Here is a 71,881-nt window from a genome sequence, read left to right as displayed (position 1 = left end):
CACACCGCCAAAGAAGATTACATCGGATAGATCTCCATGAAGATCATGGAGAACTTTGTATTGAAGATCCAAGAGAGAGAAGAAGCCATCTAGCTACTAACTACGGACCCGTAGGTCTGAAGTGATCTACTCACGAGTCATTAGAGGGGCGATGATGATGATGAAGAAGCCCTCCAATTCCAATGTCCCCTCCGGCAGGGCGCCGGGAAGGGTCTCCAGATGAGATCTCGCGGAAACGGAAGCTTGCGGTGGCGGAAAAGTATTTTCGAGGCTCCCCTGGTCTTCTTCCGTTCGGGAAAAAAATCATTTCGGGGTTTTTCTTCCGTTTGGACTCCGTTCCAAAATCAGATCTGAAAAGAGTCAAAAACATAGAAAAAACAGGAACTCGCACTTCGCACTGAATTAATAAGTTAGTCCCAAAAAGATATAAAAAGATACATAAAACAACCAAAGAAGACAAGATAACAGCGTGAAACCATCAAAAATTATAGATACGTTTGAGACGTATCAGCCGACAGGGGAGCCGCGCCGGCGGCGGGCTGGGCTCGAGGGGCAGCCGGACTCCGGTGACTGCCGGATCTGGGGCGGGGGCGAGGGCGGCTGCCGGACTCCGGTGACTGCCGGATCTGGGGCGGGGGCGAGGGCGGCTGCCGGATCTGGCGCCGGAGACCGACGACGAGGCGGCTCCGGCCAGCGGAGGATGCGAGGCGGCTCTGGCCGAGGCCGGCGGCTTGCGCGACCGCGGCGGCCGGCGGGACTCCGGCGGGCGGCGTGGAGCAGGGCGGCACGACGGGCACGGCGGGATGTGGGCGGCAAGATGCGGGCAGCGAGGCTCCAGTGGAGCACCGGAGGAGGCCGACGGCGCTGCCATGGAGGGCAGATGCGGGAGCCTCGGGCTCCAAACGGCGGCGGCGGATCCGGGCCCAAGCGGGCCTCGGATGGGCGGCGCGGGCCGGCGGCTGGAGGGGAAGAGAGAGAGGCTGCTGGGGGGTAGGTGGCGCGGATTAGGGTTAGCACGGGTTTCGAGGAGGAGTTGGGTGGGTGTCTAAAACAATAGCTTGGGGTCTATTTATAGACAAAGGGGGGCTAGGTTTAGTAGAATTTCGCCCCAGTTTCAACCGCGCGGTCGGAATCGAACAATTCCGGACGCGGACGGGCTAAGTGGTCGTGTAGAGTAGGTTAGCTGGATAAGAGAGGGAAAACGGCACCCGACAACGTATTTTGAAACACCGACAAACGTCCGATGATAGACCGAATACGGTGCCGCTACGGTCGACCGTTCGGGTACCAGACGGACTCCGATTGGACGAAATTTGACAGGCGGCCTACCTATATATAAATAAGACCGAACGTCAAGTTGCAACCCGATCGGAGAAAGTTTTACGCACACTTTTAAAAACAAGATTTTGGCGGTGCCGCGGGCGCGTGCGTGTGTGGTCGGGCTAAACACAGGCAACGACGAGAACGGAGAGAACCGACAACTACTAACGGATGCAAGTTTGAAAACTAGCGGCAACGGGATGCCGATGCAATGTGGATGATGCACATGATGCAATAATGATGCGACAAATAAAATAAACACATGACGAAGACAGAATAGAAGGGGAATCTTCTGGAACGTTGGTATCGGGTTGTCACAACTCTCCTACACTACAAGAGGATCTCGACCCGAGATCCAAGAATGAAAGGGGGAGAGGATGAGAAAGCAAGAGGTAAAACTTAATCGCTTCTTTGACAAACGAGTGAAACCAACGAACCTTGAAGGTTGCAAAGCGATGAGGAATGATATGAGAAACCAGCAAGAATTCACGAAAGATTCATAACAAACAACTAAATAGAACAAGGGAACACCATGATCTTGAAAAGATAAAATGATATATTGAAGAGAGCAACATCACAAGGCCACCGTTACAAACTAAATCTTGGAAAGAAGGAACGAAGAAGAAAAAGATAGCTACCACCGCAAGAATCTTGAAGAACACGTGAGAATGGATTGAAACCTTGATGAACCACCATGAAGGACCTCCATATACAAATGAATGATGCAAAGATATGAAGGTAGAAAAGAATAAGATTATGACCTTACCAAGATTTAGATGAAGCTTCACAAAGAGATACTTAAGAGAAATTGGGACTCCGGAAAAGAAAGATAAGCACATGGGATAAAGAATTGATATGATGAGCCACTACGAAAGAAGAATTGGGATCACTTTGATGCAACAAGAATAAGAATTATGTTATGATTACCCCTCATCAAGTTAAATTGATGACAAGCAATGGATTTAGCATATCACTTATCCTTCTTGAAAAGAAACTTGAAGAGAGAGATAGATATGCACAAACTTGAACAAGTCCTTAAGGAGACACCGGTAAGAATTGGATTGAATGGGGATATAAAAAAATGAATGGAGATACATGGAAGCGAAGAGAACATGAGCCACCTGAGAGAAAACTTGAACAAGGCACCGGAATAATTGAGAGACGAACGAAGAGACAACAATTGAGAATAATTTGAGATTGAAAGCTGAAAGCTGAGAACGAAGAATCTTCTGAAATGATGGCCTTCGGAGGATCGAGAAATGAACACAACATTGAAATGCACCGAATAGCAAGAAAGGGATTACTCATGATTGGAACAATTAATATGATGGCACCAAGATATGAGATAAACACCCCTTCAATCTTCAATGGACAGAATGACGAGAAGAACATCACCAAGAATAACTGAGACCTTCGGAATAATGAAGAATGAAAGGTTGAGCAGGATGAGAATTTAATTCGAATAGATCTTGGAGAAGGGATATGACTGATGAAATTCATACTTATGTCATAGTTGAAAAGAATTAAAGATCTCCGGAAAGGTTACAAGAGCGAGATAAGATCCTCGGAAAACCTGTGGGTTATGGGCCCACTCAAAAGAAACCACCGTTGAAAAGATTTCTTAGAAAGAGAGATATTGCACCGGTATAAAGAAAACTAGATGAGGTTGAAAACCTCGAAATAATGAAAGATCTGAAAACAAGAAACTCTGAGATACCTTCAACACGCCAGATAGAAAAGAGATGAATGAATATCAGGATAGGCTGATAAGAATTTTTACATGGGAAAGAATTTACAAGGATGAAAAGGATACGGTGAACATGGACAACTGAATTAAATTCACCGGAAAAAGAACAAAATGAAGAAATGATGAACTCGACTCCTGAGAATCTTCACAATGAATCACCGGATACGAGAGAATAGAAAAGATAACGGAAGCACAATGAAAAGAAAACTCTTGGATGAAAATTGAATCACTGAAGAAAAAGGGTGGGAGGGCGGGGAAAAACAAAGACAACTTGGGACAGATGAGACAAACTTCGGAAAGAATTGACATATTGATCTTGCAAAATTGGAGAGGATAGAATTCACTCAAGAGAAACACACCGGTTGAAAAATAATTGATATGAAAAATCCGGTTGACAAGAATTGATAAGACGATTGATTAAGCAAAAGGATTAGCACTATCATATGAATATGAGAACACTGCTTAGAAAAGATCTAAAATCACCACTTGACATCGAAGCAACACGAATTACCATATTCCAAGAAAACAAATGATGCAGCTTACGAAACAAGCCAGAACAAATTCATGAGAGAGATTTCGTCCGATATTTTCGTGGACAGGATCGCACGGGCTCGATCCTTACAGTAGCCATCATGTACAAGGCAATGCACACGGCATATGAAGCGTCCCCGAGTCGTAGCAAGCTACAAGGACTCTTTAAGACACAACGAGAACCGATGTAAGACGACCGTGAACAAATGAATCCACTAGATGTCGAACCACAACCTAACATCATGCATTTGTTGGAAGATTGTCCTATAAGTTACTACTTGAATTCCCACCTAAAAATTCCCGAAATTTCTGGTCATGCAATCTTGTACACGGATACAAGGAGTAATATGTCACACGACTCCTATACTAACTCGTCCAATGTATCACATCCGTCAACACACAACCAGAATCTCGGACCTTCATCTACTACAGACCCTCGTAATCACAATGATACAAAGTGTGGTGATACATCCGGAACTCTCTGCACCAGTACTGGGGAAGCCGGACTCCTCTCGCCACTACTAGTATTGAAGCAATTTCGAACATCCTTCGTTTTTAGATACTAAGAAAACTGAATGATAACAATGTGCTCGAGAATCCCCTGGAGCTCAACTCCCGAAAGAAATCAAGTCAGACAGGAAGCACCAAGACAGAACTCCGTCACATCGACATCATATATTTTCCAAAAATATCCACGTGATCGTAATTTTTTTTTGAGTGAGAAGAGGAGTAGACTCAAAATATTACGTCGAGATTCCTCACCAGAGCATAGAAGAGGAGAAAAATGTTGGAAATATGCCCTAGAGGCAATAATAAATTAGTTATTATTATATTTCTTTGTTCATGATAATCGTTTATTATCCATGCTATAATTGTATTGATTGGAAACACACTGCATGTGTGGATACATAGACAAAACACTGTCCCTAGTAAGCCTCTAGCTGACTAACTCGTTGATCAACGATGGTCAAGGTTTCCTGACCATAGGCAAGTGTTGTCAGTTGTTAAGAGGTATGAGACCTCCGACATGATTCTTTGTCCACGAAGTAGAGGAGAAAAGCTCAATCATTGAGCGTGTGCTCATATTATCTGAGTACGACAATCGCTTGAATCAAGTGGGAGTTGATCTTCCAGATAAGATAGTGATGGTTCTCCAAAGTCACTGCCACCAAGCTGTGAGAGCTTCGTGATGAACTATAACATATCAAGGATAGATACAATGATCCTTGAGCGATTCGCGATGTTTGACACTGCGAAAGTAGAAATCAAGAAGGAGCATCAATAGTTGATGGTTAGTAAAACCACTAAGTTTCGAGAAAGGCAAGGGCTAGAAGGGATACTTCGTGAAACGGCAAAGCAGTTGCTGCACTAATGAAGAGACCCCAGATTAAACCCAAGCCCGGGACTTAGTGCTTCTGTTATGAGGGGAACGGTCACTGAGGCGGAGCAACTCTAGATACTTGGTAGATAAGAAGGCTGGCAAAACTCGAAAGAAGTATATTTGATATACATGATGTTGATGTGTACTTTACTAGTACTCCTAGTAGCACGAGGGTATTGGATACCGGTTCGGTTGCTAAGTGATTAGTAACACGAAATGAAAGCTACGGCATAAACGGAGACTAGCTAAAGGCGAGGTGACGATACGTGTTGGAAGTGTTTCCGAGGTGACGATCGGGATTGGTGTTAAACCTAAATAATTGTTATTTGGTGCTTGCGTTAAGCATGAACATGATTGGATCGTGTTTATTACAATACGATTATTAATTTAAAGAGAATAATGGTTACTCTATTTGCTTGAATAATCACCTTCAATGGTTTATTGAATCTCGATCATAGTGTTACACATGTTCATGATATTGGTGCCAAAAGATACAAGGTAATGATGATAGTACCACTTACTTGTGGCAGTGCCGCTTGAGTCATGTTGGTATAAATTGCATGAAGAGGTTCCATGCTGATAGATCTTTATACTCACTTGATTTTGAATCACTAGTGACATGCAAATCATACCACATGAGCAAGCCCTTGTTTTCATTGAGATGAAACAAGATAGTAACTTGTTGGAAGTGATACATTTTGATGTATGCAGTCCAATGGGTGCTGAGGCACGCAGTGGATATCATTATGTTATTACTTCAATGACGATTTGAGTAGATACAAGTGAATTTACTTAATGAATCACAAGTCTGAAATATTGAAAAGTTCAATTCTGCTTCAAGAGTGAAGTTCGTCGTAACAAGAGGATAAACTGTCTACGATATGATCATAGAAATGAATATCTGAGTTACGAGTTTTGGTACGCAGTTAAGACAATGTGGAAATTGTTTCGCAGTTCTGCCACCTGGAACATCATAGTGTGATGATGTGTCTGAACGTCATAGCCACGCACTATTTGGTATGGTGCATGCTATGATGTCTCTTATCGAATTACCACCATCGTTTATGGGTTATGCATTAGAGACAACCGCATTCACTTTAAATAGGGCACCGCGTATTTCCGTTGAGATGACACAGTATAGACTGAGGTTTAGAGAAAACTAAACTGTTGTTTCTTGAAATTTTGGGGCTTCGACACTTATGTGAAAAAGTTTCAGTCTCATAAGCTCGAACCCAAAGCGGATAAATGCATCTTCATAGGATATCCAAAACAGTTGGGTACATCTCCTATCTCAGATCCGAAAGCAAAGTGTTTGTTTCTAGAAACGGATCCTTTCTCAAGGAAAGATTTCTCTCGAAAGAATTGAGTGGGAGGGTGGTAGAACTTGATAAGGTTATTGAACCATCACTTCAACCAGTGTGTAGTAGGGCGCAGGAAGTTGTTCCTGTGGCGCCTACACCAATTGAAGTGAAAGCTGATGATGGTGATCATCAAGCATCAAATCAAGTTACTACAAATCTCGTAGGTTGGCAAGGTCGCGTACTACTGCAGAGTGGTATGGTAACCCTGTCTTGGAGGTCATGTTCTTGAGCAACAATGAACCTACGAGTTATGGAGAAAGCAATGGTGGGCCCGGATTCCGACAAATGGCTGGAGGCCATGAAATCCGAGAGAGGATCCATGTATGAAAACAAAGTGTAGACTTTGGAAGAACTACTTAATGATCATAGGACTATTGAGTAAAGATGGATCTTTAAAAGGAAGACAGACGATGATGGTGATAAGTCACTATTAAGAAAAGCTCGACTTGTCGCAAAGATGTTTCCGACAAGATCAAACAGTTGACTATGATGAGACTTTCTCACTCGTAGCGATGCTAAAAGTCTGTTAGAATTATGTTAGTAGTTGCTGCATTATTTATGAAATATTGCACATAGGATGTCAAAACATTGTTTCCTCGACGGTTTCCTTCAGCAAACATTGTATGTGATACAACCAGGAGGTTTTGTCGATCCTAAAGATACTAGCAAGTATGCAAGCTCCAGCGATCCTTCAATGGATTGGTGCAAGCATCTCAGAGTTGGAATATACACTTTGATGAGATGATCAAAGATTTTGGGTTTGTACAAGGTTTATGAGAAACTTGTATTTCCAAAGAAGTGAGTGGGAGCACTATAGAATTTCTGATAAGTATATGTGGTTGACATATTGTGGATCAGAAGTAATGTAGAATTTCTGTAAAGCATACAAGGTTGTTTGAAAGGAGTTTTCAAAGGAGTACCTGGATTGCGCTACTTGAACGTTGAGCATCAAAGATCTATGGAGATAGATCGAAAGCGCTTAATGGAAGTTTCAACAAGATGCATGCCTTGACAAGTTTTTGAAGGAGTTCAAAATAGATCAGCAAAGAAGGAGTTCTTGGTTGCGTTGTGAGGTGTGAATTTGAGTAAGACTCAAAACCCGACCCCGGCAGAATAAAGAGAATAGACGAAGGTCGTCTTCTATGCCTTGGCTGTACAATCTGAAGTATGCCATGCTGGGTACCGCACCTGATGTGTGCCTTGACTCAAAGTCTGTTGAGAGGTACAGAGAGTGATCCATGATTGAATCACTAGCAGCGGTCAAAATTTATCCTTAGTAACTGATGGACTAAGGAATTTTTCTCGATTATGGAGGTGGTTAAAGAGTTCGTCGTAAGGGGTTACGTCGATGCAAGCTTTGACACTAATCCGAATAACTATGAGTAGTGAAACGGATTCGTATAGTAGAGTAGATATTTGGAGTATTTCCGAATAGCACATAGAAGCAGCATCTATAAGATGACATAAAGATTTGTAAAGAACACACGGATCTGAAAGTTTCAGAACCGTTGACTAAAACCTCTCTCACGAGCAAGACGTGATTAGACCCCATAACTATATGGGTGTTGGATTCGTTGGAATCACATGGTGATGTGAACTAGATTATTGACTCTAGTGCAAGTGGGAGACTGTTGGAAATATGCCCTAGAGGCAATAATAAATTAGTTATTATTATATTTATTTGTTCATGATAATCGTTTATTATCCATGCTATAATTGTATTGATTGGAAACACAGTGCATGTGTGGATACATAGACAAAACACTGTCCCTAGTAAGCCTCTAGTTGACTAGCTCGTTGATCGAAGATGGTCAAGGTTTCCTGACCATAGACAAGTGTTGTCACTTGATAACGGGATCACATCATTAGGAGAATCATGTGATGGACTAGACCCAAACTAATAGACGTAGCATGTTGATCGTGTCATTTTGTTGCTACTGTTTTCTGCGTGTCAAGTATTTGTTCCTATGACCATGAGATCATATAACTCACTGACACCGGAGGAATGCTTTGTGTGTATCAAATGTCGCAACGTAACTGGGTGACTATAAAGATGCTCTAAAGGTATCTCCGAAGGTGTTAGTTGAGTTAGTATGGATCGAGACTGGGATTTGTCACTCCGTGTGACGGAGAGGTATCTCGGGGCCCACTCGGTAATACAACATCACACACAGGCCTTGCAAGCAATGTGACTTAGTGTAAGTTGCGGGATCTTGTATTACGGAACGAGTAAAGAGACTTGCCGGTAAACGAGATTGAAATAGGTATGCGGATACCGACGATCGAATCTCGGGCAAGTAACATACCGAAGGACAAAGGGAATGACATACGGGATTATATGAATCCTTGGCACTGAGGTTCAAACGATAAGATCTTCGTAGAATATGTAGGATCCAATATGGGCATCCAGGTCCCGCTATTGGATATTGACCGAGGAGTCTCTCGGGTCATGTCTACATAGTTCTCGAACCCGCAGGGTCTGCACACTTAAGGTTCGACGTTGTTTTATGCGTATTTGAGTTATATGGTTGGTTACCGAATGTTGTTCGGAGTCCCGGATGAGATCCAGGACGTCACGAGGAGCTCTGGAATGGTCCGGAGGTAAAGATTGATATATAGGAAGTCCTGTTTTGGTCACCGGAAAAGTTTCGGGCTCATCGGTAGTGTACCGGGAGTGCCGGGAGGGGTGCCGGGGACCATCGGGAGGGGTGTCACACCCCATGGGCAATGGGAAGAGATAAACCAGCCCCTAGTGGGCTGGAATAAGTTCCCACTGAGGCCCATAAGTTTTGAGAAGGAAGAAACACAAGGTGGAAAGAGTTTCCAAGTGGGAAGGTGGAATCCTACTCCAAGTAGGATTGGAGTAGGACTCCTCCACCTCCAATTTCGGCCAAACCATGAGGGTTTGAGGCTGCCTCTTCCCTCCCCCTCCCTCCTATATATACTGAGGTATTAGGGCTGATTTGGGACAACTTTTGCCACGGCAGCCCGACCACATACCTCCACGGTTTTTCCTCTAGATCGCGTTTCTGCGGAGCTCGGGCGGAGCCCTGCTGAGACAAGGTCATCACCAACCTCCGGAGCGCCGTCACGCTGCCGGAGAACTCATCTACCTCTCCGTCTCTCTTGCTGGATCAAGAAGGCCGAGATCATCGTCGAGCTATACGTGTGCTGAACGCGGAGGTGCCGTCCGTTCGGTACTAGATCATGGGACTGATCGCGGGATTGTTCGTGGGGCGGATCAAGGGACGTGAGGACGTTCCACTACATCAACCGCGTTCACTAACGCTTCTGCTGTACGGTCTACAAGGGTACGTAGATCACTCATGCCCTCTCGTAGATGGACATCACCATGATAGGTCTTCGTGCGCGTAGGAAAATTTTTGTTTCCCATGCGACGTTCCCCAACAGTTGCATCATGAGCTAGGTTCATGCGTAGATGTCTTCTCGAGTAGAACACAAAAGTTTTTGTGGGCGGTGATGTGCGTTTTGCTGCCCTCCTTAGTCTTTTCTTGATTCCGCGGTATTGTTGGATCGAAGCGGCTCGGACGGACATTACTCGTACGCTTACGACAGACTTGCTTCATCGCTATGAGTAACCCCGTTGCTCAAAGATGACTGGCAAGTGTCGGTTTCTCCAACTTTAGTTGAATCGGATTTGACCGAGGAGGTCCTTGGATGAGGTTAAATAGCAACTCATATATCTCCGTTGTGGTGTTTGCGTCAGTAAGATGCGATCCTACTAGATACCCGTGGTCACCACGTGAAACATGCAACAACAAAATTAGAGGACGTCTAACTTGTTTTTGCAGGGTATGCTTGTGATGTGATATGGCCAACGATGCGATGTGATATATTGGATGTATGAGATGATCATGTTGTAATAGATAATATCGACTTGCACGTCGATGGTACGGCAACCGGCAGGAGCCATAGGGTTGTCTTTATACTAATGTTTGTGCTTGCAGATGCGTTTACTATTTTGCTAGGATGTAGCTTTAGTAGTAATAGCATGAGTAGCACGACAACCTCAATGGCAACACGTTGATGGAGATCATGGCATGGCGCCGGTGACAAGAAGATCGTGCCGGTGCTTTGGTGATGGAGATCAAGAAGCACGTGATGATGGCCATATCATGTCACTTATGAATTGCATGTGATGTTAATCCTTTTATGCACCTTATTTTGCTTAGAACGACGGTAGCATTATGAGGTGATCTCTCACTAAATTTCAAGACGAAATTGTGTTCTCCCCAACTGTGCACCGTTGCTACAGTTCGATGTTTCGAGACACCACGTGATGATCGGGTGTGATAGACTCAACGTTCACATACAACGGGTGCAAAACAGTTGCACACGCGGAACACTCGGGTTAAACTTGACGAGCCTAGCATGTGCAGACATGGCCTCGGAACACATGAGACCGAAAGGTCGAGCATGAATCGTATAGTTGATATGATTAGCATAGAGATGCTTACCACGGAAACTATTCTCGATTCACGTGATGATCGGACTTGAGATAGTGGATTTGGATCATGTACCACTCAAATGACTAGAGAGATGTACTTTTTGAGTGGGAGTTCTTAAGTAATATGATTAATTGAACTAATTGTCATGAACATAGTCTAATGGTCTTTGCGAATTACGATGTAGCTTGCGCTATAGCTCTACTGTTTTTAATATGTTTCTAGAGAAAATTTAGTTGAAAGTTGATAGTAGCAAACTTTGCGGACTGAGTCTGTAAAACTAAGGATTGTCCTTGTTGCTGCGCAGAAGGCTTATGTACTTAATGCACCACTCAGTGTGCTGCACCTCGAGCGTCGTCTGTGGATGTTGTGAACATCCGACATACACGTTTTTGATGACTACGTGATAGTTCGGTGCAAAATACTTAATGGCTTAGAAGTGTGGCGCCGAAGACGTTTTGAAACGTCACGGAATATGAGTGATGTTCTAAAGAGATGAAATTGTGATTTCATGATTGTGCCCTTGTTAAGAGGTATGAGACCTCCGACATGATTCTTTGTCCACGAAGTAGAGGAGAAAAGCTCAATCATTGAGCGTGTGCTCAGATTATCTGAGTACGACAATCGCTTGAATCAAGTGGGAGTTGATCTTCCAGATAAGATAGTGATGGTTCTCCAAAGTCACTGCCACCAAGCTGTGAGAGCTTCGTGATGAACTATAACATATCAAGGATAGATGCAATGATCCTTGAGCGATTCGCGATGTTTGACACTGCGAAAGTAGAAATCAAGACGGAGCATCAATAGTTGATGGTTAGTAAAACCACTAAGTTTCGAGAAAGGCAAGGGCTAGAAGGGATACTTCATGAAACGGCAAAGCAGTTGCTGCACTAATGAAGAGACCCCAGATTAAACCCAAGCCCGGGACTTAGTGCTTCTGTTATGAGGGGAACGGTCACTGAGGCGGAGCAACTCTAGATACTTGGTAGATAAGAAGGCTGGCAAAACTCGAAAGAAGTATATTTGATATACATGATGTTGATGTGTACTTTACTAGTACTCCTAGTAGCACGAGGGTATTGGATACCGGTTCGGTTGCTAAGTGATTAATAACACGAAATGAAACCTACGGCATAAACGGAGACTAGCTAAAGGCGAGGTGACGATACGTGTTGGAAGTGTTTCCAAGGTTGATATGATCAAACTCGCACACTCCCTCTACCATCGGGATTGGTGTTAAACCTAAATAATTGTTATTTGGTGCTTGCGTTAAGCATGAACATGATTGGATCGTGTTTATTGCAATACGATTATTCATTTAAAGAGAATAATGGTCTGGAATGGTCCGGAGGTAAAGATTGATATATAGGAAGTCCTGTTTTGGTCACCGGAAAAGTTTCGGGCTCATCGGTAGTGTACTGGGAGTGCCGGGAGGGGTGCCGGGGACCATCGGGAGGGGTGTCACGCCCCAAGGGGTCTCATGGGCAATGGGAAGAGATAAACCAGCCCCTAGTGGGCTGGAATAAGTTCCCACTAAGGCCCATAAGGTTTGAGAAGGAAAAAACACAAGGTGGAAAGAGTTTCCAAGTGGGAAGGTGGAATCCTACTCCAAGTAGGATTGGAGTAGGACTCCTCCACCTCCAATTTTGGCCAAACCTTGAGGGTTTGAAGCTGCCTCTTCCCTCCCCCTCCCTCCTATATATACTGAGGTATGAGGGCTGATTTGAGACAACTTTTGCCACGGCAGCCCGACTACATACCTCCACGGTTTTTCCTCTAGATCGCGTTTCTGCGGAGCTCGGGCGGAGCCCTGTTGAGATTAGATCACCACCAACCTCCGGAGCGCCGTCACGCTGCCGAAGAACTCATCTACCTCTCTGTCTTTCTTGCTGGATCAAGAAGGCCGAGATCATCGTCGAGCTGTACGTGTGTTGAACGCGGAGGTGCCGTCCGTTCGGCACTAGATCGGAGCGGATCGTGGGACGGATCGCGGGACGGTTCGTGGGACGGTTCGCGGGGCGGATCGAGGGACGTGAGGACGTTCCACTACATCAACCGCGTTTCTTAACGCTTCTGCTGTGCGATCTACAAGGGTACGTTGATCAGAAATCCCCTCTCGTAGATGGACATCACCATGATAGGTCTTCGTGCGCGTAGGAAATTTTTTGTTTCCCATGTGACGTTCCCCAACAAAAAAAGAATCCTACACTCCAATATATAACTAGACTCAAAGCAGTTTTTCACTAGACTCGACTCGGCCAAGTTTGATCAATCAAGGAGGCTCCTAGGTTGGTACTGCTCTGATACCAACTTGTAACGCCTAAGATGCGCTTCTATCCCTGACGAGGCCCTCGTGCCAAATTGAGGATAGGTTCGCATCTTGGGCGTTACAGAGAAGGCGGGCGTGATGATGTGGCGGTGGCGGTCCTAGTCGTCGCCCTCGACCATGAGGAAGTCGTGACCGAACATGGGCATGTGGTCGGTGGAACACGCCAGGCTCATTGAATTTATAGAAATGACGATATGAATTAGCTGAAAAACATGCCTAATAATCCATATTCTTCATGTTTCAGAATATATGGAGTACTTTTTTTTAAACCCCTCTCATATAATAATTAATTAAAAAGGCTCTTACAATCGTTCATTAAAGAGTTTGCCACGTAAAGCGAAACACTGTTACAAATCGTACTATTAGACCTACTATCAAAACTAACCTTAGCAATCTCATGGACAACTATATTAGCATGCCATTCAATCTTCATAATCTTGAGATTTTCAATGAACTTTGAGACGCTCAACGCCTCCTTTTTCAGATCCACAAGAGGAGACCTCTCTATGATTGTTTTGCTAGAAAAGATGCAACAAAAGAGCAATCAGTTCCAAAAATAATTTGTTTGTAAAGAATGATACCAATGTATAATCCAACGAGGCATGCACAAAGTTCTGCTTTATATACATACGTACATGACTGAATAAAGTCCCACGAAGAAACAATGACTTTGCCAAGATGATTCCTGGCGTTAACTCCTATGCTAGCAGATCTCATGCCCTCCACAGAACTAGCGTCAACATTTATCGTAATATAATCAGGGGGTAAGAGGCTTCCAAAGAACACCGTCTTTTCAAAGATTAATGTACCTTTAAGTTTTTGTCACCCCCTTACCTTTGTTGCTTAAATCCGCTTGCACACACGCGCTGGCTGATGAGAATATCTTCCAATAATATTTCACAAAGATAACTAAGGTGGACAAAGATTATTTTCCCCTTCAAAAAATCAAATTGTTTCTCAAATGCCAAGCTCTCCAGAACATGAATAAGACTTGCTCGCCCACCGGCAACCCAAGTTTGTCCAACAAAATAAGAAGCCAGTCCGGACCCACAAATCTGAATAACACCTTTTTCGGAATATTCCACACTTCCTCAGGGAAAAACGCAAAGCATGAGCCTTAGGACAAGTCACAAGAGGATGGAAAATACTTTCAACTTCAACACTACATATAGAGCACAAAGCTCAAATAATTTGGATGAGAAACTCTACTCACCTGCACCGCCAAACTGTTAGACGTTGTCCGCCACACAAAAATTCTGATTTTTTGCGGAACTTTGGTCTTTCAAATAACATCTCGAAACCTATTTTTTCATTAGCCACATTACTGGCCACTCATGTATCTCCCCTGCAATCCTCGAGATTTAAGACCAGTCTATACACACTTTTGCCAGAAAACATATAATTTTTCTCATAGTGTCACACAATTAAATCACCCTCTCCCTTAGACTGAATACGCAAATTTAAGATCTCCTCGGCATCATGCTGATAGAACAAGTGCCTAAGCAAATTTTCATACCTCCTTGTCCCGCTCATGAATAATCCACACACCCATTTCAGTTTAGATCAATTCTTTTTGGTTGAAATTTTTAAGCCCGAATTTCTTGGTAGCCAGTTATTTATACTGTTACCATCGAACACTCACCAAATGACACATTTTTTAAAGGCCATGCATGATACCTTGCCAATTCACCGATGTGGACTATGGAAAGACGATGTCCAGGATGTGACCACTCGGTTAATACTTTGCCTTCATTATCTTAGCACATAACGAGTCCGGGTACACCAATAAACACCAAGGTTGTTTTGCCAAGAGCGTTTGATTAAATAATCTTAGATCATGGAAGATGGAACCCCATGCCGCCATCCCATTTTGATCTTATAAGTTTATCCCAAGCTAACTAATGGGTTTTTGAACTATCTTATTCGTTTCCCAACTAGAAATTCCTTATGATCTCTCACAAAATGAGACTAGTTTTGTTTTAGAAGCATGGCATACAAGGGGAGCGCTTGCAGCACTGCCTTGATTTGAGTTTCCTTTATACCACTAGTAAGATATTTTTCAATCCAATCGACGATCTTATTAAAGCCTTATCTTTGATCAAGTGAAATTTACCAACCTTCATTCTAACCTATGGCACGGGCAACCCAAGGTACTTATCCTCAAAACCCTCAGCACTAACTATTAGAACAATCATAGTGGTCACTTGATTTTTCACACTGCACTTTTTGCCAAACTTCATCAAACAATTATCACGACTCAGAAGCTGACTAGTTCCTTCCTCATAAACCGTTAGTTTTAATTGTTAAGGCTTGAACGATGGACTCCTTGAAAAAGAGGAGAAAATCATCTGCAAACAATAGGTGGTAATTAGGTGAGAAATAGCTGGAGCTTGTTTGTTCAAATGAAAATCTTGAAGAGCTCCTTTCTCACATGCATCCTTTAACAACAATGAAAAAGCCCCGTCCATACAAACAAACAAATACACATATAAAGGATCCCCTTGTCTGAGTCCACGAGACGGATAGAAAGATTCCATAACTAGCCATTAATCTGAATACAAATTTCACTGATGTAACACAAGTCATAATCCAATTAACCCAAGTTCGCGCAAAACCAAATGCACCCAGCATACTTTTTAAAAATTGTCAATCCACTCGATCGTATGCTTGCCAAGTCTAACTTGTATGCAAAAAAATCTTCACGCTGGTCTTTTAACGTACTCAACGAATGAATACACTCAGACACAATGAGTGCCTTATAAAAAATTAACCTTCCTGAAATACATTCAAACAAAATGTATGCTTTTGCCAAGTTGTAGAGTTTTTTTTCTTACCTAAACTTCATGTAGGGAGCACCTAACTGAGTTGTGGTTGCAGGATGGCTCATGTAATGTTACAGTCTTATTAGCTACATAATTCAGAATCATCAACACCTATCCTTTGGCTACATTGGTGAGTTCCTTCTCCGCTGAAAGATCCCATGCATCACTAAACACATGCGCTTTGCTACACATGCATACATACATTCCGTCTATTTTGTAGACGCATGCATCTAATGCCCTATATATGCAGAAAGTATCGACATATGAAAATTCATACAATGTATACGTAGAAACATACAATGAATACTTTGTATGTCTTTTTAAAGATATCAATATAGACTACAAACAGAATAAAAAGAATGAATTTTCTTTTAAAATTATGTTTATATACACCTGTATGTAGTTTATATTGAAATCTCTAAAGAAAGTTACATTTGAAAACGGAGAGAGTACATGCATGCATTAACACCTAAATCATCCCACCATAGAATCCGGAAAAAAAATCTAGCCGCGGAAATGCAGAGGTCAAACCGCATGCCGTCCCTTGTGAGCAGTTTAGTTCCTCGTTCGACAGCTCATTGTGACGAAAATGCAGAAAGAAAAACGTTGGAAGATTTCATCGTGATATGAAGAGAGAGAAAGAAACACGTGGCAAATCCATTCTGGATTTGATTTGATATATTACTTCTTACCTTTTCGGCTTGCCTCGCGGGCCTCGATCGAGATCCAGCCAGACCCGGCCCACGGTATAAATAATCCCCACCGTGCCCGCGCGCCGCAAAACCCAGGAGCACGGACACTCCGCATTCCCCCGCGATCCACTCGCTCTCCAGATCGGTCCTTCCACTGATCGCCCAGTCAAAGATCGCTCGGCCGGCGGCGCGGTGATCATCGTCATCGGGCGGCGCCATGATCTCGTGGCATGACCTGTACACGGTGCTGGCGGCGGTCGTGCCGCTGTACGTGGCGATGATCCTGGCGTACGGCTCGGTGCGGTGGTGGGGCGTGATCACCGCGGACCAGTGCGCGGGGATCAACCGCTTCGTCGCCGTCTTCGCCGTCCCGCTGCTCTCCTTCAAGGTCATCTCCGGCAGCAACCTCTACGCCATGGACCTCCGCTTCGCCGCCGCCGACACGCTGCAGAAGCTCATCGTCCTCGCCGCGCTCGCCGTATGGTCGCGCCTCCCGCTCCCCTTCGCCGGGCTCGACTGGTCCGTCACGCTCTTCTCCTTCGCGACGCTCCCCAACACGCTCATCATGGGCATCCCGCTCCTCGTCGGCATGTACGGCCACCACGCCGGCGACCTCATGGTGCAGCTCGTCGTGCTCCAGTGCATCATCTGGTACACGCTGCTGCTGTTCCTCTTCGAGTTCCGCGCCGCGCGCCTGCTCATCTCGGGGAGGTTCCCGGCCGCCGCCGTCGCCGATGTGCGCGTCGACCCGGACGTCCTGTCGCTCGACGGCAGCCACGCCGAGGCGCAGGCCGAGGTCGCGCCCGACGGGAGCATGCACGTCGTCGTGCGCCGGTCCACGGCGTCGGTCTCCCGCCGCTCCCTCCTCAACGGCGCCGCGGCGGGGATGTCGTCGCCGCCTAGCGGGTCGAACCTGACCGGCATGGAGATCTACTCGGTGAGCTCGTCGCGGAACCACACGCCCAGGGGCTCCTCCAGCTTCACCCACGGCGACTTCTCCGCAACCACGGGAGGCGGCGGGGCTCCGCCTACTCAGCCGCCGCAGCCGCACGGCGTGCTGCGCGCGTCCAGCTTCGGCGCGGCTGACCTCTTCTCGCTGCACTCGTCGCGGCAGCACACGCCGAGGCCGTCCGCCAGCTACGACGAGCACGCGCCGCGGGGCAGATCGACGGCGGCCGTGGCGCCGGTCGACGACCCCAAGGACAGCATGCACATGTTCGACTGGAGCTCCGGCGCGTCCGGCGCGTCCGAGGTGAGCGGCCTGCCGGTCTTCCGCAGCGGCGCCAAGGACAGCAGCCGCCGGCGTGCCCCCTCCGAGGTGCCGTCCATCAACTCCGACTCCTCCAGATGTACGCCAGCCCATCAGTCTCTCTCCACATCCCCAAACTGACTCCGCCTTATCAGTGATGTGATGATCTACGTGAACGTGAACTTTGTTGCAGTGAACCGGCCGGGAGCGGCCAGCGGCGAGCGCGTCAAGTCCGAGGCGGCAGTGCAGGAATCGCTGGAGAGGCTGGAGGCCGGCACGGAGGCGACAGAGAAGGAGCAGGATCAGATGAAGAAGGACGGCGGCGAGGTGGGAGGGCCGCCGGCCAGCGTGATGCTGCGGCTGATCCTGACCATGGTGTGGCGCCGGCTGATCCGAAACCCCAACACGTACGCCAGCGTCGTCGGCCTCGTCTGGTCACTCATCGAGTTCCGGTACGCGATCCATCACCCACCTTCTTCTTCTTCTTCTTCGATCGATCAGTGATCAGTGATCAGCCATGACGACGGCCGTGCCGATGTCGCCGCAGGTACCACGTCACCATGCCGGCCATCGTGGCCAACTCCATCTCCATCCTCTCCGACGCGGGGCTGGGGATGGCAATGTTCAGCCTGGGGCTGTTCATGGCCATGCAGCCCAAGCTCATCGCCTGCGGCAACTCCGTCGCGGCGGCCACCATGGCGGTCCGTTTCCTGCTCGGCCCTGCGGTCATGGCCGTCTCCGCCGCCGCGGTCGGCCTCCGGGGAACGCTTCTGCGCATCGCCATTGTCCAGGTACGTGCCATTAGTTTCTTGGCACATACAAATATATGATTGCAGTACAACACAACACATGATGATCACAATTCCATGTTGCCATGACCCTAGGCCGCTCTGCCGCAAGGGATCGTGCCGTTCGTCTTCGCCAAGGAGTACAACCTTCACGCCGCCATTCTTTGCACCGGGTAAGCCAAGAACAACCAACATCAAATATTTCCCCCAACTAGAATTGCTCTGTTTCTCCATAACTTTGTAAACTTCGTAATGAAAATAAGCGGATCAAAATCAAAAGAGGAAAAGGGGATCGGGTACGGCGCGCTGTCGAGAAACATGCCATTGGGGAAAATCATAATTGGAGGCCAATTATGGGATGAAAACCTGATAGCACTTCAAGTATATCTGAAATGGAGAATGAAATATGATTGGTCAAGAGTTTAGTTTCGATCAAAATGATTACTTACTTAATTCTTTTTTGCCTTGATGCAGGGTCATATTTGGCATGCTAATAGCTCTTCCGATCGTCCTCGTCTACTACATCATCCTTGGGCTGCTATGACTGATGACTCGCCATGAACGAAATGTTCTCGCATGCCGAAGATCAAATTGGTGTAGGGATTCTGACGCAAGATTGGTTCGCGGCAGCTTGATTGCTCTTCTGTTATAGCCAGCAATGCACCGCCGAGTTTGAATTCCCGCCTTTCACAAATTATAAGGATCTGCGGCGCATGGAACTGTTTGGCCTAGATTTATGGGAGTCAAAGAAAATATTTCGGGCATGCTAGCTTGAAGCACAGAAGTTTAGCAATTTTCGGTTATTTCCTACCGTAACATGAAATAAACTCAATGGCCAGTATAGTTGGTTAATTAGGGAAAGTGTTGTGTTTTCAGTATATACATTTGGCAATTAAGAAAGACATGGGGAAAAGTCATGTTTGTTTTTCAGTATCATCGTGAAACCAGAGGAGCTGGAGAGGAGGACATTTGCCCTCTCCCTCTCCTGACGTGGAGTATTCATGGCCCGGCGGCTAGCGAAAAATAGACATGACTACTGGAATTTGGTCTAATTTTGGGCCAACCCACTGTTTATTTCATTCAAACCCTTTAATAAATGGGAGCGCCTAGAACTCAGCTGTTAGTTTGGTCTCATTCAGCTGACATCATCAAGTATCAATATGGGATTTTACGTCTCTGATCGACCATCTATGCCTAGGCCGGTTTTCTTTCTAAGTGCGTTGTCCTGGTCGTTAATATGGGCCATTAGTGGGATGAGCTGCGTGTCCAGCCCTTCTCCGTGTCTCTTTTATATTTTTCGTTTGTGTGTCCATCCATTAGGAACAAAGAAAACAATTAGGCCTAGAACCATCTAGGAATTGGATGAGCATATTACTAGTCCCTTGCCACACGATTTTCCTTTTTTCTCTTGTAACTATGTATTAGACAGTAATGAGCCAGTTGCACCTAGTTTTTCTGAAACAAAGTTACCAAGTCAAAAAATCATTTTATTTACGAGGGAGCTAGAAAATCATTTTCTTTGTAGCATACGCTTGTTGTAATTCCAGTGTGAGCGTTGTCTCTACATGCAGTGGATGCTAACGACAATAGAAAAAAAACGCACGCAAGATGTGTGGGATATTGTAGATGTGGCGTCGCCCACAATTTTTAAAAAGAAAAAAAGGTAAAATAAAAAAACTATGCGCAACTAAAGTTGCGACTCATTTAAAAAAATATAATTACAATATCATTTATAAAATTGGAGTTGCGAGCTCATTTCAAAAACATGTAATTGCAATCCCAATTTAAAAACTTACGGTTGTGACCCGACTTAAATATTTATAGTTGCTATCCCATTTTAAAAACTTGCGATTACAATTCTTTTTGGTAAACTGCAGTTGCAACCTCATTCAAAAAACTTGCAGTTGCGATTACACTTTGAAAACTTGCAGTTGCTACCCCATTTAAAAAACTTGCAACTACAATCCCATTTGTAGAATTAAAATTGCGACCTCGTTTCAAAAATTTGCAGTTGCGATTCTAATTTGAAAACTTGCATTTGTGATCCAATTTGGAAAAGTTGCAATTACGATCCCTTTATATAAAATTGCGATTGCGACCTCATTAAAAAAAGTTGCAGTTTGCGATCCCAACTTGAAAAATTGAAGTTGCGATCCCATTTGAAAAACTTGCAAATAGAATCTCAGTTATAAAATTGCAGTTGCGACCTAATTTGAATAACTTGCAATTGCGATCCTAAATTGAAAACTTGCAGTTGCGACCGAACTTCAAAACTTGCAATTGCAGCCCCATTTGAAAACCTTGCAATTGCGATCCCAATTTGAAAACTTGCACTTGCCGTCCGACTTAAAAACTTGATGTTGTGATCTCATTTGAAAACTTGCAATTACGACTCCATTTATCAAATTACAATTGTGATCCTCATTTGAAATGAAACTAGTATGGTATGTTGTTAGCCAAGATAAACTATATTCCTTCTAACTAAGAACTACATATTCATTTCAACCCAAAATTAGAAAATGGAAATCGACAAAAATTATTAAAGAAACAGAAAGACTAGGAAGAAAAAGGAGTAAAATATTACAAATAAAATAGATAAAAGAGAAGAAAAAAAAGAGAAATGAACATAATTGTGTCCCCACAGCGCTCTATCTTCTACTCTCACTTTCTACAACCAAAAAAATGAGAAGAAGACGATACAATTGAAAAAAAATGAGGAGAGGACGATACAACTGCTGCTCGTTGATCCAGTTTATACAAAAAATAGAGTAGGCCGTGAGCAATGTTAAGGGATAACCAAAAAAATAGGAAAACATAAAAAGGGTCAGGATGGGTCACGTGGAATGTCCGCTAAACAATTTGATACGACGGCTGATGGCATGAATGAGGCATAGTTAAATCTCATACTGCCACATGGAAAAAATAAAAAATCACAAACAGGAGGAAAAGGAAAATAATCAAAAATAAAGAATGAAGAACCAAAAATATATAATGAAAATAAAAAGGCATTAAATGCTTCGCCCCGGCCCGTGGACCCTCTGTGTGGGTCGCTCTTTCAGAATGAATTGGTGTGTTGGGATCTAAAAGCTAGAGAGTTAATGGTAGCAATAACAAATTCTGGATCAAAAACAAAATAAAAATGGAATCGCACACTTGTGTGGTGTATCCCTCGTACAAATAGAAAAATGAAACTAAAATAATAAAAAGCGGTTACAGTAGGAATAAAAAGCGCTTATCATTTACGAAGGAAAAAAGAAAAGAAAGAAGAGGACCCATGTGCTAGTATTGGCCCTTTTAGAGCAACTCTAGCAGATCCCGCATCCCGTCCCGGCCCGTAAAATAACCGTTAAAGTGTGGGTCGGGGCGGAAAAACCTGTCCGATCAGACCCCGCATCGCGCCCCGGCCCGCAAATATTTTTGCGGGGAGCGGCAAAATCTCGGCCCCAACCCGCATATTCGCGGGTTCCCCCTTCGCCGCTGAGGTGCCCTGCATATAAGTGGGAAGTGGTTGGTGGGGGGAACATTTCAGCCCGCGCTTTCCCCCACCAACCACCTCCCCTCTCCCCCCTTCGCCCAAGATCCCGGCTGCCGGATTTGGCTTTTGCCGGCCACAGATGCCTGCGCCAAGCGATGGAGTGGTCGGGGAGCATCTCCCGCAGCCCCCGCAAGGCCGCATCAGCGCATGCAGGGACGGATTCGTCCTCCCGACGCCGCCGATGATTTGCGGGCATGGATTCGTCCGGCCGTCCACCGAGCTCGGCGCTCGCGCAACGGCTCTGTGGCTCGCCGTTGCCGCTCATACAGTACGACGACTGTACGCGGACAGTGTTGCGGCTTACTTCGGGCACGCCGAACCACCCCGGATGGGTGTTCTTCAAATGCGAAAACGATGGGGTACGTGCACTTGCGATATCTCATTGTTTGGTTCAATTGCGGATCCTCATTCCGAACATGGTTATTCTTTTTGTGTAGGAATATGGATGCTCATTTTGGTTTTAGGAAGGCGAATACATTGATTTATTGATAGAAAGAAAGTTAATAGATGTCCATGCACTCCTTAGTAGAATAAAAAACAATGATGCGGCCGCATGTGCAACGTCTACTTCTTCCGAACCAAAGTTGAAGAACGAAGAATGCAAGATGAAAAATCCGCACATCAACAATGGGTGCATGGAGAAGATATTGCTTCAACTAGTTGGAGCAGTTATGAAAGTTGGAAATCTTCTAAAATGCATACTTGTTGTTCTTATTTTCTTTGGTCTTGCTATTCTAGCAAAGATGTGGTGATGTTTATGTATCCAAATGTTGTTGGAAAAGCAAAAAAAAATGCATTATTCTAGCAAAGATGTGGTGCAAATTTAGGTTTTCCAGGCCAAGAGGAGCTGCGTCAGAGTAGACCCCGCAAAGACGACCCGTAAAAAAGCATATTTCGCGAATATGCTTTTTTTACGGGTCCATTATGCGGAATCTGCATCCATACCAACCTGCGCCGGCCCGTAAAAGGGGTTTTGCGCGAACTGTAAACGCGTTTTGCGGGCCAGACGGATGCGGGGTCTGCTAGATTTGCTCTTACAATACAAATGAATAAAACGAAAACGGCCCACCGATGGCTAGCCGAAGCCTTTCAGCAACACGACAAACAAGGAAGCATGCGAACTACTCCCTCCGGTTTCAAAATATAAGACCTTTTAGAGATTACACTAGAAGACTACATACGGAGCAAAATGAGTGAATCTATATTTTAAAATATGTCTATATACATCCGTATGTAGTTCATAGTGCAACATCTAAAAAGTCTTATATTTAGGAACGGAGGGAGTATGAAATGCAACGAACACAGCATGGCAACATGCACGTATCCTGATGTGTTTAATCCAACGACTGATGACGTGAATGATGCCAAACTAAAACTTATTTAGCAAGACAGTTAATAAATTGCTCATTTTCAACAATGACATCATCAATAACTTTGCATGGGATTAGTGCAGCTGGAATCGTTGTTGGGAGTTTGAATACTTAATACTCCCTTCGTCGGGAATTATTTGCCTCACAAATACATAAAAATAGATGTATGTAAAATTAAAATATATGTAGAACAAAATACATCTAGATGCATTCATTTCTATAACAAGTATTTTTGAATCAAGGGAGTAGTAAATATTACACACACCTAAATTATTTAATTATTGGAGAGGATAGCTCAACTCGCGACAAGCATAAAAGTAAGTATACATATACCACCTCAGAGCAGACAAATATACGAACACGGACGCTGCTGGTGGTTGTTCTTCTCGCCCGCGTGGTAGAAGAAGAGTGCCTCCTTCATGCCGCCGGCGCCGGACCCCCTGCTCCTTCTCAGCTGCGCGGTATTTGCGGTACACGCCAATGGCCACAGACAAGACAACCGCGAGTAGCTCCAAACTGCCCCAAATCTCTTCGCCGAACTTGACGCCCTTACAGCATGGTTAATAGTATAGCCAAGTGCTAGCTATAAGCAGTCTTATAACCCATCTTATAGCTAACTTGTACAATAGTTAGCTATAAAAGACTACTATTTTTATCATATATGGCCCATATTTCATTCTCACAAAGCACCTAGGAGCACGTGCTAGAGCTGACTCTTTACAAAGAGTCCGCTTCCCTTCTCTCTCCTCTTCTCTCTCATCCATCTCAGCAAAATATAGTATTTTAATCCTTACAGCTTGCTGACTGTACCTTATTGTATTTGCTCTTACGGCAGGTGTCCTTGGACAGAGCGCACTTCAATGATACCTGCCGTCAGTGAGGCTGGTTGTAATGGGAGTATCATAAGTAGTATCATGCATGCCACCTAGGCATATTTGATGAGGTGGCATAAAATTAAATGAAGAAATAGATGATTGAGTATCATATTATGATACCGTATCATATTAAATGTTGTGCTAATATGTGTCATGCATGGCAATAAATGAACCGTTCTATGATACTAGTACATGATACTATGCATTACGATGTGGTATCATATACTAGTATCATATGCATGATACTATTATATGATACTACCCATTACAACCAGCCTGAAGCCACCACATATAGGGCATGGTGTTTTGGCTCTGGGTGTAAATGATCTCTTTATCTTGTCCGTCCAACCATGCAAGTGGATCTGTGCCATAATCAATTTTGCAGCAAATACTCTACTACCTTCGTCACAGTTTAGAAGACATGGTTAAATTTACGTGCATTTTCATAATAGACAAGGTTTAGGACGCATTGCATTACTCCTATCAGCTAATTAGTACTCTTTTGTATTATTCTACTTACTCCGTCACGGTTTAGAAGGCACGTTTGTAAAATATCTGGAACCAAGGTAGTCATCGATTGGTTGTGAGATGTAGCAGGTGCAAATACTAAGAGGGTGCTTGGATCCAAGGGACTAAAACTAGTTTCTTTAAGAGGCTAAAGTTTCAAGCATCCCTGACTAAAAAAAGGCTAAAACTAGTCTTGAGGCTAAAATCTTTTAGTCAAGGATACCCCTACTAAAATATGCATTAGTCCTCTCTCTCTTCATTTAACTCCTTATGCAAGTTCTGGATTGGATGGTTTGGAGGATAATAAATGTTCATTAACTTGATTTTAGTCTCTTTAGTATTTGGATCCAAACATGGGTGAGGCTAGCAAGTTTTAGTCTCATTACTTTTAATCATGGAACTAAAATGTATCATGCACCCTCTAATGCGCCTAATCAACTGAGAAAATACTAGTACTAATGTGTGAGCAGCAAATTGGGAGAGCGCATGCATGAGTAGTACTAATACTAATTAATATGAGTAATTGCTTTCGCGCCTTAAACCTTGTCTATTTTGGAATTACACGCAAGTTTAACTACGCCTTCTAAACCGTGACGGAGGAAGTACATGCATACGTAGTGCGAATGTTATTTTTAAACCCATCTCACAGACAATCAATACCATTTAGATTTAAGAGATTTAGAAGTTGTACAGACGAGAGAGTTGGGAAGTGCATTGATGAGGACGCTTGGGCTGACGTTTGGAGGTATGGACCGATGGTACAGATACCCTGTTCCGTTTATATCATGGTGAGTACAAGATGTTCCTGGCCTCTCTGGCAGGAGCCATTTCCATTCGTTGTCAACTTTCTTTTTGCGGGGGATTCGTTCGTTGTCAACTTGTCCGTTAATCGGCATGTGAGAAACTCCATGTTCTACCGCACTGTTCAGGTGTAGCAATAGCCTGGCGTTCTCTCTGGGAAATATTGTTAGAATTGAATGGGCTTGGCCATGTACAAAATTCTGAAATCTCAATTTGAGCTCATGAATAAAATGGCAAGTGGTGATGTGATGGTGCTAAAGTTTAGTCTCGTACCGTTAGTGGAGGAAGTGTTGGACCTCTTTATATAGTAAGTTCTCCCCACTACTCTAAGTGTGTGTTGAGAAGAGAAAGGAGAGAACCACACGCGCGTGCTCGCTCGCCTGGTCCGTCAAAATCCGGTCCGATGCCTTGTGGGGGCGCAGCTACCTTTTGCCGTTTTATTTTTCATGTCTTGGCAGACAAGTTAATTACTTGTCCGGTAAGTATATGACTTGGAAACCAAGTCGGTTTGAGACGTGATCGCGACACGGAATCGACCTTGGTCCTCCTATATATACAGCTTATCGGGGTCGGCCAAAAGCACACCGAAAACCATCTAGGGTTTTGCCTCATATCTCACAGCTTGCACTGCCATCGTAGTTTACCTCATCCCGAGCGTCGGCATCCAACGGCGAACGGGAGAGCAGGTCTCCGAAACCAGTCACCTTTGCGATCCTGTACGGGAGAAGACGAATTAGGTTTTTGGGAAGCGCTTTGCGCGACTGCTCGCTGCTTCCACAACGGGTCGTCTACCAAGCAAGTCGGGCGGTGCTGCGTACCGCCTCCTCAAGCGTCGTCTACTTCATCCCGTCATCGCCAACGTCATCGTCAACAACACGTCATGCTTTATATTCTGGAATTAATCATGGAAATTGTGCTTAATTCCTCAACAAATATGCTTATGGGATTGGTGAGCAGAAAATGTAAAAATTCGCTGATTATGATATCATCAAGAGCATTCAACCAAAAACAAATCAGTCGCTGGGACGTTCTCCGTTGAGATTCGCTTCGGTGAGATGCGACTCTCGCTCGGCACCTTCGAGACAACGCACGAAGCGACGTGCGCCTACGACGCCGTGGCGTGGCGCCTCGGCAGTCCCCGTCGTTCGATGAACTTCCAGGACGCATGGACGCGCGAGCAGGCGTAGGAGCTCGCGCCACCGCCACGCCTAGTCACCGCCGAGGAGCGCCAACGCGCCCGCGAACAGGAGGAGCGCCTCCTTGTTACCGAGCAGGACGAGCGCGCCATGACGCGCTGGAAGCAGCAGTTCCCTGAGGACGTCGCGACAGAACACGCGTTCTGGGACAGGCAGAGGGCGTGAGGGTGGCGGCGCGAGCGGAGAGACGCGCCCAGAAGGTCGTCGCCCACGCGCAGCTCGACGAGAACAACCTCGCGTTTATCTAGCGCTTGTTGGAGCACGTTGTATCCAGCGTTTTAATTTGACGCCTCCGCCGAACTGCATCACCGTCGCGCACGCGAAAACGACGAATGCAGCGTTCGATAAAAAAAATACCGCACACGAATTAAAAACGCCTGTTGGAGATGTTGCTGTAACAATATTTAAAATAGACATGGGGTTGAAAGATACAAGCTGGAATACAGCATGAAGCACAAATCCCCAAGACAACTATCGGTACAGATATCAAGATCATATGGACCTGGGAGCCAATTCGAATATCCGCCACATACATCGCATATCTTCGATCGAGGGCAACGGGAATGTCGGTGGGGCCACCACATCAACCGGCGACGAGTTTGGATAACGACATTGCCACCTTGAGCTGGAGAGGAGGACATTTGCCCCCCTCCCTCCTCTTCACCACTTTTTTTCATCCATAAATTTCCAACCTCGCTACTAATGTTGGTCATTCATAAATAGAATCGTCCAACATTATCAACAAACAGAGAAAAACGAAATTGTAGTGTTAAGAACCTAAATATTTCTCCCAAGAAACCACTGCTCTCACTTCAAATTTACAGAGAATTTGGGGAGTGAGGGGCAAAGAAGAGAGAGTAGTTGGAAGAAAGCGGAGATGAGGTTTTTATTTTCTGAAGTTTCCGATCCAGAGATGCTAGAGGCTGTGGAACCGGTGCATGACTCAGCTGCTGGTCTTTGCTTCAACCTGATTTGAAATGTGCGCTGAATCTGATCTAACCAAAGGCCAGTTCTCACAATGAACATTAAATTATCATCTATCAACATTGTCCAAGTTCAATGAGGAGACCATTTCTTCCCTAATCTTGCACCGATGTCTAACGACTACCCCAAAAGAATACGTTAACTCCAGTGATGAAAAGGAAGATTGCCATATCGCCTCAAGTGAAGCACGTAATAATGGAAAAAAAATATGGCAAGCATTTGCATTTATATCGGATACAAAGAGAATCTCTGGACAAACTTTTGCATAAATTAACAAAGGCAAAGAGCATCTCTGAAAGCAGAAGCTTTACAAGATCAGAATAACACCATGTGAAGAGAAATATAGGGGCGTGGTACTTCATATTGACAAAATTGTACAGGGTCATGGCAGCTCCTCCGATGAAAGTACGGGGAACTAGCTTGTCGGTTAGACATGGTTCTTTGACAAAGTAGAAAAAACAAGTAGAAAATTTTACATTACAGCACAACAAGGTTACCATAACAGATGATTTTGTGGTCTTATTTGGTGTATAGAATTCTTGGCTTCGGTTAAAGATCATTCTGATCTTGAGCGCCTATAGACATGCTGTTGTACATAGTATATACTACCGATCGCTTCGTAACCTTCGAAAATCAGGTTTTCAGTTGAGCAATCTTCTGAGAGACACCGTCAGCTGCATCCACGCTCTCCAATTCATCCTGGAAAATGTTGAATGGACATTGCAGCATTAACTAAGAAATTGCTCAAATTAGATAGAGATATCTTAGATATAGACAATTAAACACTCGAAAGGGGGGAAAAAAGTGGGTAAACAGCCTGCAAGTATGGAATTCAAATATACCAGCAATTTTCATAAGAAAAGAGGGGCAAATATATTGACTGTTGTAACAAAGGATGAGCTGAACTCACATCTTTATTTTTTATTTCACCTATACACTTGGAAGCACTCATGGTTTCACTCTTCAGTAAGCTCCGAGCGCTCATGAGGGGTTTGCTTATTCCATCTGTCACTGATGCATGTACTGGCTTCTCACCTGTATTCAGCTTTACTTGGTACTCACTATCTCCGTGCTTATTGCCAATTGCTCTTTCCCTGAGACAAGATGCGAGAATTGTTAGATACAAAAACTTAAAAGGTTGTCTATTTATAGGATGACTCATTTTTTATATATATAAACATCTAATCATGTGAAACATTATTCTCTATCAAATTTAACATTAAAAATATTTGATTTTAAATCTCTGGCAACTTGCAAAAAAGCAAAACAAATATGATACTTATGATGAAGTCTTTATTTTGTTGAATATTCTTGCCAAGTCCAAACAGATCATCTTTAGGAAAATTGTACAAGGTTGTCAAAGGAAAGAAATTTTGGTTAGAAAACAAATAATTTCATCCATAAGTCTCCACATGCCCCTTCTACATAAAGATATGTATTGCCTTGGAAGTATACATTTAAGTCTCGGTCACAACATATTACCTTGGTAAGGAAGCATTTTGTCGCAACTGTGGACTCGATTTATCACCCTTTGCACCACCCTTTTCCAAATGAGCAAATTGCTGCTTAAAGCGATCCACCCCACTGTCAACATACATGCACAAACATCAGAGTTTGCAATATAGCATCAACCAATCATACATATAACTAGCATAATTCAGTGTATGCAGAACAGAGTAAAGCATAGTCATCATAACATCTCAACACAAGTAAATCTTGTTTCTAAGGGGAAATAATGGTCTCACCTAGGGTACATGAAGCTCATTTGGTCTCCTCCACGTAGGTATTCTTGCAACATATGAGGATGGTACTCTAAAATCTGAAAGAAGTAGAAGTTGTTAGTTAACTACAGAGTCAAGCAGCAGCTCTACTGTATCTCCACAAAATAGCTGAGCAATTGTACCTCTCTGTAAATTAATTCTCGGACATCATCTTTGCCCAACTTTCTCTTCTCGAACTCAAACTCAAGTTTTGAGATGGGCTGTGCTATGGGTTCGCGTTCTGAATTTGCTAATCCAGTAAAGTATGGGTCTGTCAGGGCCTTGAAGAACATTTACATATCAGTATTGAGGACAGTGATTAATCCAACATTTTCAAAGATGTAATATATCTTTATAGTAAAGAGAAGTTGGTCTCAGTCATTCCTACCTCGTCAGCAGTTGGCCTATCCTTAGGATCAAAAGCAAGAAGACGCTCAAGCAAATGGAGAGCCATAGGATCGATGCCTGGAAATTTTTTGGTAAGGGGAACTTTAGGTTTCTTCCTCATATTGCTCAAGTATCGCCGAGCTTTCTCATTCCGTATCTGCAACCATTCAGTAAAAGGGTGTAAAAGACATATGGTTTAAACATCATCCCACAGTTTACATTTCATTCTATATGAAAAATATATAACATGGCAAGAGATTGTGCTGATATTGATGCCAATTCGTGCCCACATCCGTAGTCCATGTTGCACCATAACTAAGCACGCAACCATATTAAGGAAAATCAGAACTTGAAAATATTGGGCGTGGATGCAAAAAATATACCGAGAGAAATGGAATAAGCCAATAATAAATTAATAACCATGTACACAAGTTATCAATGCAAGGTTCAATTTGGCAGGAAATTCGCATATTATGAAATTATGAAAAATAGGAAGTGGCAAAATATATAAGTCCAACTGCTGTTCTAACTTGCTGGTGGAGTAAGCATACCTTTGCGAGAGATTCTGCTGAAGGAGTGCCAAGTACATCAGTCATGAGATCCAATTGATGGACAACATTCTTCCCTGGAAAGAGTGGCTTCCCTGTGAGCATTTCTGCAAAGATACATCCTACGCTCCAAATATCAATTGCAGGAGTATACTGCAAAATTCAAAGTTCAGCTGCTTTTAGCATTTGCTAAACATGCACATAGATTAATTAAGAACCAAGTACATCATCAAGTTCGAATTAGCGCCCAAGCCATGTCGCTACATTCAGCTATGATTATATGAAAGAAGAGGGCAAAACACCATAAGTAACAATTTTTTAGCATTTTTACTGGGAGAGAACTTAGTGCAGAATATGAAATACAGATCATGACAGGTTGAACCGACATTTGAGAACTGTAGTAGCAACTCTAAAAGGGAAGGGAATTTTAGTTGCAAACATGGAAAATAATCAACATGTGTTACTAGTGAAATCAACAAATAGTATTGCTATGTTGCATCGAAACACATCATATTAAAACAGCAATTTTGGAAGAAAATCTGTAGTATGGTCATTGTGCTTTTTTAATAGCCTGGGTATTGTTGTTGGTAATATGAAGTTAGGATGAAAATTACATCACCTTTGAGAAAAAAGAGCCACACAATTCTGGAGCACGATACCATCTAGTTGCAACATAGTCCTAGACAAGGCATGCAAAATCATCAGAAACCAAGATTTGGCTGCTCAGGATAAACACTATCTGCTCAATATTACTAAAATGGCTACCGTCCAGAATATGGCTGATGGAGCCCCGTCATTAAATGATACACGGGCAAGCCCAAAATCACAAATCTTCAGCTTGCAGTCAGCATTCGCTAGAATATTCTTGGGCTTAAGATCCCGATGGAAAACACTCGCTGCAAAACCATCATGTAAACAAACAATCAGTACAGCAACATGAGATGAAAAAGGTCGAATGAACCATTATCTATTTCCTTTGTGGAGTCCAGTCACCTGCATGGATGTACTTCATTCCCCGGAGCAGCTGATACAAGAAGAACTGGTGATGCTCTGGTGTGAGATCATCGTTCGCTTTTATTACCTGGTGGAGATCGGACTCCATCAGCTCAAAGACCACATATATGTCCCTGAATTCCCTCCTTGAAGGGGGGAGCATAATGTGCTTTATCTGAACTATGTCCGGGTGACGCAGCAACCGGAGCAACTTGATCTCCCTAAGGATGCGGGTGGCATCGGAGACGTGATCAAAGACGTCGTTGATCTTTTTGATGGCCACACGCTCGCCGGTCTGGGTGTCGATAGCAGCAGCCACAACACCATAACTCCCTTTGCCAATGACCTCGCTGACCTGATACCGGTTTAATTCACCATACTCCGTGAAGAACTCGGATTCCGAGGTCTGAAAAGGAAGGAGCAAACGCATATTGGCACCATTAGTTCAGAGCGTGCTAACATACTGATCTTTTTTAGGCGATTAACATACTGATTTACCACCAGCACCGGTGGTGGTTAAAACGCGTCGAGAAAAAGAAAGATAGGACATCTCAATTGATGATACGGATGCCCTCTTGATTGACAAACGCAAAAAGGGATCAGAAGACATGCACACAACTGGAAAGTCACTCAAGAAAGCTTCTTGCTTTTGCTGGGATTGGACTGAATGAATCACGAAGTGGTTGAACATTTGGTACTTCAAACAGTATCTTTCTCACATATCTATCTGCTACCAAAGGTGGCAAGCGTGGAATCGTCCACAAAGGAACAATAATTGAAAAGCAAAAGCGTAACCTCTTCCACCATGCATCATGTTTGTCTCAGATGAGGCATGAACAGCGAAAGCAGTGCTCCCGTGACACTGTTTCACCCTAAATGCCGCGCTTTATTAGGTTGTCACGGACGGCGTTCATGTGTGGCGCAGTTTGCACAAGCTAATACTATTACGAGTTTATTATACTTATGACATTAATGAGTATAACAAATATCCAAGAAATGGCTTCTGGATGCCGCATTGACCGTCACCTTGTCAAAATCGGCGATTCCAGACGAACAGATCCGCAAGAACCAAAAGAAAGCAAGAACAGAGCAATCCCACGGATGGATTTTCCTCAATCCATGAAGCGAACGGAGCAATCCCGGCAGTACGGCAACATATTTCAACCGAGAGAGATCGATGGCAGCCGGCATTGAACCGGAACGGCGGAAAGTTATCGGCGCGGAAGGGGCCTACGGAGAAGAGGGGGGCACGGCGACCCAAGCAAGAACGCACCTTCTTGCCGGGATCCATGCGTGGCGGCGGCTTGGTGCGCGCAGGCGCGCGGGGTACGACGACGCGCAGGCTCCCGGCGTCCCCCTCCCGCTCGAGCACAATGTATCCCTCGGGGTCGGACTCGGGGCCCTCGGCGAACTCGTCCTGCTCCTCCTCCCAGCCGGCCTCGACGTCGTCGTCCTCGTCCTGCTGCAGCGGGAGCGAGCGGGCGCGCAGGTCGCTGGTGGCGGTGGTCGCGGAGGATGTATTGGTATGGGTCAGGTGGGAGGAGGACGAGGATGAGGCGGAGGAGACGCGGCGGGAGCGGTGGTGGCGCAGCCAGCGGATGAGGGAGCGGGCGCGGCCGCCCATACACCGCTGCCTATTCCGCGGGTGGGCCGGCGCATTGGGCGGCGGGCGTGGGTGGGCTGCCCGGTCGCCGCGGGCGCGGGGAGCAGGGGGCAGCGGGCGCGGCGGGCGGGGGATGGGCGGTGGTGACCGTGCGTGCGGAGAGGTGGCGGTTGGGCAGGGGATTGATGGTTGGGTGGAACGTGGGGGCTACGGGGAGGAGACGGCGTTTGAACCATGGTGTACTACTCGCTGTGGGTGGCCAACACGTCCCAAACTGATTTCTTTCTTTTAACCTGTTCTGCTTATTTTATTTTATTTTACAAACATTTTCTTCTAGGGGTTAACTTGTTTTTAAAACTTGTAAAAATATTTTTTTAAAATTTCAATCATTGGACTAAATTGTTATATCTTTAAAATGAGATTTAATATTTATTTATTTTTGAATAGAAAGGGGTTTCCCCTGCCCCACTTTTATTAAAAATGAGGCAAAACAACCCCAGGCCAGAAGTGAATCCAGTACAACATAAAAGTTTTACCCTAGTCAACTAGGAAAAGAAACCAACAACGAGAGAAAAGGACTAGGCTCGAACATAACCTTTTGTCGCTAGGAATTACATAGCCAATTTGTTGCAAGACAGATTATGATTAAAATTCCCTATTCATCTCCACGCGATCCTCAGCATCCTCCCCCCTTTTCTCTTGTCCAGCAAACGGATGCACCTTAGTAGTAGAGCAGCTTGAGAGTCAACGCACATGACCTTGCGTTGTTGCAAATGTGTACTGAGTTTGGCAAGGATGCACTTCACATTCTTCCACTTGCGCCCCTCGAAGCAAAAATCGTTTCTCAGTTTCCATATACTCCACGAGGAGGCAGCAATAACCATATTAAGAACAGAGTTTTTCTTCTCATAGTGCAAGAATGCAATAAATATTATTAAAATTGGTAATAGGATCAATTCGAAGCATTCAGACACAAAGAACCAAACATGATTAGCCACCGCACAGTCAAACAATAAGTGTTGGATAGATTCATTTTCACCACAAAAAAAGACAGGTTACATCAGCCAATTCCCTTCTTTTAGTCAGATTATCTCTAGTAAAAATTTGTTATAGATGCAAAGCCAAAGAAAAACATGAATCTTTTGTGGACACAAAATTTTCCACAACTTAATCCCCACAGCAGGGACCACACCCCTAAAGTTAAGCTTGTTATAGAAAGACTTAACAGAGTACACCCAATTTGTTTCCAACGTCCAAATAGGAGTATGAGGTTCACGTTTAATGGGGTAAGCTTTAACCAAAGCAACCAGTTGTTCCCATCTGGCCATCCCCTCACAATCAACACATCTCCTAAATGTCAATTTAAGGTCTCTGCCATCCCAAACCTGGGCAACACTGTTGTCCCTTTGATTGCAAATCTCAAACTGATCCCAGAACTGGACCTTGAGGGAACAATCCCCTAGCCAAGTATCATGCCGGAAGCTAATGTTAGCACCATTACCCAACTTCCATTTGTAAAAGGTTCTGGAAGTATTAACAGCCGAAGATATACTTTTCCAAATGGTAGATCCCCTCTCACTCTTAGCCCACAAGATACTTGGGGATCCCATATCATATTTATTAGAGATTTTTTTTCTAATCACCATTGCTATCATCAAAAAATCTTTTACCCCAAGAAGCCAGCAAGGTCATGTTGAACTCCCTAATATTAGGGAATCTCATACCCCCAAATTCTTTTTTCCTGCAGACCAAACCCCAATTGGCTAAGTGATATTTATGCTGCCCTCCCAAATCACCCCAGAAGAAGTGAGCCATCTGAGAATTAATGGCATTGATGGCTCATCTGGGAAACTTGATCACTGTCATCAAATAAGCAGGAATACTCACAATACAAGCACACAAAAGAATGATCTTTCCTAGATAGGCATTTTTAATAATCCTATCAACGATAGGTTGAAGATCCTCCCTCCTTAGGTTATCATAAAGTAGAGGCACTCCTAAGTACTTGATGGGGAAATCCCCAACCTTACAACAGAAAATTTGAGCAAACAAATTTGTCATGTCATCCTCCATATTAATGGACGTAAGATCACTTTTATGAAAATTAATTTTCATCCTAGATAGGCATTCGAAGCAGGATAGAATCCATTTAAAATTTCTACTTTTTCAACAGAATCTTCCAAGAACATTTAATATTGCAGGCTAACGACACCTCTGGAATGATATGGGGCAAAAGCCCATAAATAAGATTTTGGGAAGCTAATTTTTTAAGCATATTGAAAAAGACATCCGCAACTAGGGTGAACAACAGGGGGGGAGGATCTCCTTGTTTCAGGCCCCTACCCCCAACAAAGTGGGGCCATTAGTATCATTAATCCTCACACTAAAAGTACTATTAACCAAGGTGGATTTAATCCAAGAGATCCACCTCTGCCCAAAATCTCTGGATTGAAGCATCTCAAAAAGGAAATCCCAACTGACCCTATCATACGCTTTCTCATAGTCTAGTTTAAGCACTAGCCCATGGGTCCTAGATTTTTTAAACTCGTGAATAACTTCATGAGACATAACCACACTTTCCAAAATGTATCTGCCCCTAATGAAAGCAGATTGGTTAGATGAAATAATCTTTTGACCAATAGGGGACATACTATTGGTCATGGCTTTAGAGAAGATTTTCACCCCACAGTTACAAAGACTGACAGGCCTAAAATTCTTCATATCTTTAGCATTATGTCCTTTGGGGATCAACACAATTAAAGCAAAGTTTAATATGTGAAGATCCAGAGAACCATCTTCAAAATCCCTCACTAAAGCCATGAAGTCAGATTTAATATCTTCCCAAAAAGTCTGATAGAACAAGAAAGACAGACCATCTGGGCCAGGGGCCCCATGAGCATAAGACCCAAACAATGTTGCTTTAATTTCCTCCTCAGAAAAGGTTTTTTGCAGAATGTCATTTTCCTCCTGGGTGATCATCTCATCTCCCTCCCAGAAGTTAGGGCCCAGGCTAATATTATGTTTAGGTTCATACCCGAACAGCTTATTGTAAAAAGGCACTGGCCACGTCCAGCATATCATTAGTAGTATGAACTGGGTCATTTTTTGCCATTAAGCTCAACAAGGTGGTTCTTACGATGTCTATGATTGGTCAGGGCATGAAAATACGCATTATTCTTATCTCCATCTTTGATCTTCCTATCCCTGGACCATTGCCACAAAGAAACCTCCTCTTTATGCCAAATCTCATCAAGTTCCAGTTTAATCTCCTTCATCCTAGTTCTCTCTCCATCATCGAGCTTATTCGTTTCCGAAAAGACATCAAGGATGTCGAACTCTAACAGCAAGGCTTTTTTCTTATTTTTAATGGCTGCCTCAAGGTTAATGCTCCATCCCTCAATATTTTTCCTAAGGATTCTAGTTTTATTCAACCAAATATCCATGGCACATCCCCCCTGAATAGGGGAATTCCAATTTTTCTTGACCAGATCTTTAAAATCAGGCTGATCCAGCCACCACTTTTCAAAACGGAATAATTTTGGAGAGGTAACCCTCCAAGCACCAGTATCTAGAATGAGGGGGTGTGGTCACTCCCTATCCTAGGTAAAGCTGGCAGCATAGATAAAGGATATTTTATATTCCAAGAACCAGATACAAACACTCTATCTCATGCCAAAGATAGGATCCTCTGTCCTAAAATAGATTATCATCTATTACCACAATACCCCTTCGTTTTGAAATATTTGAAGTTCTAAGATTCTCCTGAGTTACACTTCATCAAGTTTACGAATCGACTACGAAAACAAATTTAACGCATTAGTTTAGTAGATTTTCGGAAAGGACAAGCGCAAGATTGAGATTCATGATATACATACAAAAAATCGTAGATGTTAGCATTATCATTGTCAAAAAGGCCCAAATGTACTTGCCGACATCAAAAGCTGGCTCAAAGCCTGCCCTCCGGCTTTGGAACTGAACCTTATGTTCATATTATAGTACTTCTCGAAAGAACTCTGAATTTCTAGTACCCAGAGTCTCCTAGCTAGCTATAATGTGAGGCCAAGCACGTAGAAAGTTGAGGGAAAATGGCTCCCTTTCCACTACAACCAACCAATGTTCAATTTGATTGAGAAAGAATCAATAGGAACCACAAAATTGTGATTCCACCAAGCTAATCTTGAATCTCCCTTAAGTTCTTCATCATACATGTTACTCTTTGATTTGTTGGGGGGTAGACGGTTGGAATCACTCGGGATCTTTCGAAGATGTGGATTATAGCTCAGAGAAGTTTATGTTGGTTGGATGTCACCTCAGGATTTATCACTTAGTGAGTGAGCTCGGGCTTCAAATATATTGGAACTTAAGGAGAAGAAGACTAGACATTCTTTGACTTATGTGGAACTCTGTGACTCAAACCTCTCTAGTGGAGGTTAGATTTACCAGGTCCTAAGTTTATTTTACTACATCTTAATTGTCTTGTATTTATCTTGCTTGATAGTTCATTAGTAGAGAAAGTATAATAAGGTGACATAAGAAGGTTATAAGAACTAAAATATTATATCTTTGCTTAGTTGAAGGAGAGAGAAAGGAAGAGAGAAGAGAAGTGAGCTCTTGATTAGTAGCCAGCTGCAATATGAGCCACAAGACACGTTGTGGGATTGTAAGGTGGGCCAACATTAGTAAAATAGTACACATTTAAAATTTCATATTGTACATGCCGGCTACTAGTAGGTTGGTTCTAGATGATATGGCAACTCCTTATAGACAATTGTTGGGTATATTATTAACCATGCTCGTACAAAGCCGATCATCACTACAAAAAGAAACATCGTTGGGCAAATGGTTGGTCAGTAGTTCCCGACGAGTGATATGTTTAAGAGGGCAAAAAAACTTGTTGTAGAAAGCTTCATGAACTATAGTAATTTCTAACAGGATATTACTTATGCGTCATAAAACATATTCACACATAACTTCAGATATATTGTTGGGTTTTTGCTCTTAGGCCTTTGTCCAAAGCCCATCTAAAATCTGAAATTCTCTTGGCCCATGTGAGTTGGTTTTGTGTGTGGTGTGAGTTGGACTAAAATTTAATTTCATACCGCTAGTTGGAAGAGAGCTACACCTTTTTATAAGGTGAGCTCTTCTAGAACTTGTAAGAGAATGAGAAGAGAAGAGACTCTCGCGCACTCCTCCTCCTCGCTCGCCCCGTCCCACCTCGTCACGATGCGTCGCGGTGTCGGCCAGGAACGGGGAGTCCTTAACTGACATGCCACAATCTGAGATGTCGGATCGTGGGTTGTAACCGACTCACGTGGGTCAAGTCCACGTCTCTCTACCCTGCGTGTATATATATACGTGAGGTCCGTGCCAACTCTAGCTGTCGTCACAACGTATGGTTTTGCATTGTTCCAGATCATTGCGCCCCCATCCAAGTATTCTCCATCCCTTATTCCGGCGTGCACCGTGAGTAGGGGAAGCAGGCCTTTGGAACCCCACCTCTCGTGATCCTGTACGGGAGAGGAGTGATCGGGTTTTTGGGGAGCGCACTCACGCGACTGCTGACAGCGATGATTTCCTCAATGACGACTTCTTTCCTGATCTCGGCAACCTCTTCCTCAATGACATGGGCGACAAGATCAACACCGACGGTTCGGCTCCTGTTGCATCGTATGCAATTCTATCCTATTTGTTCGAGATCATCCTAGAATTCTTGTTTCTAGTCTCTGCTATAGCTTTGATCTATTCATCTACTATGGTAGTCCACATGATTGGTTTAATCTCCATTTCTGTCATTATGATTTATTTAATGCTTATTCAGATTAAATCTCATAGTAATTTGCTCATATTTTCAACAATCCAAAAACTTGATTATATGCAATTTACTCTAAGTGGTTTTGCTGCACATCTGAAGCCGCCAAACTTCAAGGGGGTGTAATATAAGAGGTGGCGCACGAGAGCAGTCTACGAGTTCCAAACCATGTAGTGCTATGACGCCATCAAGGGCAAGCCTCGGGACGATCTTAATCCTGCACAACAGGAAGATTTTGAGAAGATCGATACCCTCTTCAAGGGCGCCCTTCTATGTGTTCTTGATGATTCCATTATGGATTCATACATGTCGTTTGAGAACGGCAAGGACATGTGGGATGTGCTCGAGGCTAAGTTTTGGGCCTCGGACGCTGGCAGTGAGTTGTACGTCATGGAATAATTCTATGACTACAAGATGACTCATGAGCGCTATGTTGTCCAACAAGCTCATGAGATACAGTCTCTCGCGAAGGAGCTTGAGTACTTCAAGTGTATGTTGTCGGACAAGTTTGTGGTCGGAGGCATAATTGCCAAGCTTCCACCTTCGTGGAACAATTTTGCTACTTCTCTGAAACACAAGAGACAAGAATTTGCCGTCTCGGATGTTGAAGAGAAGGCGAGAGAAAAAGGCACACGTGATCGAACTATTGAGGGAGCTTCTAGTGCCCACATGGTACAAAAGAACTTCCATCTCAACAAGCCCCAAAACAAAAATAACAAAACTCAAGGCAAAGGCAAGTTTGTTGCAAAGAATAAGTCGTCACACTCTACCAACTTCAAGAAGAATTCCCATAATAAGGGGAAGGGACTATGCCATGTGTGCGGTGATCCTAATCACTGGGCCCCGAGATGTACTTACCTCTATGAGGAGCACGAACATGAGAAGAGCAGCAAGTCTGCTAATGTTGTCATCGGTGATACAAATATGAAGGATTCTGGGTACGGTATTTTTCCTACCATCCTTTCAGTTTTTCATTCTCCAGATTGGTTAATTGACACTGGTGCTAATGTACATGTTTGTGTTGATGCCTCCATGTTTTGTTCTTATCAGGTCATGGGGACTTCTCCTATGTTGATGGATAACGGGTCACATGCCACTATTCAAGGTGTCGATACGATTGATCTGAAGTTTACTTAGGCGAAGATCGTGCGCCTAAAGAACGTTCATCATGTGCCCTCCATCAATAAAAATATCATCAGCGGTTCCCGTTTATGTCGAGATGGTTTTATGTTGGTTTTCGAGTCCAGTATAGTTGTAATTTCTAACTATGGACAATTTGTTAGAAAAGTCTATGATTGTGAAGGCTTGTTATGTCTGTCTTTGTTATATATTTGCACCAAAGTTATTAATAATGTTTGCCACGATAATGAGTCTAATATTTGGCATTCACGACTTTGTCATATTAACTTTGGTTGCATGACGTGTCTAGCTAATATGGGTTTAATTCTAAAATTCACTACTATCAAGGACTCCAAGTGCCAAGTGTGTGTGCAAGCTAAGCAACCTCGTAAGTCTCATAAGACTGCAGAGGCGAGAGACTTGGCGCCACTACAGCTTCTACATTATGATCTTTGTGAGATGAATAGCGTGTTGACAAAAGGTGGAAAGAAATACTTCATGATGTTGATTGATGACTCCACTAGATATTGTTATGTGTATCTTCTGAAATAAAAAGATGAGACATTAAACTTCTTCAAAAACTATAAAGTTGAGGCAGAGAACCAACTTGATCAAAAAATTAAACGGTTTAGGTCTGATCGTGGTAGAGAGTATTTTTTCAATGAATTTGATTCGTTTTGATCGAAAGAGGACGCCTCCCTATCACCTCAGTCAACTGGGGTGGCCAAAAGAAAGAACCGAACTCTAATTGATTTGGCTAACACAATGTTAGGCACATCGGGTCTCTCCAAGGCATGGTGGAGGGAGCCTCTAATGACTGCATGTCATGTCCTAAACCGAGTTCCCACAAAGCATAAAACCATTACTCCATTTAAGGAATGGGAAAGAAAAAGGTTGAAACTCTCTTATCTATGTTCTTGGGGTTGTTTGGCGAAAGTCAATATACCAATTCCCAAGAAGCGCAATCTTGGACCAAAAACCGTGGATTGTGTTCTCCTGGGCTATGCTTTTCGTAGCATTGGTTATAGATTTTTGATAACAACATCTGAGGTACCTCACATGCATGTTGGTACTATTATGGAGTCGAATGACGCGACTTTCTTTGAGGACATATTTCCTATGAAGGATATACCTAACTCATCAAATCAAGAGATACCTACTCTATCTACTCAGCAATTTTTTGTAATTCCTGAACCCACCATTGCAATGAAACACGTTGATAATCCTGAGGAGGATGACTATGAAACTCCTGTAAGGAGTAAGAGACGAAGAACTACAAAGTCCTTTGGTGATGACTACATTGTGTACCTCGTGGATGACACACCCATGACTCTTTCAGAAGCCTATGCATCTTATGATGCTGACTACTAGAAGGAAGTGGTCCATAGCGAGATGGATTCTATCTTAGCTAATGGAACCTGGGAAGTCACTCATAGTCCATATGGGTGCAAACTCGTGGGATGTGTTGGAATTATGCCCTAGAGGCAATAATAAATGTATAGTTATTATTATAATTCCTGTATCAAGATAATAGTTTATTATCCATGCTATAATTGTATTGAATGAAGACTCATTTACATGTGTGGATACATAGACAAAACACCATCCCTAGCAAGCCTCTAGTTGGCTAGCCAGTTGATCGATGATAATCAGTGTCTTCTGATTATGAACAAGGTGTTGTTGCTTGATAACTGGATCACGTCATTAGGAGAATCACGTGATGGACTAGACCCAAACTAATAGACGTAGCATGTTGATCGTGTCATTTTGTTGCTACTGTTTTCTGCGTGTCAAGTATTTATTCCTATGACCATGAGATCATATAACTCACTGACACCGGAGGAATGCCTTGTGTGTATCAAACGTCGCAACGTAACTGGGTGACTATAAAGATGCTCTACAGGTATCTCCGAAGGTGCTAGTTGAGTTAGTATGGATCAAGACTGGGATTTGTCACTCCGTGTGACGGAGAGGTATCTCGGGGCCCACTCGGTAATACAACATCACACACAAGCCTTGCAAGCAATGTAACTTAGTGTAAGTTACGGGATCTTGTATTACGGAACGAGTAAAGAGACTTGTCGGTAAACGAGATTGAAATAGGTATGCGGATACTGACGATCGAAATCTCGGGCAAGTAACATACCGAAGGACAAAGGGAATGACATACGGGATTATACGAATCCTTGGCACTGAGGTTCAAACGATAAGATCTTCGTAGAATATGTAGGATCCAATATGGGCATCCAGGTCCCGCTATTGGATATTGACCGAGGAGTCTCTCGGGTCATGTCTGCATAGTTCTCGAACCCGCAGGGTCTGCACACTTAAGGTTCGACGTTGTTTTATGCGTATTTGAGTTATATGGTTGGTTACCGAATGTTGTTCGGAGTCCCGGATGAGATCACGGACGTCACGAGGGTTTCCGGAATGGTCCGGAAACGAAGATTGATATATAGGATGACCTCATTTGATTACCGGAAGGTTTTTGGAGTTACCGGGAATGTACCGGGAATGACGAATGGGTTCCGGGAGTTCACCGGAAGGGGGCAACCCACTCCGGGGAAGCCCATAGGCATTTGGGGGGGTCACACCAGCCCTTAGTGGGCTGGTGGGACAGCACACCAATCCCCTATGCGCCAAGAGAGAAAAAATCAAAGGAAAGGAAAAAAAAAGGAGAAGTGGGAAGGGGGAAGGACTCCCTCCCACCAAACCAAGTAGGACTCAGTTTGGGGGGGGAGAGTCCTCCCCCTGGCTCGGCCGACCCCTTGGGGATCCCTTGGACCCCAAGGCAAGGTCCCCCTCCCTCCTCCTATATATATGGGGCTTTTAGGGCAGATTTGAGACGACTTTCTCACGGCTGCCCGACCACATACCTCCACAGTTTTTCCTCTAGATCGCGTTTCTGCGGAGCTCGGGCGGAGCCCTGCTAAGACGAGATCATCACCGACCTCCGGAGCGCCGTCACGCTGCCGGAGAACTCTTCTACCTCTCCGTCTCTCTTGCTGGATCAAGAAGGCCGAGATCATCGTCGAGCTGTACGTGTGCTGAACGCGGAGGTGCCGTCCGTTCGGTACTAGATCGTGGGACTGATCGCGGGATTGTTCGCGGGGCGGATCGAGGGACGTGAGGACGTTCCACTACATCAACCGCGTTCTCTAACGCTTCTGCTGTACGATCTACAAGGGTACGTAGATCACTCATCCCCTCTCGTAGATGGACATCACCATGATAGGTCTTCGTGCGCGTAGGAAATTTTTTGTTTCCCATGCGACGTTCCCCAACAGTGGCATCATGAGCTAGGTTCATGCGTAGATGTCTTCTCGAGTAGAACACAAAAGGTTTTGTGGGCGGTGATGTACGTTTTGCTGCCCTCCTTAGTCTTTTCTTGATTCCGCGGTATTGTTGGATTGAAGCGGCTTGGACCGACATTACTCGTACGCTTACGAGAGACTGGTTTCATCGTTACGAGTAACCCCCTTTGCTCAAAGATGACTGGCAAGTGACGGTTTCTCCAACTTTAGTTGAATCGGATTTGACCGAGGAGGTCCTTGGATGAGGTTAAATAGCAACTCATATATCTCCGTTGTGGTGTTTGCGTAAGTAAGATGCGATCCTACTAGATACCCTTGGTCACCACGTAAAACTTGCAACAACAAAATTAGAGGACGTCTAACTTGTTTTTGCAGGGTATGATTGTGATGTGATATGGCCAATGATGTGATGTGATATATTGGATGTATGAGATGATCATGTTGTAATAGAAATATCGACTTGCACGTCGATGGTACGGCAACCGGCAGGAGCCATAGGGTTGTCTTTATACTAACATATTTGTGCTTGCAGATGCGTTTACTATTTTGCTAGGATGTAGCTTTAGTAGTAATAGCATAAGTAGCACGACAACCCCGATGGCAACACGTTGATGGATGATCATGGTGTGGCGCCGGTGACAACAAGATCGTGCCGGTGCTTTGGTGATGGAGATCAAGAAGCACGTGATAATGGCCATATCATGTCACTTGTGAATTGCATGTGATGTTAATCCTTTTATGCACCTTATTTTGCTTAGAACGACGGTAGCATTATGAGGTGATCTCTCACTAAAATTTCAAGACGAAATTGTGTTCTCCCCGACTATGCACCGTTGCTACAGTTCGTCGTTTCGAGACACCACGTGATGATCGGGTGTGATAGACTCAACGTTCACATACAACGGGTGCAAAACAGTTGCGCACGCGGAACACTCGGGTTAAGCTTGACGAGCCTAGCATGTGCAGACATGGCCTCGGAACACATGAGACCGAAAGGTCGATCATGAATCATATAGCTGATATGATTAGCATAGGGATGCTTACCACTGAAACTACTCTCGACTCACGTGATGATCGGACTTGGGATAGTGTAAGTGGATCATGAACCACTCAAATGACTAGAGAGATGTACTTTTTGAGTGGGAGTTTAGCACATAATTTGATTAAGTTGAACTCTAATTATCTTGAACATAGTCTAAGTCCACTTTGAATATATTTGTGTTGTAGATCATGGCTCACGCAAGTGTCATCCTCAATTTTAATACGTTCCTAGAGAAAGCTAAGTTGAAAGATGATGGAAGCAACTTTGTAGACTAGGCTCGTAATCTTAAGCTAATCTTACAAGCTGGAAAGAAGGATTATGTCCTTAATGCTGCGCTAGGAGATGAACCACCCGCTACGACTGATCAGGATGTTAAGAACGCTTGGTTAGCGCGTAAGGAGGACTACTCAATAGTTCAATGTGCAGTCTTGTATGGCTTAGAACCGGGACTTCAACGTCGCTTTGAGCGTCATGGAGCATTTGAGATGTTCCAGGAGTTGAAGTTTATCTTTCAGAAGAACGCCCGGATCGAGAGGTATGAGACCTCCGATAAATTCTATGCTTGCAAGATGGAGGAAAACTCGTCTGTCAGTGAACATGTGCTCAAAATGTCTGGGTACTCAAACCGTCCAGCTGAACTGGGGATTGAACTCCCGCAAGAAGCTATCACTGACAGAATCCTTCAATCACTGCCGCCAAGCTATAAAGGCTTTGTTTTGAACTACAACATGCAAGGGATGAACAAGTCTCCCGGCGAGTTGTTTGCGATGCTGAAAGTCGCAGAGTCTGAACTCCGTAAAGAGCATCAAGTGTTGATGGTGAGCAAGACCACTAGTTTCAAGAGAAACGGCAAAGGCAAGAAGGGCAATTCCAAGAAGAGCGGCAAGCCTGTTGCCAATCCACCGAAGAAGCCCAAGGCTGGACCTAAGCCTGAAACAGAGTGCTTCTATTGCAAGGGTATGGGTCACTGGAAGCGCAATTGCCCCAAGTATCTGGCAGATAAGAAGGCGGGCAAAGAAAAATCAGGTATATTTGATATACATGTTATTGATGTGTACTTAACCAGCTCTCGTAGTAGTGCGTGGGTATTCGATACCGGTTCTGTTGCTCACATTTGCAACTCGAAGCAGGAACTGCGGAATAGACGAAGGCTGGCGAAAGACGAAGTGACGATGCGCGTAGGAAACGGTTCCAAGGTTGATGCAATCGCCGTCGGCACAGTGTCACTTCAACTACCATCAGGATTAGTGATGAACTTAAATCATTGTTATTTAGTGCCTGCGTTGAGCATGAACATTATATCTGGATCTTGTTTAATGCGAGACGGTTACTCTTTTAAGTCTGAGAATAATGGTTGTTCTATTTCTATGAGTAACATCTTTTATGGTCATGCACCGAATGTGAGAGGATTGTTCATATTGAATCTTGATGGAGATACGCATATACATAACATTGAGACCAAAAGAGTTAGAGTAAACAATGATAGCGCCATATTTTTGTGGCACTGCCGCTTGGGTCATATTGGTGTAAAGCGCATGAAGAAACTCCATGCTGATGGACTTTTGGAGTCACTTGACTTTGATTCACTTGGCACGTGCGAACCATGCCTCATGGGCAAGATGACTAAGACTCCGTTCTCCGGAACAATGGAGCGTGCAAGTGACTTGTTGGAAATCATACATACCGATGTGTGTGGTCCAATGAGCGTGGAGGCACGCGGCGGATATCGTTACTTTCTCACCTTCACTGACGATTTAAGTAGATATGGTTATGTCTACTTGATGAAGCACAAGTCTGAAACATTTGAAAAGTTCAAGCAATTTCAGAGTGAAGTGGAAAATCATCGTAACAAGAAGATCAAATTCCTACGGTCTGATCGTGGGGGTGAATATCTGAGTTTCGAGTTTGGTACTCACTTAAAACAATGTGGAATTGTTTCGCAGTTAACACCGCCTGGAACACCACATCGTAATGGTGTGTCCGAACGTCGTAATCGTACTTTGTTAGAAATGGTGCGATCTATGATGTCTCTTACTGATTTGCCGTTATCGTTTTGGGGTTATGCATTAGAAACAGCTGCATTCACTTTAAATAGGGCACCATCGAAATCCGTTGAGACGACACCATACGAACTGTGGTATGGCAAAAGGCCAAAGTTGTCGTTCCTTAAAGTTTGGGGATGTGATGCTTATGTCAAAAAGCTTCAGCCTGAAAAGCTGGAACCCAAAGCGGAAAAGTGCGTCTTCATAGGTTACCCAAAAGAGACAGTTGGGTACACCTTCTATCTCAAATCCGAGGGCAAAGTGTTTGTTGCTAAGAACGGAACTTTTCTCGAGAAGGAGTTTCTCTCGAGAGAATTGAGTGGGAGGAAGATAGAACTTGACGAGGTTGTCGAACCTCTCATCCCTCTGGATGGTGGCGCGGGGCAAGGGGAAACCTCTGTCATTGCGACGCCGGTTGAGGAGGAAGTTAATGATGATGATCATAAAACTCCAGTTCAAGTTTCTGTTGAACCACGCAGGTCGACGAGATCACGCGCTGCTCCAGAGTGGTACGGTAATCCCGTCTTATCAATCATGTTGTTAGACAACAATGAACCTGCAAATTATGAAGAAGCAATGGTGGGCCCAGATTCCAACAAATGGCTAGAAGCCATGAAATCCGAGATAGGATCCATGTATGAGAACAAAGTGTGGACTTTGGAGATGCTGCCTGAAGGCCGCAAGACTATTCAGAACAAATGGATCTTTAAGAAGAAGACGGACGCTGACGGTAATGTGACCGTTTATAAAGCTCGACTTGTGGCAAAGGGTTTTTCACAAGTTCCAGGAATTGACTACGATGAGACTTTCTCTCCCGTAGCGATGCTTAAGTCCGTCAGAATCATGTTAGCAATAGCTGCATTTTTCGATTATGAAATCTGGCAGATGGATGTCAAAACGGCGTTCCTTAACGGTTTCCTTAAGGAAGAGTTGTATATGATGCAACCCGAAGGTTTTGTCGATCCTAAAAATGCTGACAGGGTGTGCAAGCTCCAGCGATCCATTTATGGACTGGTGCAAGCATCTCGGAGTTGGAACAAACGCTTTGATGAAGTGATCAAAGCATTTGGGTTTATACAAGTGGTTGGAGAATCTTGTATTTACAAGAAAGTGAGTGGGAGCTCTGTGGCGTTTCTAATATTATATGTGGATGACATATTACTGATTGGGAACAACGTAGAGCTTTTGGAGAGCATAAAAGGTTACTTGAATAAAAGTTTCTCTATGAAGGACCTAGGAGAAGCTGCTTACATTCTAGGCATTAAGATCTATAGGGATAGATCAAAACGCCTGATAGGACTTTCACAAAGCACATACCTTGATAAAGTTTTGAAGAGGTTCAAAATGGAACAGTCCAAGAAAGGATTCTTGCCAGTGTTACAAGGTACGAGATTGAGTAAGACTCAGTGCCCAGCAACTGATGAAGATAGAGAGCATATGCGCTCCGTCCCCTATGCTTCAGCCATAGGCTCTATCATGTATGCAATGTTGTGCACTAGACCGGATGTTAGCCTGGCCATAAGTATGGCAGGTAGGTTCCAGAGTAATCCAGGAGTGGATCACTGGACGGCGGTCAAGAATATCCTGAAGTACCTGAAAAGGACTAAGGAGATGTTTCTCGTGTATGGAGGTGACGAAGAGCTCGCCGTAAAAGGTTACGTCGATGCAAGCTTTAACACAGATCCGGACGACTCTAAGTCGCAAACCGGATACATATTTATTCTTAATGGGGGTGCAGTAAGCTGGTGCAGTTCCAAGCAAAGCGTCGTAGCAGATTCTACATGTGAAGCGGAGTACATGGCTACCTCGGAGGCGGCTAAGGAGGGTGTCTGGATGAAGCAGTTCATGACGGATCTTGGAGTGGTGCCAAGTGCACTGGATCCAATAACCTTGTTCTGTGACAACACTGGTGCCATTGCCTTAGCAAAGGAACCAAGGTTTCACAAGAAGACCAGACACATCAAACGACGCTTCAACCTCATCCGCGACTACGTCGAGGAGGAGGACGTAAATATATGCAAAGTGCACACGGATCTGAATGTAGCAGACCCGCTGACTAAACCTCTTCCACGGCCAAAACATGATCGACACCAGAACTGTATGGGTGTTAGATTTATTACAATGTAATTCACATGGTGATGTGAGGGCTAGATTATTGACTCTAGTGCAAGTGGGAGACTGTTGGAATTATGCCCTAGAGGCAATAATAAATGTATAGTTATTATTATAATTCCTGTATCAAGATAATAGTTTATTATCCATGCTATAATTGTATTGAATGAAGACTCATTTACATGTGTGGATACATAGACAAAACACCATCCCTAGCAAGCCTCTAGTTGGCTAGCCAGTTGATCGATGATAATCAGTGTCTTCTGATTATGAACAAGGTGTTGTTGCTTGATAACTGGATCACGTCATTAGGAGAATCACGTGATGGACTAGACCCAAACTAATAGACGTAGCATGTTGATCGTGTCATTTTGTTGCTACTGTTTTCTACGTGTCAAGTATTTATTCCTATGACCATGAGATCATATAACTCACTGACACCGGAGGAATGCCTTGTGTGTATCAAACGTCGCAACATAACTGGGTGACTATAAAGATGCTCTACAGGTATCTCCGAAGGTGCTAGTTGAGTTAGTATGGATCAAGACTGGGATTTGTCACTCCGTGTGACGGAGAGGTATCTCGGGGCCCACTCGGTAATACAACATCACACACAAGCCTTGCAAGCAATGTAACTTAGTGTAAGTTACGGGATCTTGTATTACGGAACGAGTAAAGAGACTTGTCGGTAAACGAGATTGAAATAGGTATGCGGATACTGACGATCGAAATCTCGGGCAAGTAACATACCGAAGGACAAAGGGAATGACATACGGGATTATACGAATCCTTGGCACTGAGGTTCAAACGATAAGATCTTCGTAGAATATGTAGGATCCAATATGGGCATCCAGGTCCCGCTATTGGATATTGACCGAGGAGTCTCTCGGGTCATGTCTGCATAGTTCTCGAACCCGCAGGGTCTGCACACTTAAGGTTCGACGTTGTTTTATGCGTATTTGAGTTATATGGTTGGTTACCGAATGTTGTTCGGAGTCCCGGATGAGATCACGGACGTCACGAGGGTTTCCGGAATGGTCCGGAAACGAAGATTGATATATAGGATGACCTCATTTGATTACCGAAAGGTTTTCGGAGTTACCGGGAATGTACCGGGAATGACGAATGGGTTCCGGGAGTTCACCGGAAGGGGGCAACCCACTCTGGGGAAGCCCATAGGCATTTGGGGGGGTCACACCAGCCCTTAGTGGGCTGGTGGGACAGCCCACCAATCCCCTATGCGCCAAGAGAGAAAAAATCAAAGGAAAGGAAAAAAAAAGGAGAAGTGGGAAGGGGGAAGGACTCCCTCCCACCAAACCAAGTAGGACTCGGTTTGGGGGGGGGGAGAGTCCTCCCCCCTGGCTCGGCCGACCCCTTGGGGATCCCTTGGACCCCAAGGCAAGGTCCCCCTCCCTCCTCCTATATATATGGGGCTTTTAGGGCATATTTGAGACGACTTTCTCACGGCTGCCCGACCACATACCTCCACAGTTTTTCCTCTAGATCGCGTTTCTGCGGAGCTCGGGCGGAGCCCTGCTGAGACGAGATCATCACCAACCTCCGGAGCGCCGTCACGCTGTCGGAGAACTCTTCTACCTCTCCGTCTCTCTTGCTGGATCAAGAAGGCCGAGATCATCGTCGAGTTGTACGTGTGCTGAACGCGGAGGTGCCGTCCGTTCGGTACTAGATCGTGGGACTGATCGCGGGATTGTTCGCGGGGCGGATCGAGGGACGTGAGGACGTTCCACTACATCAACCGCGTTCTCTAACGCTTCTGCTGTACGATCTACAAGGGTACGTAGATCACTCATCCCCTCTCGTAGATGGACATCACCATGATAGGTCTTCGTGCGCGTAGGAAAATTTTTGTTTCCCATGCGACGTTCCCCAACAGGATGTAAGTGGGCGTTGAAGGAAAAGCTTAGACCTTATGGTACAATTGAAAAGTATAAGGCATGACTTGTGGCTAAGGGTTATAACCAGAAAGAAGGTGAAGACTTCGTTGATACTTACTCACCTATGGCTAGACTAACCTCTATTCGGGTGCTACTATCATTTCTATTAGACCTTTAGTCTAAAGCCCATCTAAAATCTGAAATTATCTTGGGCTATATGAATTGGCTGTGTATGTGGTGTGAGTGAGACTAAAGTCTAGTCCAATACCGTTAGTTGGGAGAGAGCTATACCTCTTTACAAGGTGAGCTCTTCTAGCACTTGTAAGAGAATGATGCGCCGCCCTTGCGCACTCATCGTCCTCGCTTGTCTCGCCAGTCCTTGCCGTGTCACGATGCGCCGCGGGTTACGGGATTGAGACGAGCTCATACCTACGCACTTTTTTTGTCGGTCGGGAACGAAGAGTCCTTAACAGACGTGCCACGATCTGAGACATCAAATCGTGGGATGTAACCGACTCGGACGTGGGTCGAGTCCACATCTCTCGACCCTACCGCGCATATATATATATATGGAAGGTCTGTGCCAACCCTAGCCGTTGTCACAACATATGGTTCCGCAACGTTCCAGATCATTGCGTCGCCATCCAAGTCTTCTCCGTCCCTCCTTCAGGTGTGCGCCACGAGAAGGGACATCACGCCTTCGGAACCCCGCCTCTCGTGATCTTGTACGGGAGATGGGCGATCAGGTTTTTGGGGAGCGCACTCACGCGACTGTTGGCAACGACGATTTCCTTAACGATGACTTCTTCCCTGATCTCGGCAACCTGTTCCTCAACGACATGGGCGACAGCATCAACATAGGCGGTTCGGCTCCCATTGCACCGTATGCAATTCTGTCCTCTTTGTTCAAGATCATCCTAGAATTCATGTTTCTAGTCTCTGCTATAGGTTTGATCTATTCATTACGATTATTTAATGCTTATTCGGATTAAATCTCATAGTAATTTGCTCATATTTTCAACATATACATGCATCTCGACACACAGCATCGCATACACACAAGGCAAAGAAAATGTCAGACACACGCTTACAAACATCACATACGCTATTCTAAGGATTGTGTTTGGTTGAGCTTTTAGAACTAACTTCTAGCTTATCAAAGCCACAAGCTAACCAAAGGGGAAATGTAAAAAACAGAAGTCGCAAAAGCTATCAGATTTTCGCAGTGTCATTTCCGCATGGCATTTTTAGATGTCCCTGAAAGTTGCAATGTATTTACTCACCACTGCCATTGCCAAGTCATATTGCTTCACGTCTGTTTTCTCTCGTACCCGCATTCGCGCATGAAACCCTGTGCCACACTGTCCGCCGCTTCAATCGGCTCTCCGGTGCACCTGCGGCCCGTCCCGCCGCGCAGAGTACCCTCCACCTTGGATCCTCTCCCACAAGTAGCGCCTCGTCCTCCCTTATTTATCCCTCCCCCATCCCCATGCCACTCTTTCATTCGGTCCTTTTCAAGGCAACCATCCGGCGGTGTCGGCGACGGTTGGATGTCCTTCGGTCATCCCTTCCTTCATCCCTCGTCCCTTCTTTCTCTTCAATTTTCCCTCCCTCCTTCCTCCTTCTCTTCCCTTCTCTCCCTACTGCCTGCCTGCTGCATAGTTAGGAATGAGGAGGCTCCTGTCAGTGGATGGCCCGGGGTCGCCGACCGGATTTGGGACTACCGGCTCCTCCCTTCTCCCTCTTCCCAAGCTTCTCCTCTACCCCCCCCCCCACTCTCCTTCATCCCCTCCCCTTGACATTGCTTTTCTAAATATTTATGTGTAATCGCTTGTATGAACTATTTTTCTGAAGAAAAAAAATGCAATTGCTTGTATAAACCCACTTTAATATGATGCATTCGATAGTATGCATGACATATAGGCAGCCATGACGTATTGGTATGTCGTATTCTTGTATGACATTGTCCAGTTTTAGGTTAGGTAGAAGAATAATTGGCCCAATTTTGTCATGCTTTTATCTATTGCTATTGCTATGTAATTTTTTGCTACACCATATTGATCTAGCAACCATTTGCTATGTACTTTGAACTAGTAGGTCATTGTCCAGCAGTACTTATGTACTTGTTCTTCTAGTTTAGTGAATTGTAGGCTATATTTGAATGTATGCATGACATCAACTGTAGGTAGGCATCACAAATTATTGATTGAATTGTAGGAGGCGGTTAGAGTATCAGTAGAAGGGAGGAGGGCCGTGGCCAGGAGGGATCTTTTCCTGCCGGCGGGCGAGAAGGAGGAGCGAAACCCTCACACGAGGGAGTGGAGAGAGGCTCACTCATTCGTGTATGCTCTGCACAGGGTAGCGAGATCGAGAAAGCATCATGTCAAGTCGAGTGCAAGATGTAACGACCCAGGTGCGCTAGAGGACACAACCTCGTATTTTTTTCTTGTTTTGGTTTTCATTTCTTCTTCTTTCTTTCTTCCTTAATTTTTTTATACAAATATATTCTAAATAAATATATTACAAAAAAACTTACATAAACAATTAAAAAATGTTAGGCAAGCGTTGAAAAATGTTAAATGTATATAGAGAAAATGTTTCTCATGTAAAAAATATAAAGTTCAATGTTAAACAAGTAAATGTTTTTGTCGGGATGTTAAACAAGTATTTGAGAAATGTTAAATGTGTATAGAAAAATTGTTGATCATGTATTAAAAAATCAATCTTGTATTTGATTTTTTTAATCTTGTATTATATAGTGTATACAAATAATGTTTCTGATGTATACGGAAACTGTTGAATGAGTACTAAAAAAGGTAGCATGTGTTGAACAATAAATAAACTGATGAAAATCAACAAAAAATCAAAGTAAAAAAGTAAACAAAACAAAGACAATAAAAAATCAGAAGAAACCATGCAACAGAATGGAAATAGTAGAAAAACAAAAAATAAACAAAAAAAAAAAGAAAACCAATGAAAAACAAGTAAGGAACAAACAAAACTGAAAAAAGAAGAGGAAAAGAGAAAATTAAACTAGTGAACCAAAAAATAAAGAAAGAAAGAAAGAAAAGAGTGAAAATAGAGAAACAAATGAAGGAAACCCGTGGAAAAAACAGCAAGAAAAACTAATGAAAAACCGACTCTTTTTCCTCAAGTTGGTCTCGCCTTCTATTTTACCACGAAACGATAGTGGCTGAATTGCTAGCAGCGCTATTCACCATCTAGGAGACCTGGGATCAAGTTATAGGAACCTTTCAGCGGTTCCAGAACCGGATTTGTTTTTTCGTTTTTATTTTACCGTTTATGTTTCTTTTTATGTCCTTTTTCGATTTTTAAGTTTCCCTATTTTTTCTGTTCGAAAAAGCCAAATGTTTTCCGGAAGTTTAAATATATTTTTTGTCTTAAATATTTGTTCACAATTATAAAAAATGTTCATGCTTGAAAATTCTTCACGAACTTTTTTAAAAATGTTAAAATTTACAAAAAGTTATTCACCTTTTCATTTTGTAGGAGTTTAACCAATGTTCCAGTTTTAAAAATTGTTCACAAGTTAAAGAAAAACTATTTTCGAATTAGTTCAGAAATTTAAAAAATGCCGGAATATGTTTTCAAATTCCGGAGTATTTGTTAAAATTCTGGATTTTTTCTAAAATCTGAAACATTTTTATAAAAAAGGTAACATATTTTTGGGTTTCGAAAAACAATTTTTAAAAATCGCGAACATTTTTTGAAAATCCAGAATACTTTTTCTAATAAAAGTGGAATATTTTCGGAATTTGAAGAACATTTTTTAAATAACCAGTACACTTCCGGAAAATCCAGAACGTTATTCTAAAAATTAGAGACATTTTTTTATTTTTAAGAACATTTTTTGAAAATCAAGAATACTTTTTTGAAAAAAGCAGAAACATTTCCGGAATACGAAGAGCATTTTTTGAAAACCCAGTACATTTTTTGAAAATTCGGAACATGTTTCTAAAGCACAAAAACATTTTTCGAATTTGAAGAACAATTTCAGAAAATTCCGATTTTTTTAAATCCAGAACATTATTCTAAAAACAGAAACATTTTTCTAATTTGAATATTTCTTTTTGAAAATCAAGAACATTTTATTTAAAACTGAAACATTTTCTGAATTTGCAGAACATTTTTTGAAAACCCAGTACGTTTTTCTAAAACACAAAAAAATCGAATTTCAAGAACAAATTTTGAAAATCCCGAATATTTTTTGAAAATCCAGAATATTTTTTAAAAAGAAGCAAAAAAAAGAGAAAAAGGTATAAAGAAAACAAAAAAAGAAAAACCGGTTTAGGGAATCTTCTAGAAAGTTTCCAAAACCGAAAAAACCAATTGGATAAGTGTAGAAGGTTCCCAAAACCGACATCCCCGCAATTAGTAATGGGCCGGCCTATATCATCTCTGTGCGAAACCAGGGCAATTTACCGCAACGCACGTCAAATAGCATTTCGCTGGGATCGGTCCATGGGTGGAGTGCGAACTAGTGGTGTGAGGGCACCACGGTACCCTTTTTTATATACTAGCAAAAGAGCCACTGCGTTGCAACGGAAGAAAAAGAAAACACACTCTTAACCCAATAACCATGATTCAAGACCATGCCCACTAATTTAGGCTGCATAAATTTGTACGTGAACGCCCGTAGGCAAACGAAATATATTTATGGGACATTTCAGTGTGAATATCCCACGAGCAGCGAGCATAATTACATACGAAGAAATAACAGAGGTAGGAGCTAGCATGAACCAAGTGCTCAGAGTAGTGTTTTGCCCCGACCTCCTTCCTCGTGATCTCCGCATGTATCTCCAAAGCTTGCTCTTTTTCTCTTCATGTGTTGCCCCTCGCCTGTCCCTCTCCCTCCTCCTTCCTAGTTTGCACGAGGCGCCGGTCGGCGCGTGGATGCGTCTGCAGCCTAGCTTCTCTGCCCCCTCTTTCATGTCCCCCTCTTTGGGTGTCCCCCTCTTCGATGGTTTGCCGGTGGATCCATTTTTCTTCTTTTTGCCTAATATAAATCCGCCGGTCTTCATCTTAGTGTTATCTTCGGTAGTTTCTCGATTTGGATCCTTGTTATGCCCTGATTTGTGCTTAATCTTTATTTATTCCTTCTCTGTTTTCTTCACTGGCAACCTCCTACAGATCGTGGCCAAGGAGCCGGTGTTTTCTGTTTTTCAATGTTGGGAGTAATATTTTATGAGCACGCCCTCGATACTTTCAAAACCGGTTGAAAATGCAGCCAGGCTGGCATTTGATTTGCCCAAATGTCTTTATAAAACTATCCAACTGTTAGATTTTGCAGCTTCTTAGATTGGTGCATTAGGTTTAAAGCGAAGATGAGGGGCAAGCAAACAGTAATTCTATATTCTGGTCATTCACAAAAGCTAAAACAGTACCCGTTCATTTCACTCAGTGGCTAAATCATCTACAATGCCGGTTTCTGCCCCTCCGATAAATTGGACTGAATGTCCTTTTGTGCCCAGAAACTGAAGAAGCTCATCCTCGCACAAAATTTTCGGTGCCTTGCACTCCTTCATCGTAAGTACGCCCTCAGCTAGCTTCTCGTCGCCGTTGGCTCCAGACATACCACAAATCAGGTTCGACTTATGCGGACTATCTCTAGCCTGCGCAGTTCTACAGTTTGTGATAAACTTCTCTGTGGCGACTATTTTTAGATTTTGGGCCGTCGGAATGGAGACGGTCTCGTTGTCAGCTGGGTAATTGCATGGCATCCCCAATTCAGATTCAATTATGTCCTTCAAAAAGGCCATCTGAGGCTTTTCGCCATGAACGAGAATCACATGGTTGGGTGGTCCCTACCTTTGAAGCCGGCGAACTCCTTAGCCTCGATCGTCTTCGCGCGCTCCTCCCGCCTTGCTGTCGCCGACTGATGTGGAGCCCGAGCCCGAGCGCTACACCGGCTCCCCGCCATGGCTGCCGCCCTCTCCAAGCCCGCACCGCAGTGGGTCATGGCGAAGTCTTCGCACGCCCCTCCCACCTCCCTATTACCGCCTGATGTGGCGTCTGAGCACATCGCCACTTCCCTGCCATGGCTGCCCCCGACACAAAAACGAAACCTTATCTTAAGAGAAGGATCTTAGGTGAAATACTTCAAAACAGGAGGTTCTTTTTGTAAGAATGAAACATTTTCCTAGTTAATCACTTAAAGAGGGACGACGGGTTAAATACTTGAAAAAACAGGGATTTTTTTGTAAAATATCCACGACGTATTATTATTGGGAAAAGTTACTGCTTTATTATTGGGGAAAGATAAAAGCCCATATTTAGAAGTTCCAATAATTGATTTTTTTTTGTGAAATTTGTATGTGTTCACTATGAATCCATAAATTTCATCTAAAAAAATAAAGTGTTTTTTAGGTCAGCTATACAAAAGAATTTTTTCTGACCACCCAAAAAGCGGCCCATTTAATAATACATATGTGTCTTTTCTTTGTACGACATGTGTGAAAGTAAAATATTATGAAATTTCGCACATGCATAGTATACATATGTGTGTGTATCTCTAAAAATAATATTGTCATTGTAGAAAGTGGCTTTCTGACAAAGGGCACCATTTGTAATTTTAGCAGCCCTACCCAGCATCGAGGAGACCTGGGATCGATCCCTGGGTGTTCCCCTTTTCTGTGTTTCTCTTGTTTCAATCTCTCTACTATTAAGGGGATGTGCCGTCGTGATGGTTCAACCAGAGCGATGGTTCGACCTCTCGATCCCAACTCCCCACTTCCTCCCGCTAGCATTTTCATCGATTTTTTTCATCCCTTCATAAACCAGTCAAGTAAATAACCACACCAAACGGTTCAATACAAAAAAACCGTTCGTTCCCACGTGCGATCGCCCTGCCACGCACTGCCTCTTCCATCCAAACCCGTCAAAACGCAAAAAAAAAACACAACCCACGAACGCACCTGCTTCCCCCCACGCTCTCACGATCCCCCCCGACGGGAACCCTAGCCGCCGCCACGCGCAGCCACCGTCGTGGCCTCCACTCCACCGCCGGCGCCGCCTCCCCTCCTTTCCCCTTCTCCCGCCGACGACGAGCCCTTAGCTAGCTAGCTCGGACCAGTCCGGCTGCGAGAGGCCACCGGCGGCATGGCTGCGTGCAATGCGAGCGCTCTACTCGGATCTGTCCGAATCCTGTCGCCACGCCCGTCCCGCTCGCCGTGGCCGCTGATCGCGCGCGTTGGTTGGGGCCGCGTCCCTCCCCAGACGGCGGCGATGATGGAGGGAGCCGCCGGCGCCGGCCAGCCCCTCCCACCGCGCCGGACCGGGCATCGGCTTGGAGGCCCCTCGGGGCTGCCGTCGGTGCGGGAGGCGTCCGCGGTCGTGCGGGCTGGGGACCGAGCGGCGGGTTCCGGCGCGGGATCTGAGCCACCGTCGATGGAGTTCTCGTAGCCTGGTTTCGTTTTTCTTTGGATCCGGTACGGTCCCCATCTCTCTCTCTCTCTTGCACAAGCTCTCTCTCTCTCTCGGTGCGTGCGTGCGCGCAGTTCACACCACTAGACCCAAACCCTAAACCAAATCAGGGGAGCCCTCGTTGCCGGATCGCTGGCCTATCGTCCGGATGTCCGCCACGTCAGTTCCCCACAGCTATGATGCCGCCAGCCACCGTCGTTCCGTTGCCTTGGATTCGGCTGTGCGCGTGGGCTGGGAACCGTTCTCTATGATATGTTTGTTCCATCACATTAGCATACACCGTCTTTATTTCTTGAAGATATATGTGTGCCACACGTATAACTGCACGCATCAAAACGTATCTTTGAGCTAATGTAACTAGGTTTTGGTCTATGTCATTTACGTACAGACATATGACACAACTTGAGTTGATTCGATATAATGGTGCGTCTTGCTTTGGTCCTCTGTGGGACTAGATACGAGTGATCAACCTCTCCAGTAATCCCCAGCAACTGAGACAGGATTTCTTTGGTGTAAACTAATTGTCCCCATTTCTTGTCCTGCAGGGTGTTGGTACTTCTTAAAAGGTGAGCTCCTTCCCTATGGGTTTTCCTTATGACAACTAAGGATATTCTACGAACGGATTTTCTCATGCCAAAGTCATTCATCAAAGTGGTGGGAAGCTCTCAAAATGATTGCTAGAAGCCTAGATCATATTGTGGAATTATTACTTTTTGAAGTGAAATATGTTAAACTGGTCTTCTTTTTGCTGCATATAATAATCCTAAAGGAAATCAACATGCACTAATTGTTCAGATTCCTAAGTTTGCAGGTTCATTGCCGATTTTCTTTTACTCCCAGTGTGCTCCCTCCTTCCTACTAGGTCACCCTGAGATGACGCTGCATACTCCTTTTGTTGTAATACAAAGACCAGAGTTGGTAATGTGATAGTTTCCTTTATTGCCTAATATAGCAAGCAACTACCAGTGGTTTCATATTCATGATTCTTACTTTCTATAATATTGGTTTCCCAATGGCAGAATATGCTTCTGGAGTAATGTGAATTGTTGCTTGTGTTACTCAGTGCCTTCAATGCTTGGTTCATCACCAAAGGGGTCATTTGCACAATTTCATCTTTGCAGTTTCAGTTGTTGCTGCTCTACAAGAATTTCAACTGGTAAGATATAACTTCACTACATTAAGCGAGTGACATGTGGATCTATTTTGTGCTTTGTATTTATGAGTTAATGCACAATATGCTTCTGGCAACGTGCAACATTTCAGAGGTCTATTCTTTGCTTAGTTCTTTCGGCGGATATTCGTATGCTCGACTGATGGTCAAGGCATCAATTTGAAAATTATCATCTTATCCTATTTTGCTGATGCATGCGATGTTAGAACTACCACTTTTTCTTTTAATAGAAAATGTGTAGGGTAGTAATAAGATTTTTTTTAGGAATGTAAAACTAATAAGCATATTAATCTAGCATGGCAGCTATAGCACCTAAATACAAAATCATTCTTCCACCATACCAACTATTGAATGCTTATTAGTAGTACTTTCAAATTTTCTAAATTGGTAATGCACATGCTAGGAATTTATATAGCATTCACATCGTTGTTCTAATAATACACGCATAGTTGTGTGACAAATATTTTACTTCAGGTTTGCCAAGTTGGAGACGGGTCCTAATTGATTGTTTATGCATTAGATGATTTCAACGTGCTATTTTTACTTTTAAAAAGTAATGCTTGCCTACACATTACCCTTTCTGATCATGTGTTCATTGCACAATTGGACCATGCATGCGCAGGGAGCGCGGAACTCCTGTAGTGAGTGAGAACTGGATAGTCGATAGCATTCAGAAGAAGGAAGCCCAACCATTGGCTGCTTATGATATTGTATCCGATGTTGTTACGGAGGGCAGAGGACTGCCGCTGGACAAGCTTGATCCAAGCGAGGAGGCCATCGAGACTTTGGCGGCAGAGGTAATCAGTTGGCTTTAACTTCTGCACTTATAATTGCAGCTTCAGTCGGGTAATCAATAACTCTGTTTTGGTTGGGCAGCTGAAACTTGCTGGCAAAAGATCGGTGCACAAGGACTCTAAACTGGGCAAAGACGGCGGGTGTATCTTTGAGAAGGATGGCATCATCTACAATTGTGCCTGTTCAATTTGCGACTTAGGATCCGAGACTAACCAGTATGTACTTCTGTGTTATCTATCATGTGTGTTGAGGCCTTAGTGGAGGTGAAGTGTACACTGATTTGAGCACTTGCAAACTGTTCTATCTATGCAGGCTCTGCATTATGCAGCTGATTGTGCTACCTGAAGAACACCTGCACCTTTTCTACAAGAAGGGTCCAATTGGCCATGATCAGATGGCAGAGGAACGAGTCGAGGATTTTGGTAACCGTGTCAACGATGCTATCAAGGAATTTGCCCGTCTATTCAAGGAGGTTACTGGAAATGATTTCGAGCCATGGGATAGAGAAAAGAAGTTTGAGAAGAAGAGTGAAGATGTACCCCTTGGACATGGTACATCTTTGAGTTTCTTTCTTTTCTGATTCCATGCTATGGAGTAGCACCCAGAAACATAACTGTTTTTTCTCTCCTTATCAGGATGTTGGTTTCGACGTGCGTCATGGAGGTGTGGCACTTCGTCAGCTGGGAGCTGCAGCAGCACACTGCAAGCTTGACCCTGCCATTTCTTTTCTTCTAAAGCAATTGTGCGGCCAAGAAATATACAGGTGTCAGTTAACACATGTTCATGTTTCTTGGGGAATCGTTTAACTTGCTGAATAGTTTAGTCGCCTACAATTTAGTGGCTCTCTGTTTGTCGGAGAGATCATAACAAATATGATACCTACTGGTTTGTGTCACAGGTATGCTTTGACAGAGATGGCCCAGGATCTGCCTGACCTTCCTATTGGGATGCTTACAGATGCCCATTTGAAGAGAGGTTTGTTTGCCCTTCAACAATTCTTCTTGCTGCACCTGTATAATTCAATGAGGTAATAAAGTTACCAAATCCTGATTTGTTAGTCGCTTGATAAGTTTGTTGATTCTCAATTACATTAGGTTAGTGAAATTGAAGGTTACCAAGTATGAACTCTGAACTACTCGATGTGATGTATACTTTTATCCTAAAATTTCCATCAACTTTGCTTGTTTATTCAGGTCAAGTTAGGGTTGTATATACACCTAAATTTATATCACAACAATGCCCTATAGGGAGATAATTAACTGCGCAAGGGAAGACGCCTCAAAGGTAATTTTAATTCTGGAATTGTAGGACCACGATGGATGCGGGCAAGCTGCGTCTTGACGACTATGATTTTTCAGGTTTTACGATGTTTGCAGATGTTACCGAATGTCACGCAGATTGGTTTGGTACACCAACAACTCAATCACACTCCTTTTAGGACAAAAGTGTACACATACTACATGGCTTTGATAAATTATATCTCTCTTTCTCTGAGTAGTATGCACCAAATTTCCATTCTTCATCGATATTGCAGCTTAAATAACATGTAATTTCTCTCAAAAGTTATGTACCTCACATACTTCTCTCTTAAGAGTTTGGAAATCTGTTGTGCATAGCAAGAGAACGAAATATATTTTTAATTAATTTTCCCTAAAAAAGATATCATGAAGATAAGAATATCTTAGAATATTCCGATAACATAAAACATTGTACCCCGACATTTTTCCTAAAAAGATCACATGCTCTTTTTCAGTTGGAAACATCTGAATATTCTTTTCTTCAAGTAGAGTCGGGAATACATTGTTGATCAACATATTTTTGATTAGTACTAAAACTGAGTTTTGAAGATGAAGATGGGGAGCTATTAGCTTATATCTAAAAGTCCAAATGATGGATGCCCTTCTGTGTGTTATTAGTCGTTGGATGTTAGTTCTTAATTTTTTTCCTTGAACTAATGATTCGTGAAATGTACGATGTAGACAATATCATGACTGGTTGGGGGATGACGCGACCTAGCAACACTAAGGAGTTACTACCTGCTTCTGCACTGAGTCACTGCTGGTCAAGACCTCCAGGTATGGACCAAGCATAATTCACGGTTGATTCTGGTGGTAAAGTTGTGGTGTTCATATTGTTGTTTATCAAGTTGGTGCTTCTTTATGGCAACAACTCCATGTTTAATTCAATGATTTTATCGGTTTATGGTAAGGAAGTGACACTTCATTAGATATATTCTCAGTGAAGTTACATTCAAAATATTAATATGCACAAAGCATACATTCTCAGTGAAGTTAGATCCAGTGATGTTTAATTTACAAATTCTCAAGGAAGTTACCTTCTCTGTCCTTTTAGTTCCGTTGTATTAACTTGTGCAAAGGAAATTGAAATTATTTTATATCTGGCAAAGCTTCTAAAATCAGTGAAGTCAGGGGTTAAAGTCACTGATGTTCTATAATATCTACATGATTGATTACAACACCGCTCATGTGCTTTGGTTCTTTACTATTTGGATACTTGTTTTACCCTGAGGTGGGCTAATGATTGGTAACTTTTATTGCCAAACTGGTTTGCATATTCATCCATTCAGTTGTAGTATTAGGCTTGGCATTTAAGCTTACATTGTTGTCACCTGATGTCATTTAATAGCGTGCTACTAATTCATTTGTAACTAGCAAGCCTTAAAATATCTGTAGTAGCATCCCTTCTATTTTACATCAATGGGCTCTTTGATAGATTTTTTAGAATGCTAAACTTAAAAACAGAAGTACTGAACAAATCAACACAAAGGTTAGTAAAAAGTTTTTAAGAGGAGTTTTTTGTTTGCAGTTTGCACTAACAAAATCATGTGGCCATTCGTTTTGACCTGATCCAAGGTAAGGCCTATCAAAGTTATCTTCCATGCTGTAATAATTGAATTATGTCTTTTGTATTCTTAGACGCCATACTGATGGGAACTTGGAAAGTAGATGATGGAGAGGCAACATTCACTCTGTTTCTGTCATGCATGTATGCACTTTCTTTATCATTCTCTTATCATTATTAAATTTTGCAAGTATATACAATTTGACCGGAGATGACAAGCCTTATATACTACTCCCTCCGATCTAAAGTACGTGTCGTGGTTTTGAACTAAGGTTACGTATCATACATGTACATTTGCCACAACATACATGTACTCAGTTAATCATGTGCTATGCACTAGAAGATCTAGAAAAACAATTGTGTGAGCAAAACTTAAGTAGTAACCTTATATTTGTATGCATATTAGAAACAAGAATTATAATCTTTATCTTGAGTTGTAAATTAATTAATTTAGCACTACATCCAGTTTCAGTATGATCATACATTGATGGCACGGAAAATTCTTCTATTATTGGCTTATTGCAGGTTCGACTTGACTATCAACTTCTGTAGGCATGATTTACTACATGGGTGGTCAAATCGTCACCTCATATTTGCAATGGTCCAACTTTTGTATTGCAATTCTTGTGGTGGCTACAACATTGGATAGCTCTCAGAATGTGTGATATGTATGTAACGAGTAGTATATCAGTTGTAAGTTTCCATAGGTATGAACTATGTTGTAATTTTGGTGTTTTCACTTTTTTTAGGCAAGTATAAACTCTTTGATCCTGGTAACTAATTACCCTATTGGATTTAATGTGTGATAATCAATATATGTTTGTTACAATATGTTTGTTCACTATCCTTTTCTGCTTCCTTCGCACATATTCAAATGCCACACCCCTAGCAATGTATTATATGTTTGATACTTCATAAGTGGCCATTAGTAGGAGCATATTTTTCAAGTAAGACTGCATCTATAAAAGAATCCTTAGAGTTAAAACGTGACGGAGATTTCATAGTTGGAGAAGGCAACATTTTAGCATTAGAGTTACGCTAAACGAAGCATGACAACCGTGAACCAATCATTTGTGTAGAAACAAAGTGAGGGTATATGAGAAAAACAACCAACATTTGACACTTTGACGTATATGAGAAAAACAACCGACATTTGACACTTTGACATTCGCGGCTTTGTTTCATGTGGCAACACACTTTGACATCTATACTAAACAATATCACCTGCTGTGCATCTGGAATATATCTAAAGATATAGGTTTGCCATGATCGGTGTTAAATCCTTCAAAATTTGTATGCCCCGTTGCAACGCACGGGCAACTAACTAGTCTACTATTAAAGTAGGATGTGCCGTCGTGATGGTTCAACCTCGCTTATGGTTCGACCTCCCATCAATCCCACCTCGTCTTACCCATCCCCGAACCAAAAAACGCAGAAAAAAATTTCCGAAACGACCTGCACGCCCTCCACTTTCCCCGTCGGTCTCCATCCCCAGATCTCTCTCCCCCACCCCCTCCCTCGCAACCACCCCGATGCACCCTCTCCCCCGAGACCCGGCGCCGCCTCCTTGTCCATCGGAGCGTAGTCGCGCATCAGGGTCGGGGGTTCTGCGAGCAGCACCCGCCCCGCGAGCTCGCGGCCGCCCCTGTGTCGCTCGGTGCCGGCCCCGCCCCCGCACGCTAGCCCCCGCCCCCGCGCCGCTCGGTGCCGCCCCCTCCCCAGCGCGTTCGGGCGCAGCAGACGAGGAGGAGGCGCTGCGATGGGCGGCGCTGGAGAAGCTGCCCACCTACGACCGCGCGCGGACGGCGGTGCTGGCCATGCCGGAGGGGGAGATCAAGGAGGTGAACGCGGACAAGCTGGGCGCGCAGCAGCGCATCGCCTCAGTCGGCGACGACCACGAGTGCTTCCTCTCCAAGTTCAAGGACCTCGTCCACCGGTAACCCCCCCCCCCCCAGTTTGAGCTCCGACAGCAAGCCCTAGGGTGTTGGAGTCATCGGCGTACTAGGAGATGGAGGTGCAGGCAGTGGCGAAGGGAAATAGGATAACCGCCGCGACGGGTGCAGCACTGTCCGCTTAGCGAATCTCTCAACCACGCGCGGGGTTCCCCACAGCCGCCCTGGCCCTTTCTATCCCTTGCTCCGCCTCTAGTATCTACCATGACGGCCACATCTTGTCTTCGAGGCAACAACGGCGGCCATCCAAAATTTTCTACTGCACCTGCCCGTTGAAAACAGATAGAAACGGAGGCCTCCATGGCAAGGCGCATCAGTGCTGCACGGGATCCGTACGTTCGAGTTACTGCTCTATTGTTTTCTCCTTTGTAATCTAATTTCTGCCTGTGTGTAGTTAGCACTTTGGAGAATTTGTTTTGAGGAACTGCTTTTTAATCACGTTGGTGAACTACCTTGCTGCCCAGTTTTTAAAACAAAGAGATCTTACAAGCGTTGAGGAGTTCAAAAGCATGATGGTCGAAATTACCTACAAGTAGTATACAGAGAGATTGATTATATTTGTTGTAGATGGAAGAGAAAGATATATGAAGTTTCTGAGGCAGGTAATGTTCATCACGTCCTTGGCTTAGATTGATCCAATTTTATAGTGACATGGGAGGCCATGGATTCATAGTCATGATGCATTGTATGAAAAAAAAATCCATGACTACACATAGAGAGAACAATAGTTCATGAGACACATTGGTGATAGACAAAACAAACTTCTGTGTTTACATCATTTTGTTTGTGCGAAAGCTCCTTAATTTGTTCATGGGATACATCGGTGATAGACAGAACAAACATCTGTGTTTACATCCATTTTTTGCAAGGTCCTGGCATGCTATAAATTTTGTTTTCTTTACATTCATGCAGGAAATGAAGCATCAATGTGACATTAATAGGTCTGAACATAACCAGCCCACTTTGTCCATGAATTGATAAATATGCCTCTTAATTCTTCTTCCACTCTTATCATATATTTCATTTGTATCTACTTTTATTTATTATTTCTTGTATACCTCATGGTATAAATATAAGTTCTCAATTTTTCTTCCAGTCAATCATATTCATCTGCATCTACTTGGTTGAAATATATTTTCTCCTGAGTGCATACCTCGCTTGTGTACAACTGCTATGTAGGAGTACCTAGGAATTAGAAGACAAGTGTTGGTGATAGCTGGAAGATAATAAACATGAGGAGTAATATGTACAAAGTGGTTGGTGTATAACTCCATTTTGGGCTTTTTAATAGCAAGTGCATTCTCTTGTTATGATTCTGACGGAAGATGTTAGCAGCACAAACTATTGATGCGTATGTGTGATAACCTTTATCACGAAATTGTACTCACAAAAATAGAAATAATTGTATCTGATTAGGAATATATTATGCCTTGGCGTTGTTCGAGACAGGTCTCAGCTCCATGATTTTGCCAAAATCATTGCAGCTGAATTATGACACATTTTTTCTCACCTGAAGCGCTTATAATGTTTTTTATCGGAAAACTACGCTCTTGTATACAATGTGCTATACAAGGTTCATGAAATCATCTAAGTTACACAATACAATATTATCAGTTTCCTTTTTCCATTATCTCCCGGTTCCAGCAACCTATATTCTGGCTTAATGGCTAAAACACACTTTTTGCTTACTTAACATGGTTGCATGATTAAAAAAGGCATGGTTTCCATTGGCTATTTTCCACTACATAAACAACAATGTATATTCCTACCTACCGGATATGCTACCTTGATTGCTTAGCTCCCAAATTAACAAGCTCCAATGTTATTCTATATGACCGTCCAGAAATTAGATGGAAAGATACGCATGGTGATGTTCTAAGGGCCCATGTTCATCTGGAGGCACATAATCTCAGATTTTCTAAGTGCACTGTAATCCCGTCTAGATATGCTTCTAGATCAAAGAACATGTTCTCTATTTTTGAAACAAATAGAGGCATATTTAATCTCTAGAACATGTTCACAGGTCCTAAATTTGCCATGGCATAGAATGTCACAAGTTCTTTTGGTGATGAAGATTCATATTTTATATGCCCATAATGTATTTGATGAAAATCCAAAGAGGTTGTGGATGAAAAATCGAAAGACATTGTGCATATGGCCTCCACGGACTTTAGGACTGGGTCACCTGGCCATCATTTTCACCTTCTCAATTCCCATTTATCAGGTATGTGTTTATGTTAGTTCACAACTCTGTTGTCTTTTGGCGTAGAAAAATGTTGTGGGAAAATAATTCCGATGAGTTATCCCTATGAAGTATGCATCAGTGTGTCCAACTATCCATGTCACAATAAAAATGTAACTTATCATTCAAAGTCTGGATTTTAATTATAGCATGTAAATATTGGGTATAAAGATAGAGATAAAGTAAAGCTCCCTTCCTGCAGGTAGATAGCGTGCAAATTACTTGTGCTCTCAGTGTCCTGTGAACCATTAATATACGTGGTTATAATCCATCGGGTAGTGTCAACACTATGCTAAACATGCTCCTTACAAGATTTGTAGGATGGGTCGATATCTCATTTCTTTAGGCCGACTGCATATTATGATTTGATAATTTACAGTTGTTAGGTGTCCCATGCACTGATCATGCAACTCTTTTTTTAATTGTCCGATGCTCTAAGGGGGGGGGGCACAAATCTAAGCAAACAGTCTGCTGCCCATCCCGTTCTAACTACTAAAACAAGTAGCGGTGGAGGTACATCCTAGAAAATATCCTGGGTGTGACTGTCGGACGTAAATCGACTATGTTAGTTTATTCACAAGGTATGATCCATATGCCTTCGAATCTGAAGGGGCGCTGTTGTGTGCTTTTGTCTTTTGAGCTCTGTATACTTGTCACCCGACAAGCTGATGCTACTATGATGTATGTGTAAAACAAGTATCCCTTACTATGTGCAAAACAAGTATCCCTTACATACTGACATCGAGCAAAACAAGCATCAGCATCCTGCATATCAGTATGAAGTGAATTATGCCATTTTACCTTCAGTCAGGCATCCAAGCTTTTTTTGATATGTTCCTTGATTCTCTCTTGTTGACACTATCTGTGTGGAGATCATTGAAGTTTTTTATCTTTTCTGAACTTCTATGAGTTTTGAAATGCTTTGCACTTTCATTCATACATTGAAATAAGAGAATACATAGTCTCAAGAGATCAAGACACTATATGTTGTGACACTATACGTGGGAGGGAGGGAGTACTATTGTTTCCATATAGTCACCATTCTCTGCATTTCTTGGCCCTTTTCTGGCAACATCTTGTGTGTACGCTGTGGTTTAGGTGCACTCCTGCACTAAGCCCCTAATGTGTCATCGACTCATGTCATACTTCATGCTTGGTTTAGAACTTGTTTTGCATACTGAATATACCGTGTGAGAAAGTATAATTTAATGCTTGGAGAAAAATGGAAAATTATTTGCAACTGTCAAATCATGTTGGCATATCATTAAGCCTAACCTAATGTGTCGTCGACTCATGTCATACTTGCATTGCAGTTTTTCTTTTTAGAGGATTTACACCTGAAATCCGTTTTTATCAATAAAAACGTGGATCTCAGTTTGGTTTCATATTATGCAGGATCTATATATGTTAGAGTTTATGAGGACAGGATTGATCTGCTAAGGGCTGCTATTGTTGGGCCTTCATGAACTCCATATCATGACGGTTGTTTCTTCTTTGATGTTCGTTTTACTCCCGAGTACCCGCGATGTCCACCGGTATGTTGGCACTTCACACCTGCCTCCCCTTATTTTTCCACTTTATCACCACCAATGCAATCTCTTAACAAAAAAGTATCATTTAATACTTGGAGAAAAATGGAAAATTATTTGCAACTGTCAAATCATGTTGGCGTATCATTAAGCCTAACCTAATGTGTCGTCGACTCATGTCATACTTGCATTGCAGTTTTTCTTTTAGAGGATTTACACCTGAAATCCGTTTTTTATCAATAAAAACGTGGATCTTAGTTTGGTTTCATATTATGCAGGATCTATATATGTTAGAGTTTATGAGGACATGATTGATCTGCTAAGGGCTACTATTGTTGGGACTTCTGGAACTCCATATCATGACGGTCTTTTCTTCTTTGATGTTCGTTTTCCTCCTAAGTACCCGCGATGTCCAGCGGTATGTTGGCACTTCACACCTGCCTCCCCTTATTTTTCCACTTTATCACCACCAATGCAATCTCTTAACAAAAACCTATCCGATATGCACAGAAAGTATACTACCATTCAGGTGGGCTTCGGCTAAATCCAAACCTGTATGAGAGTGGAAAGGTGTGCCTTAGCCTGCTGAACACTTGGTGGGGTTCTGGATGTGAGAAGTGGAGCAAGTCAAATTCCACCATGTTGCAAGTGTTGATCTCCATCCAGGGCCTCGTGTTGAATGATAAACCATACTTTAATGAGCCATGCTACAAAAACACGGTTAACACACCTCTTGGTGAAAAGCATTCCATGGCATATAATCAGACTGCATTTGTTCTATCCTGCAAGACTATGTTGTATTCACTTCGTAAGCCTCCTAAGGTAATTTACAGAGCCCTCATTTCTTGCCATGGTTAAAAGATGTCTTGGTTACTCTTCATGGCGTAAAAGAAGATTCTCACTGGCCATGGTTAGAAAGTTACTGATACTCGTGCTGAAAATAAACTACATACATCCAAATTGGGTTAGAAATAATCTCCTACAGTACTTAAGTAAATTAAATTGTCTGTGTTTTTATTTTCTACGATGAACATGGAAGCATCTTCTTTTTATTCCGAACAATATGATAAACAATGACAGATTACTAGGGCGTCCTAATAGCTCAATTATGCTTCTGTTCTATCAATTATACCTGCCACCTCCCCAATTCCTTTTTAGCTGTGTTAAGTACAGCCCCGTGAAGTTAGACAATCTGCACCCATAGAGGAGTTGTTTCTTGTGAGTCGTGACATGAAATTACCAGCTTCAAATTTTCCACATCTTCGTAAAACGTCCATTATATTTTTATTTATGGAATGTTGAACAAAAAGGAGAAGAAAAATGATCTGAAATATCACCACTATTGTGCACCAGTATCTTCTAAAGAGAACAGAGGTCCCGTCCCGAGTGGAACAGGTTTGTAGCACATGGCAAAAAATACATCCTTGGGATTTATACCACGTGTGCATTGTTCTTCATGCCACTGAATTCATTCTTACAAGCTTTTCACCTGCTGCAGCATTTTGAGACCCTTGTTGTGCACCATTTCCACGAGCGGGAGCGAGCCATCCTGGAATCATGCAGCGCATACGCGTCTGGCATTGTCGTCGGATCATCGGTCAGGGATGGCGCCAAGTACGCTGCGACAAGTGCTTTGCACGCTTCAAGAAGTCCCTTGAAGACTTTGGTACCAAATGTTGCCTTTTCAATAACGTTTTTGTTCATTGAAAAATCTTGCTGACATCAAAATATTTCTATTTGTGATCCTATTCCTTATCGAACTGAAATATATTGCCATTGCAGTTCAAAAAATGTGATGAACCTTGAATTATTATAAGAACATTTGTAGTGAGCTGTATGATTACATTCTCCTTGTATTGATTATTCAAAATATATTTGCATGGTTCTAATTGTCCGATAATGGTACTCCCTCCCACCCGAATTAATTGACGCAACCTCGAGGGAGTAGCAATAATGCATCTTGGTTCACCCGAACAATTTAATTGAAAAACAATTAGCGAATGTCTTTCTCTTTTTCGTTTTGTCTTTTTATGTTTTTTTCTTGTAGTAAATAGATGCTTAATTAGCTTCTGGCTATTCAGTTGCTGTTGGTAAGAACATTGGTCCTTTCTAAAGTGATGTACAAAGTCAAGATATTTTGAGTCTAATGCATAAGATGGGCTGCAAAGTGTTTTTTAATAGTAAGAGAGTCAAGATTAAAAATAATCTCCAAGATTCGGAATATGACTTTTTTTTCATAACATAATTTGCACCCCGTGGCAACGCACGGGGTACTCAACTAGTGTGTTTTAATGGTGCGACCAATTACTGCGGACGCTACTCGCTTCGTTATCTCTACTATTAAAGGGGATTTGCGGTCGTCGTGATGGTTCGACCTCCAGCGACCCCCTCCTACCGCTAGCCTTTCCACCAATTTTTTTCATCCCTCCATAAACCAATCCGGTTTCCATTCCTTCATAAACCAATTCGGTTCACACAGGAAAAACACCCTCTACCTCTCCACCTCGGTTCAACCACGCTCGATCACACCTCGTCTTACCCATCCCCGCGCAGAAAAAAATCCCACCGCCAGCAAAAAACCGACCTCCACTTTCCCCATGGGTCTCCATCCCCAGATCTCTCTCCCCGAACAAGAAACCTCCCCACCCCCTCCCTCGCGACCACCCCGATGCCTCCTTCTTCATCGAGGGATGCTCTCTCCCCCGAGACCCAGCTCTGCCTCCTTGTCCGTCGGAGCGCAGCCGCGCATGAGGGTACTACGACAAGGCGTGCACGGGAGCGGAAGGGATACATAAAGCAGGCGTGCACTTGGATCGATGGCCGTGGAGGAGCCCCCATCGCCGGCCGCCGATTCGTCCGCGCGCGGCGGCAGCTGGAGATCGCGCGGGCGGGCGGCGCACGGACAAGCAGGGCCGGCGCCTCGAGGTCTACAACGAGGTGCTCGCCCGCCTCCGCACCGCCGGGGGCACCGAGATCTCGCCGGCCTTCGAGGACGCGCTCTGGGCGCCCTTCCACCGCCTCCCCGCCCGGTGAGCCCTATCCCCCGCACCCCCCCGCCACCCTATCGGCACTGCCGGTCTCCGCACGCTGTCCTGCTGACGCTGTCCATCGTGTGCGCGACGTCTGTTCTGTGCAGGTACGCGCTGGATGTGAACGCGGAGAGGGCGGAGGACGTGGTCACCCACCAGCGCCTGCTCGAGGAGGCGAGCGACCCGCAGCGCCGGCCAGCCCTGTCGGGGCGCGTCGTCCAGGTAACGTCTTTCCGACAGAGCGCTGAATCTTGCAAAGTTAAACGCTGAATTTGTGTGG

The 71,881-nt window shown here is 43.6% G+C and overlaps 4 protein-coding genes across 4 annotated transcripts; 3 read left to right on the top strand and 1 right to left on the bottom strand.

Annotated features, from left to right (window-relative positions):
- Window positions 1-16,866: 16,866 nt before the first annotated feature.
- On the top strand, window positions 16,867-19,230 carry LOC123451451 (probable auxin efflux carrier component 3b). The gene is made up of 5 exons (XM_045128253.1): window positions 16,867-17,998; window positions 18,092-18,350; window positions 18,446-18,689; window positions 18,783-18,859; window positions 19,161-19,230. Exons 1-5 carry the CDS (start codon window positions 16,867-16,869, stop codon window positions 19,228-19,230), a joined length of 1,782 nt encoding a protein of 593 aa, XP_044984188.1.
- An 8,972-nt stretch (window positions 19,231-28,202) lies between these two features.
- On the bottom strand, window positions 28,203-33,440 carry LOC123451435 (mitogen-activated protein kinase 17-like). Its single transcript, XM_045128252.1, has 11 exons — window positions 32,916-33,440; window positions 31,643-32,048; window positions 31,415-31,545; window positions 31,269-31,328; window positions 30,653-30,802; window positions 30,103-30,258; window positions 29,858-29,995; window positions 29,700-29,773; window positions 29,437-29,538; window positions 28,865-29,048; window positions 28,203-28,653 (listed from the first exon to the last, which is right to left on the bottom strand). Exons 1-11 carry the CDS (start codon window positions 33,264-33,266, stop codon window positions 28,588-28,590), a joined length of 1,818 nt encoding a protein of 605 aa, XP_044984187.1. The 5' UTR covers window positions 33,267-33,440; the 3' UTR covers window positions 28,203-28,587.
- A 26,346-nt stretch (window positions 33,441-59,786) lies between these two features.
- On the top strand, window positions 59,787-60,567 carry LOC123402601 (protein ADP-ribosyltransferase PARP3-like). Its single transcript, XM_045096536.1, has 3 exons — window positions 59,787-59,989; window positions 60,069-60,202; window positions 60,300-60,567. The coding sequence occupies exons 1-3, from the start codon at window positions 59,807-59,809 to the stop codon at window positions 60,565-60,567; spliced, it is 585 nt and encodes a 194-aa protein (XP_044952471.1). The 5' UTR covers window positions 59,787-59,806.
- An 8,001-nt stretch (window positions 60,568-68,568) lies between these two features.
- Window positions 68,569-70,378, top strand: LOC123402594 (putative ubiquitin-conjugating enzyme E2 38). The gene is made up of 5 exons (XM_045096524.1): window positions 68,569-68,578; window positions 68,851-68,990; window positions 69,083-69,394; window positions 70,071-70,238; window positions 70,355-70,378. Exons 1-5 carry the CDS (start codon window positions 68,569-68,571, stop codon window positions 70,376-70,378), a joined length of 654 nt encoding a protein of 217 aa, XP_044952459.1.
- Window positions 70,379-71,881: the final 1,503 nt, after the last annotated feature.

The sequence above is a fragment of the Hordeum vulgare genome, chromosome 1H (assembly GCF_904849725.1).
Source record: "Hordeum vulgare subsp. vulgare chromosome 1H, MorexV3_pseudomolecules_assembly, whole genome shotgun sequence".
In the NCBI taxonomy this organism is placed as follows: domain Eukaryota; kingdom Viridiplantae; phylum Streptophyta; class Magnoliopsida; order Poales; family Poaceae; genus Hordeum; species Hordeum vulgare.
This window is presented reverse-complemented; position numbering and strand designations above follow the sequence as displayed.

Excerpts from the sequence above, each read along its gene's own strand:
- LOC123451451 (XM_045128253.1), top strand. The coding sequence starts at position 16,867 with ATGATCTCGTGGCATGACCTGTACACGGTGCTGGCGGCGGTCGTGCCG. Across the intron at positions 17,999-18,091 it reads CAACTCCGACTCCTCCAGAT|TGAACCGGCCGGGAGCGGCC; the intron begins GTACGCCAGCCC and ends ACTTTGTTGCAG. Across the intron at positions 18,690-18,782 it reads TGCGCATCGCCATTGTCCAG|GCCGCTCTGCCGCAAGGGAT; the intron begins GTACGTGCCATT and ends CCATGACCCTAG.
- LOC123451435 (XM_045128252.1), bottom strand. The coding sequence starts at position 33,266 with ATGGGCGGCCGCGCCCGCTCCCTCATCCGCTGGCTGCGCCACCACCGC. Across the intron at positions 31,546-31,642 it reads AATGAAGTACATCCATGCAG|CGAGTGTTTTCCATCGGGAT; the intron begins GTGACTGGACTC and ends ATGGTTTTGCAG. Across the intron at positions 29,539-29,699 it reads ATGAGCTTCATGTACCCTAG|TGGGGTGGATCGCTTTAAGC; the intron begins GTGAGACCATTA and ends GTATGTTGACAG.
- LOC123402601 (XM_045096536.1), top strand. The coding sequence starts at position 59,807 with ATGCGCAGGGAGCGCGGAACTCCTGTAGTGAGTGAGAACTGGATAGTC. Across the intron at positions 59,990-60,068 it reads TCGAGACTTTGGCGGCAGAG|CTGAAACTTGCTGGCAAAAG; the intron begins GTAATCAGTTGG and ends TTGGTTGGGCAG. Across the intron at positions 60,203-60,299 it reads TTAGGATCCGAGACTAACCA|GCTCTGCATTATGCAGCTGA; the intron begins GTATGTACTTCT and ends CTATCTATGCAG.
- LOC123402594 (XM_045096524.1), top strand. Across the intron at positions 69,395-70,070 it reads CACTTCGTAAGCCTCCTAAG|CATTTTGAGACCCTTGTTGT; the intron begins GTAATTTACAGA and ends CACCTGCTGCAG. Across the intron at positions 70,239-70,354 it reads GAAGTCCCTTGAAGACTTTG|TTCAAAAAATGTGATGAACC; the intron begins GTACCAAATGTT and ends TTGCCATTGCAG.